The 72,089-nt window shown below is 37.9% G+C and overlaps 1 long non-coding RNA gene and 1 pseudogene across 1 annotated transcript; one reads left to right on the forward strand and one right to left on the reverse strand.

Moving 5' to 3' along the window:
• Positions 1–14,291: 14,291 nt before the first annotated feature.
• On the reverse strand, positions 14,292–14,526 carry LOC131828100 (large ribosomal subunit protein eL38-like; annotated as a pseudogene).
• Positions 14,527–35,095: 20,569 nt separating this feature from the next.
• Positions 35,096–45,450, forward strand: LOC131826984 (uncharacterized). Its single transcript, XR_009351833.1, has 2 exons — positions 35,096–35,398; positions 44,694–45,450. It is a non-coding gene; the product is annotated as an uncharacterized LOC131826984 (long non-coding RNA).
• The last annotated feature ends 26,639 nt before the right edge of the window (positions 45,451–72,089 follow it).

Genomic DNA, 72,089 nt, shown 5'->3' on the forward strand with positions numbered 1-72,089 from the left:
GTATAAGTATATAAAATTAGCGAGTATTAGTTTTATGGATGAATTTCAGAGAATTTGTGAACACCTGCCATTGTCTGCATTGCGTTGTTAGAATGTGTGGAAGTACTTTTATTTTTGCTGGGAAGAGAATAAATGGCTGTCATTGGAGTCTCAAGGGAGCCCTTTTAAAAACAACAATAACAAAGATTGAAAGCAGACAAATGAAAAACAAAGTAAAGATTAAGAAAGACTGTCCTAGAAGAGGTGTTAAACAGTGGCTTTAAAAAATAGAATTTATTTTTTAAGGGCAAGTTTAGATTTACAGCAAAATTGAGTGAAAAGTAGAGAGAGGTCCCATAAAGTTCTTTCCCCTGCACCATCATGGCCTTGTCCACTTCAACATCCTGTACTCGAGGGGACATTTGTTACAACCAGTTAACCTACAGTGACACATTATTATCATCTCAAATCCATAGTTTGCACTAGGGTTCACTCTTGGTGTGGTACATTCTGTGGTTTTGGACAGTTGTATAATGACATGTATCCACCAGGATAGTGTACAGAGTAGTTTCGCTGCACTTAAAGTCCTCTGTGCTCTGCCGATTCATCTTTCCCTCTCCTCTGACCTGTGACAACCACCGATCTTCTTACTGTTCCCATAGTTTTTCCTTTTCCCGAATGTCATATACTTGGAATATTACAGTATGTAGCCTTTCAGATTGGCCTCTTTCACCTAGTATTATGCATTTTAGTTTTCTCCACGTCTTTTATGGCTTAGTAGCTCATTTCTTTCTGGCATCAAATGACAGTCTATTATTTGGATATATCACAGTTTATCTCTCGATCTACCAAAGGCCCTCTTGGTTGCTTCCAAGTTTGGCATTTCAGATTAAAGATGCTGTAAAGATCCTTGTGCAGTTTTTTGTGTGGATATAAGTCTTCAGCTCTGTCAGGTAAGTAGCAAAGAGTGCAATTGCTGGAACATCTCTTTCCCCTTGTGTTTTGTGACTCTTTGCGATCATCCTTTCCCCTGCAAAGATTCCTAATACTACTCATCCTATCAGAGGAGCTCTTTCATTTTCTCCTTCCTCATCAGGTACCAGGGCCATACTCACTGTTCACAGCAGCCCAAGGTCTCCAGGAGTATCCAAAATTCCTTAGGAGGATTCTACACTGAACACTTTTCATCTTTTATTCTCCACTGAACTCACCTTCTGTTCTGGATCCCATTTTCTATAGTCCAGATCTTAGTTGGGAAACTGAGAAATAAATTCTTCCTAATGACTTGATGGTTGGTATTGTTATTCCTACAAAATATATTTACATTTTAATAGGTTAGAATTTTCAAGGCAACACTTTCCATCCGGTGGGAAGGTTGGAGTGGAGATTTAGGCCACCTGGTCTACCAGTAATGGAGATATTTTTGGGTTTGGAGGCCTTTATGGACTGCAGAAATCTTCCTCTATGATTGATTGTTTCCTCTGTCTTGAATAAGAACCACACCTGTGAATTTTCATCCTTCTGCAGCTACTTTGTTAAGCCTCAGGAAAGCAACAAATTTACTTTGCCTTAGTTAGTCTTTCAGCAAAATGGGAATGGCTTTCCACTTGCTAAGAACTGTATGTAGTTCGATTCCTTTATCTTCCCTTTGTTTAAGGCAACTGGAAGATGGACGTACTAAATGTTCTGAATTTAAGTATGAGATATAAAGTACAAAATATCACTGCATAATAATAGATCAGATTTTTCAAGAAATCCCTATAGGGAAGTTCAACTTCCATTTATACAACAAAAGTAATATTTATCTTGCCTCTTAATGTTGTTTTGTAAAATCTACCTTAAAATCACACAAATCAGCAAAACTTTCTTCCTTAAAGAGATCTTTTTAAAAGGAGTGAAAACATAGTTGTAACATTGCTTTTTGTGAGGCATGTGAAAAGAAAATCCTGGAAACACATGTTTACTTTTTTCAGTTCCTGACCACTGTGTTTGGAAAAACTGCCAAGTGTGACTTAAAACTTGCAAATACAGTAACTTGCTTTGAAATTTGGACCCATAATGTCTACGGCTGTTTTTTTGTAGAAAATGAATTGTTATGTTAACTTTGACTTCTTCTGATCACTCTGTTTCCCTGAAATCAGTTGCATGCGGATTAATAGGACAGATTCCAATGAATGAATACCATAAATGTAACTGACAGGTCTTAATATACGAATACTGAACATGGGACATTATCAATTCTTGAAAGAAGTACTCTTTATGCTTTTAGACAAGCGCTTAAGAACAGGTTTAAAAAAGGACATTGAAAACTTGCCAGACCTCCTTTGTATTTTGAAAGCCCACATCAAGAAGTCGTAGTAAATAGTTGTTTGAATATAAGAAAAAGGAAACTATTACCATTGTTTTTTTTTTAAGATAAAAAGACAGTCCCAAGGAAAAGCTTCATAATCTTTGAAATATGAATATGTTGTTTAATCAGTTTGAAACAAATGACAAATTAAGATGTATGCATCTGTATAAATAGACAAAATAGTTTCATTACCTGCTAATTAAATAAAGGTAACTGGTTGTTTTATTGAGGGCATATTTCAAGACAACAATTTCTACTTTACATCATTTGATAAGTTGCAGACAGAGTGAGATAGACATTGGTTTTGAATTTTCAAAGTTAAGAAAACATATATACATACATATTTTCTTAGCTTTGAAAAAAATATGTTCTAAATACATCTGAATACATTGTGCTTGCTTTTCAAAATACAGTAACCAATCTTTAAACTTTTCTTTCTTGACTTCTCATTTTTATCTCACAGAAACTGGACAGTTAGGTATTAACATATTATTTTTTTAAATTTGATTTGCAGGCAAACATCATTGCTGCACATTTTTGATCAGCACAGAAATAGAAAAATATTTGTAAAATTGTCTGGGATCCAACAATGATTTGTTAGTTTCTTTGTGTAATAAGAACAACTTAAAAAAATAACATTTTATATTTACTAAAGACTTTGATATGTATTATTCAAGTTTAACAATGGTCCATATAGCAGGTGTTATTATTCCTTTTGTACAGATGAGGAAAGAAGATAGAGAGGCAGAGATTCATTTTCTCTCTCTCCCCAAGTTCCCAATGACTTTAATTAGTAACAAACTAACTCATATTTTAAAACCATTGCTTCTATCCTCTCTCAGAAGAATTCAGAATGAGGAAGCTGTCCTGTTTCATCATATTATTGGCAACTAATTGGAAGGAAGAGGGATTTATATGTCAGATTGCTAAATGACAAGTCTGATAGCCATTGGCCTGGGTGTCTGTGGTGGGGTTAATATTCTAAGGTTTATTTCATAAGTTTTTAGTGAAATTTCTAATGGTATATGGCTCACCTGGATGTCTTATGAAAAATACTGATTTCATTTCAGTAGGTCAAGAGTGGGGACCTAACTTTGCATTTCTAAGAATCTTCCATGGGTTGATGGTGCTGGTCCAAGGATCACAATGGGAGCAGTGAGGTCCTAAAGTGTCTTACTTCCATTTCGTAGCACTATCCCTGTGGGTATACCATGTTCTCACCTTTTCCTCTATAGTTTTCTAGGTCTTCTGTTGTCATCAGTGGGTGAGTTTCATGCAGGGTTGAGAAGGGAAGGGGTAGAGTTTCCATTTTGCCTTGGATAGGAGTGTGCTCCGTTTTTCAGTTGGTTCAGAGTGAGGAGATGGCCAGATCAGCAGTCTATATTCCAAGAATCTGTTTTTATGCCATTGGGAGTTTACATTCTAGAGAGAAACAAATAGAAAGCATATATATGGTATATTATTCAGAGGTTTCATTTTTTTTTTTTTTTTTTTTTGATAGGTGGTCAAGCAAGCTCTCACTGAACAAGGAACTATGGAAAATTAAAATGATGGGGTTAAAAGGAACTCATTTAGTGCCTGATGAATGGCACGTGCTGAGAAATACTCATTTCCCTTTCTTCTGTACACTTGAAAGGGTGGTCTGTATTTGTCTCTTGTGTTCAGGGCTGGCAAGAGTGTTGCCCTGTTGGTGGGAACCCATGAATTTTGTGTCTTCTGTGTGATATTTGGAAAGTCCAATGGCATTTGGAACATCATCACAGGGACTTTAGGAGGTCTCCTGGCCATTTAGGTCCTGTATGGCATGGGCACTTCCGATAGGAGTCTGTCACCAGTGACAGACGACAATCCTTCTGGGGACATTCACTCTTTTCACCAAATAATTAAAGGGAAAATGCATGAAGGTTTACCCTGAAGTTAGAGGAAAAGCCTTCCAGTTCTTATATTGATCAACATTCTCCTGGGCTCCCTAGGTTCTCCAAGTTGAGAGAATGAGTTTTAGAGATTCATGTATGAGTAATTTGATGAAGTGAATAGCACAGAGCCTGGTACATGGGATAATTATTTTTTGAATAAGTAAGAGTGGATGATGGCCTGTTAAATAGGCGTTATCTAATGAGTGAGGCATGTAAGCGTCCTCTTTTATGCTGGGCCAGTCTAGCTAAGGATGCTGTTTTGGGAAACACAGTAGTGGTGATGCTGGGAAGTATGTTTCCAGTTTTAAGTGTGTGACATAAAGTTGTTGTTTGGATCATCACTTATCAGCTTTGGTTTATCAGTATGTATAACTTGGTCTTAAGTGAAGACTCTATTCTGGTTTTCTGTAATTGCACAGTAAATTAGACTTGCCACACTTACATATGAGTTTCACAGAAGTCATCAACTAGTCACCAAAGAACTTATTCGGAAAACCACTGTAATAGCTATTTGTTTTAGGATTGACTCTTAGCTGTTTGAATATGTCTTTCACTTTGTTTTCATTATAAATGTATTACACATATTTCTAGGTCAACATTAAAATAATCTACAGCTAACTGAGCTAATTTGACACTCTGACACACAGTGTTCTAAAATGGATGTGCTCTGAATTTCTTGTTTCAGATTTGAGATGGTCAACTGAAATACAGTTGACTCCCTCTTTAGCTTCTTCATCTGCAAACCGGGTGTAGTATTTTATTCCTACAGAGCAGGCTGTGACCATCAATTAGGTATTTGTTTGCAAAGAGCTTTGATAGCTTGCAAGAATGACCTTTCATAAAAACAGGATACATTGTACTTATCCTTACAGTATTTTCTTGATTTTAATTATAACTCATCTTTTTTCCAACCACAGAAAAAGAGCGGAAAAGGGAAAATTTGAGTACAGAGGGTAGCACTGATTTCCATCACAAAAAGAGATCCTACAAAACTCTGGAGGGAAGTTACACACAGTATAGGCTGATCCTGGGTGGGTCTGGTGTTAAATTTAAATGCCGCCTTGAAGGAAGACAGCAGAGACTCCTTCAGTGTACCTACTCAGGACTGGAAAACAAAACCCACAGTTAGTGTATATTATTATATATTTGTAAACTTAAAAATTCATAGGTTGTTATGATTAGAAGAGGTTTTTAGATCTTCTACTTTAACTTTGTCCTTTTACCGATATGAGGAAATGGAGATTCAAAAAATTTCTATGATGTGCCCCAAACTACACAGAGAATTGCTTTCCTGATCTCAGACCTGCGGTCTTCTATTGGTATATGACTGGGTCTTAGGATACTATACACATTATTTTCAAAAGATGTAAAACTATTGAGATGTATCCTAGTACACCAAGCTAAGACTTTGGGATCTGTTTTACTGTGGCATGTAAGCATGACTTGTTTGATCTAAGCTTCTTTAAGTTAATTTCTGTCTGAGTTATCAGTGCTTAGAATACTTATCTCCCTTGGTGTTCTTGGGTTTCAGAACTGGACTCTGGCTAACTTAAATACAAATACAAATAAATCCCTATACAACTAAAGTAAGGATGTATTGGAGAGACATGATGCAGAAGAAAAGAAGAGGTCAAACCATCAGACTCAGAATGTTTTATTTTTTATTTATTATTAATTTTTAAAAAGATTTTATTATTTGTTAGAGAAAGAGAGAGTGAATGGGCACACGAGCAGGAAGCAGGGGAGCTGCAGGCAGAGGGAGAAACAGGCTCCCCTGCTGAGCAAGGAGCCCGATGTAGGACTCTATCCCAGGACCCTGGGATCATGACCTGAGCCAAAAGCAGACAATTAAACGACAGAATCACTCAGGCATTCCCAGGGCTCAGAATGTTTTACACCAGCGTAGTTGCAGAGATTCAAGTAAGAGAACCTAATACAGCTCCATAGTGGACAGTGCAGCTCCATTCACTGCCCCTGTATCTTCTCATCCAGGAAAGATACGTATTTCAGGGTCGGAGGATCTGACGCGTTATATTGGTTTGTGTGCCCACAACTTGGCTGGGCGTGCGGTGAGTGGGTAGGGAGTACATGAAACATTCTGATGGACAAATTTCTACATCTGTATGTATAAGGAAGGAATAGTTCCCAAAGGGGGTAAAAATTACGCAGTTGTTATCAAAAGAGGGAGGCATTGATTCAGGGCAACAGAAACATACATATGTCCCAGAATCCAGCTCACTACCTTAGATGGGAAAGAACATCGTGTGTACAAATTTTTACTTTATAACATAAATTTTAAAAAATTTCAGATATTGGCATTCAGTCTTAGTTGATACTTTTCACTTTGTTCATTTATCTAATTCCAATTACATTTAGATTTTCTTATTCCATTCAAGTCAAGTAGAGCAAATATCATAACAACAACAAGGATTTTGTTCAGTTTGGTTATAAATATTCATACACTTGGTCAGTTCATTTATTCAACATATATTTATAATAGAATTTGAAAACTCAGAATTCAATTTCTGACACTAAATTGGCAGGGGAGAGAAGCAGAGATTTTTTTTGACTAAAATATTTTACACAACAGACTAAACTACTGGCTTTGAAGCAGTATTGGGAGGTGGCTCTAAATTCCCAGTGGTCTCTATAGATAGTGGGGAGACAGCCAACTGGTTGGCTTCAGTTCCTCTCTGCCTCTACCTCTCCTTACCTGCTATTCCATTTTTCCACCTAGCTCTCACCATTTACTTCAATCAAAAGAGTTTCAGTGTTGTTTGTTTGGTATCTGAGCAAGATTTCCTTTCATGGAAAACAAAAAGTTTTTTAAATTACTAAACAATATGTTATCGTTAAGTGTTACTGTATTAACTGTTCACATACTTACTAGATTCATCGAATAAGTATCGTTCTAGTCCTAACCCTGGGTAATAGGGAACATGTCTATGTAGGCGTGGAAAGCTCATCTTCTTAATTAAAAAACAAACAAACAAACAAACATGTAGAACCTATCTGGAATTAAATAAATAGAGAGTGTTCACTGTGGATGAAGGTCTAGACTATTCCTGTTGGGGGAATATTGAGACAGATAAAAGACAGCCCTGTATTTTAACTTAGTTGGAAAGACAAACCAAACATATAAAATAAGAAAAGCTCAAGTGAAGAACTGACTTTAGCAGGCAGTACCCAATACTCATAGACTGGGCCACCTCGTCTCCATCTGGAGGGAGTTATAGGACAGAGTTTGTGTATCATCCGCCCAGGCAGGGGGCCCTCCTTGATGATGACATATTCTGTTTGGGTTTAAAGTTCTAGGAGTCTAAAGATATTTAAAAGTATGTCAGAAAGTCCTTGTCTGTTATAGATTATTTCTGCATTTCCGCATTTCCAAATCATGCAAATTCTTAAGTGCCTTTTGGATTTGGGGGCAAATATGAAAACAATATTTAAACTAATCTCATCTTCTCTTTCTGCATTTAATCTGACCATTTCCAGATCTGAAATGAAAAGCAAAGTTACATAATTATATTCTTATATATGGAGGGTGAAACGTTTTTATTTGGGCTGTCAAGAAGAAACAATGTTAAATTCATAAAAATCAAAATTGCACAGAAAATTGGAATTTTTGTAGCTATAGATTTTACTCTGAGTTTGATCTCTGTCATTGTCTACAGAGTGATGTCTGACTCTATGGTTTTCCATTATGTCTGTGTTTGAAAGCTTGGTTCTGTCCTCCCTTCATTTAAAACATTCCTAAAGCCATTTTCCAATGAAATCCCACCCAGTGAATTGACTCACATCAGAAGAATTCCAGAAATAAGAACAATTGTGCTCTTTTTGTCATTGATGTAATGGTGTTTTTCAGCATACTTTACTAGTCATGAGCGATATTTTGGCAGGCTGCTGAAACAACCCTAGATATCTGATTGCGTTACTGACTGCTACCTTCCAAAGGGTACCTCTGGGGAAGAGACATTATTTTAGGAACATTCTTTATTTCTTAACTTGAGGATATTATCTGTTAACAAAATAGTAGATTAAAAAAATAAGTTTTTTTTTTTAAGTGTATCTGAAAAATATAACTGCATATATTCAGAACACCAAATTCCAAACATACAGTTTCCTTAAAAACAGAGTAGTATAAAACACTTGATAACTCCTGGACTTGCCCTTTTATGATTTTGGTGTTTTATTATAGCAGCCTTAATGGATGAAGACAGAAATACTCATTATTAATATATTTGCAGATTTCATTCTCATTTTTTCTCTGGATATGTTTTTGTCATTTGAAAAGTGGCCCTTATCATGAATATCTAGCTTTTTTTTTTTTTTTTAAAGATTTTATTTATTTGTCAGAAAAAGAGAGAGAGAGAGAGCACAAGCAGGGAGAGCGGCAGACAGAGCAGGCAGAGGGAGAAGCAAGATCCCTGCTGAGCAAGGATCCTGATCGGGACTTGATCCCAAGACCCTGGGATCATGACCTGAGCCGAAGACAGACACTTAATCGACTGAGCCACCCAGGCATCCCCATATGTAGCTTTTAGATTTTAGTGTTGCCTTGTGAGAACAGTTTCTTAGATGATCTTTAAAAATCACAATTTTAAGTGATTAAATAATATTCTATTATACAGAATAATAAGAATGTAACTTATTTAAATATTCCCTATTATTGAATGTTTAGGTTGCTTGAATTTTTTATTCATTATAAATAACATTTCCATGAACATCCTTCTACATATATATTTAAAAGTATAGTGAAAACATTCAAATATATAAATATTTTAAAAGAATTTGAAGTATTCCAAATGCTTTTCTGAAAAATTGTAGCAATCTACCTGCCCATCAGTATTGCTTCATAGATTTGTGAAACCCAAATCAAGACTTTCTTTTGCATTTTGATCTGTTACTTCTACATAATAAATGGGCAAATTCTCACTAATTTCCCCCATGGTTAACACACAGACAAAATCTGTCCTTGCTCATTATGACATTTAACTGCATATCTCGAATTACATTAAAGTTTCAATAGTTATAATTCATTTCTGAAGGAATTTTAAGTGGCAACAGAAAAAGGAAGGGATTAAAATAGTTATATTGTTGGCTATAAGAACTGTATGGACTTAAAAATGGCTAATCATTACAAAGAACAAAAGGGGCAGGCTTAAAGGTTTTTGTATTTTCTGTCCTCATTTCAAAGGGCAAAGACAACCAGAAGAAGAGACTGGATCATCATTATTTATTCAACTACTTGGTCCTTCCTGTGGGGCATATCTTCTTTGTATCACTATTCACAACCAACTTTTCCGCCAAAATCTAATTGGATGTTTGTTGAGTGGAAATATGGCCAATGGAATTTATGTGAGAAGAGTATATCACATGTGTGGCCTGCTTCTAGGATTCAGTCATTCATTCTTTAGATATTTATTGAGGACCAACTAGGTGCTGGGCCCCATTCTAAGCATATCAGTGAGCTAAAGAGATTAAAAACTCTTGCCCTCTTGGAACTTATATTCCTATAGGAGAAGACAATAATAACACAAGAAATCCATCTTATAATACATTTGGAAGTAATTAGTGAAATAAGGGAGGGAAGAGAATAGCTTGAGGGGGAGTAGATGTCAACATTTTTAAATGGGTAGTTAGGAAAGGTCTCCCTAACCAGATGACTCTTGAGCCAAACTTGAAGAAGGTGAAGAAATGATCCGCGCAGATGGACCCCCATGGGGGTCCAGACATGTATGGTCCATTGGAAAACTGGATCCGCAAAAGTATTTGTAAAGAGGGTCCAAGATACGTGAGACAGACAAAATTCTGTGAGAGAACAGAAGGCTGTATGAATGATGAGCTTGACCCAAAAGCCTCTGAAGATGAGAAGAAAGATCTTACGTTGTGGTTCCTATTTAAACCCAGTCTTGAATATGTCTAGAAAGACTTCTCCTGCCCAAGTGACACTGAGTTAGCACTGAGCATACCACAGAAGGGGAAGACCATTCTCCCTTACAGACCTCACAGCATAAAGGACTATGCCACTTAGGGTATAGGATAAGAAGCAGCCATGGTCGCTGTGGTATGAGATCATCCTAGGGAACTTGGCCCCTAGCAACTGGCTCTTGAATTGTGGATACTGGTGGGGATTGTTGTGTCTTGTGGAATAAAGGGCAACTCTAGCGAAAACTACGGTCTTGAATCAGGAGAGAGCTGGGGGAGCTAAACAGTCAGTGTGGCAAGAATTATAAGTCAGAGACAGAATAAGGCAGAGCCTGGTAGACATCAAAGTAATGGAGTACAAAAAAAGAGATCCCTTGGGAGCTTCTAGAAATTTGTGTGTGTGTGCGCGTGCATGTGCTTTATAGGAGGTCAAGGTTTGTCAGAATAACTTACGTATGAAATTTATTTTTTCCAAGTTTTTATTTAAATTAAAGCTAGTTAACATACAGTGTAATATGAGATTCAGGTGTAGAATTTAGTGATTCATCACTTACATACAACACCTGGTGCTCATCAGAACAAGTGTTCTCCATTATCTATTTAACCCATTCCCCCACCCACCTCCCATTCAGCAAACCTCAGTATTGTTCTATATAGTTAAGAGTCTGTTTCTTGGTTTGACTCTTTTTTTCCCTATGTTCATGTTTTGTTTCTTAAATTCCATATATGAGTGAGATCATATGGTATTTTCTTTCTCTGACTGACTTATTTCACTTAGTATTATACTCATAAGCTCCGTCCACATTGTTGCAAATGGCATAATTTCATTCTTTTTCATGGCTGAATAATATTCCATTGTCTTTATCTTCTTTATCCATTCATCAGTTGCTGGACATTTGGGCCCTTTCTGTAATTTGGCTATTGTAAATCGAAATTTATTTTAACCTGATTTGTCCTTGCAGGTAGACATGTAAATTATTTCTTAGTATTTTTTACTTTTTAGTATTGAATAAAAGTTTTGCCATAAATACTTTCTCTTTAATTTTTTTTCCTTTTTTAGGCCAAGAATACCAAAGACCAACAGTAAAAGACAGTACTAATTTCTGTAGCAGGGAAGTGTGACTAACACAAACCTGTAATTTAGCAAACTCACCTAAGACAAACTGAATATAAAGGACCATAACTCTTATATCCATTATTTTTACCTGGGCATTTTAAGGCCAAGTCAGCAAGAGAGATTTCGATCAGAGACAAAGAAGGACTTTATTACTTACAACTCAGCAAACAGCGTAAACATCAGCATATTTGCTCCCTTCTTACTGAGTGATACTAAGGGAGGTGACCCCCACAGGGACAGTTAAATTGTGTTATGGGGGGGGGGATCCAGCACTTGGAGAATCTGTAAGTTTTATACTGGGAAATAAGCTTGCTGGTCCATTACCTGGGCTGGGGATAACATCTCTATCTTCCATGAGTACCCACTACACAAATATCCTTGCACAGATAATATGGGATAAAAGAAGTCAGTGTTTCTGTTTGCAAGATATACAGAAAATGAGAGACCTACAGAAAACTGTCTCCCAACACTAGCAACTGGTTTCACGGAAAAAAGCCAAAAAGTGAAGATCAAACCTAACACCTTCTGCCTTTTAAGACTATGCCTTTTCTGAAACAAACCCTGCCACAACTAATAAATTCCTAAATTACCATGACCTTCACATTGCTAGCCATTTTTTCTGGGGCAGTGTGGCCCTTTCTTTTGTGCTACGGAGGGCGACCCTTGTAGGCATGTACTCCAGTGCTCTCCAGGCATGGTTACTTGAGGTGAATACCTTGTAGAGACTGGTGTCTATTTATCATTTCTTTGATATGCTGTGTTTCAGGTTCAGCAGAACCAATGGCATTTGGTCCTAAATGGGTAGACCTAGCTATCTGGTTGCCTGGTGTTGTGGGTTAGAGTCTGAGATGGAGAGGAGATTGTTGGAAGAGAAGTATGACACAATGGCCAAATCATAAACCATAACTCCATTAAGTCCAATTTTCATATTGAATAGGCAATGAAATTGTATTACCTGTCTCATAAAATGGCAAGAAAAATCAATATGTGCCATTTCTTCATGTGATGAATGTTTCTCTTTCCTCCCTGCTGTTGCTACCCACAACATTTTACATTAGCATGATAAGAAACATTGCTAAGTGTGGAATGGGCCTGGGTCTTCAGAAGGTGAGTTCTCATATCAGTCAGTGAATATACTGTTTAAAACAACATTTGTCATTATGACTTAAAAAAAAAAAAAAAAGCCCATAATCAGGATAGAGTAAAGCAACATTAAATTACTGAAGAAAGATTTCTTCTACCACCCTGTTGGATATCTGGGGATAGCAGTCAAGTTTGTGTTACATAAAAGAAAAAGTGCTAGATCTGGTATTCACTTCAGCTCCATGTGGCTTAGTTATGTGGTCTTGATTAAATTTAACATCTCTGACTCACATGTTGATATTTTGAGCAGGGAGAATAATCTTTGTTCTGTTCTCCTCATAAGTTCATAATAATTATTAAAATTAACAATGTACGATAAGCATATGAAGGCCTCAGTAATCATGTCTGATTGATGTAATTGTGAAATAGTATTACAATTATGACAATATTTAAATCAAAGTAGAATTTTTTCATAATATTGGTATTGATGAATAAGATCAATATTTCTGTGAGTTTCTTTCTTTTTTTTTTTGTAACATAAGGAGTCTTGTCTGATTGGTCAGAAGACAAAATTCACATAAGAATGAATGACATTTTAGAATATGTTAGGGTAATCTAAGTAACACCTTTCCAACATTGTTTTAATTTCTCTCTAAATTTTTCTTTTTTCTTTTTTTTAAGATTCATTTACTCACCTTAGCAAGCAGGGTGGGGAGTGGGGAGAGGGGTGGACAGAGAGAAAGCAGTCAGGGGAGGAGAGAAGGAAAGGGGGAGAGAGAGTCTCAAGCAGATTCCCTGTTGAATATGGAACCCCACACAGGGTGGATGCTATGACCCCGGGATCATGGCCTGAGCTGAAATCAAGAGTCTCATGCTTAATTGACTGAGCCACCCAGGTGCCCCTCACTAATGTTTTTCTTATGTGCACAATCCCCATATATAACCACGTGATGACTAAGTTTTTTTTTTTTTTAATATTTCTTGGAGTGTCTTCTATATTCTTCATCTCAGTCTTCTGTGATAATACACCCTTAATTTATGACTCTATTCATAATACTACTGTTTTTTCTTTTTGACAACTGGGAAATTTAATAGGAATCAATAAATATACAGGAGCTGGGTAGTAGAGAAAAGGTCTTTGTTTCCACATGTGACTAGAGCAATTCATGCAAACCATGACCTACAAAATGATCTATAATATCTGCTTTTGTTTTAATAAAATATGGATCCACAGTGATTCCATGGATTTTAGCCACCAACACTGGGAATCAGTGCACCCAAGTACTAGCCCTCCCCCACCCTTTTTCTAAGCAAATTCCCTCACCACTAACTTATGTAAGTTCTCATCTTGAAACTGGTGATGGCTGACACAGAAATATTTCTAGGATCAAAACTGAAAGCAGGTAGATGTTGTGGTTGTGAAGCTAAGAATATCACATCTGCCTGAATTGAATACATGTCGAGGTTGCTGAGATTTGGTTCATTGAGCAACTGGGTGACTGACATATAGTTCAGCTATGACTGCACACTTGGAATTTCTTTTAGCAACTGAATAAGTGCTCTGTGTGTGTGTGTGTTTGTGTGTATTTATAAGACAGTTGCCCAGCAGAGTTAAAGAATCAGGTGTCATTTCTTTCCTCAGATACCAAGAACCAGCTGTCTCACTGGAGTGCTGTTAGCTACATTGGAGGGAACAACAGAGAATGATAAAGAAGGTAAAAAGAAGTTGAGTGAAGGAGTTTGGTTGAGTCCGGTTTCTTGGATAAACTACAGTTAGTCAAACATTCCAGAATATCTGCTTGCTAAGACTCAATTTGTGCAGGTCTGAGTCACTCTTTGGGATATTGTTTAATGCCTAGACTAAGTATTTTTTATGAATTTTTAAAATTTTAATACAATTGAAATCAGAGTGCCGAGTTCATTTCAGCTCCTTCCCACCAAACTGAGGGGGCAGGGGCTGCTTCAGTTATTCTGCCTTCTCTTTGTCTGTGATGACAAGATATAAAGGGTATCTGCTGCACTGAACTTTAGACTTCACCTTATCCTTTTATAAATATATATATATATATATATATATATATATATGCATATTTGGCATCCTTTCACGTAGCTGTGAGCAGAGAGTGCTTGATTTTATCAATTCTATGAGGCATGGCTCAGAGGGGCACAAAATAGCACGAGTCTGGCACCATAAGCTTCAAGAAACAAAGAATAGACTAAGTATTCTTGAGTGTTTCCTGAGCAATGGAAAGTCATGGTGGTATGTGCGAATGGTTTGAGTCAGTAGCTCTCAAATTGTAGCAGGCATCAGAATCATCTGAACCTTGAAAGCAGAGATTACTTGGGCCAATCCCCAGCGTTTCTGTTCAGAAGGCCAGGGGCAGGGCCTGGGAATTTGCATTTTTAACAAGCTCCCAGGTGACGTAGATAGCACCAGTTGGGGAACTACACTTTGTAATCCATTAGAATCTCCTTGTTTCCATGTGTATATTTTATAATAATCCTATAAAACTGCATATTCAAATCTCTATGAGTAAGCTCCACCCCAACCCTCAATCCCCAGCCCTTCAAATAATAGATGGGTGGGAAGTTAAAGTTCTTGGGTGAAAGTGACCAGTGGAGAGTCATGGAAATGAAGTCCATGCTCAGAGGGACTGCTCTCTTTAAGAACCTGGCTGGCTTATTTTGAAATAAGCTGAATTCTAATACTTGTGGCAGAAACGATGAAACACAAGGTTCTCTGATGACAAAAATGATGACAACCGACCCCCCAGATGATCGTCTTCACTTGTAAATATACCATGTGGAATTGGATGGACTCAGATAAGAAATTAAGAAGGATCCTGTAGGACAAGGTGGAAGGTCTGTATGCCAGGCACTTGCATGTCCCCTCTCACTCTGCAGTAGCCTCTAGAACTTTTCCTTCAATCATTTACTCATGTCGTCATACATCAAGTTGTGGTTGAGTACCTACTACATTCTAGGAATTGACCTAGATGCAGGGCTCATGACGAGATCGGGCATAGTTTCTACTCTCGTGGTGCTTCCCTCTCAGTGTGGGTGGGAAGAGATGGAGAGAAGAAGACAGACGGGGAGAGCGAGTGATGATTGAGAGTGAGGTAGGGAGGGAGGGAGAGAGACAGAACATGAGCAAATAAATAATCCAGAAAAATATCCCGTGGCATAAGTAAAGTGCAGAGAAATAAAACAGTGATTTGATACCAAAAGACAGGTTACAGAGTGGCTATTTCCTATTGGGTGCTCAGGAAGGTCATTCTGGATGACATTTAAGCTGTGATTTGAATGACAAGAAGGAGCCAGCCATGTGAAAGATCAAGGGCAGATGGAGCAGCTGGTGTAAAATGCCTCAAGGTGGGACTGAGGGGCAAATTTAAGGAATGAAAGATTGGTGTGGCTTGATCATCCTGGGATGGAGCATGAATGATACCAGATGAAGCTGAAGGACAGGCAGGGGCCACTCTAAAGTCATTAATGGGATTTAAGTGTAGGTGTGAAAGACAAAACTTTTGGCTAGTAGTGATCTGTTGTGATTGGTATCTTGCTGCTGCAGTGGACAAAACACCCCACAGAGTGGGGGACAAAGTAGAAACAGATGACTAGATGGGCATCTATGTCAGTGGTACAGGGGAAAGGTGATGGTGCTACTGACTAGGTGTTGTGAGTTGGAAAATAGATTCTGGAAAAATGTGGTTGATTAGGCCTTACCAATTGAATATGTGTAGAGAATGTGCATTAGGGAAACAGAGGCACCAAGAATTATCTCCAAGGTCCTTGCTATTCAATAATGTGATTTGAGGACCAGCAGCATCACATCATTTGAAACTTGTTATAAATGCAGAATTATCTGCTATAACTCAGACCTACTGAATTAGAAGACCACCAGGTGATTCATATATTCATTAGAGTTTGGGAAGCCCTGTGCTTGAATATTGTTTCAGTCTCTAGGGAGATGAGTGCTACTTACAGAGATGGAGATTCCTGGGGCAGAAGTCAGTTGGGATTGGGAAGAGGGACTCATACTTCCTCTTTCATGTGTGTGAATTTTGAAAGTTTTATTTGGCATACAAATGAGGATCTCAAGTAATGATTGGTTATGCAAATTTGGATTTCTGGGGGATGATCATGGCTAGGGATCAAGATGTTGGATTCGTTAGCTCATGATCCAGCGAATGAATGGATGAGTTCACTAATGAGAGTGAGAGTGTGTAGATAGAAGAGAGGGTCAGGAAGGAGCTGAGTCCTACAAAGTTGAGAAGCCTACACTTAGCTCAATTCAGATATAAGTCGGTAAGTTGGTATTTTTATTAACTAAGCCCCCCCCTTTTTAAAAAGATTTTACTTATTTATTTGACAGACAGAGATCACAAGTTGTCAGAGAGGCAGGCAGAGAGAGAGGAGGAAGCAGGCTCCCTGCTGAGCAGAGAGCCCTATGCGGGGCTCGATCCCAGGACCCTGGGATCACGACCTGAGCTGAAGGCAGAGGCTTAACCCACTGAGCCACCAAGGTGCCCCAACTAAGTCCCCTTTTAAAGATTATGTACATCTTTTGTCCTTCCAGTCCTCTGCAATGGCTCTCTGGATTGTGCCCCATTTCTGTAGTTAGCCAATGGGCATTTGTACCAGTGTCTATTTGGATAATGTAAACTTGAATTTTAAGGTTTTACCTAAGAGCTTTTTACCTAGCCCTCTCTGACTTTGGTCTGGTTTTGGATGCCAATTCTCTATTTCTAGAAAATGCTCTGAGCATTGAGAGTGACAGTCTTCTCTCATCTTTCTTTCTTGATGGAAAAAAGCAGCCAGTGATGTGACTTGATTCACATCTTTCAAGATCAAAGTACAAAAGATGAGGGAATCAAAAGCGAAGAAGGAAACTGGAGTTTGCTGGACTGTCCAGAATGATTCTTGAACCTTTGTTTGTAAGCTAGAAGGAGGCAGAGATGACAGTTACATGTGGGAGTCCACCTAGGGAGATTTGGCTTGGAAATTAATTCTGACATATTGTTTTAGACCAGATAGGCTAGGTAATATTGTAGCAACAAGCAACACTACAATCTCAATGGTTAACCAAAATTTTAGTGTTATTTTCAGTGATGCAGATCTTCTGCTGGCCCAGGCATCTCTCTAGGGGTCCTCCAGTTGGAAACCAAACATTCTGGGCTGTTTCTACCTCATGACACTTTTCTCTCGACGTGGGGCTTTAGGGTTTGTCTAAGCAGTGAAAGAGAACATTAGGGATTATGCATTGGCTCTTAAGTACTTCCTCCCTGAAGTGGCCTCCTTGTCCCAGTCCACTGGCCAGCATTAGTCATAGTCCCACTCAACTGCAAAAGGGGCTAAGGAACTTAGTTTTCTGTGTACCTAGGAATGGTTGGAAAACCAAAGAGAGCACTAGCAATGTCTGTTACAGACACCTTTGGGAAACGTCCCTCTAAGCCTCATATTCTTTGACATTCAGATGCTGAGGCACATGGGGTATAGCCTAAGTGGGAGGTGTGTAGGCAGAGGGGTGAGAATTTGTCCTATTTTGAAGACATGCACTGATGTCTTTATCCCTAAGCCTGTGTGACAAACTTCCAGAAATTTTTCTTATATGCCATCTTGGCCCAGAGACCATTAAAGAAAAACAGACTAATCTCCTTATAGCCATGAGTAAATAAATATACTTTTACGAGATATTTTATAAGGTAGTCAGGGACTTTGAATTAAGGGCCTAGATCTGGATCCTCCTAGTTACAAAATAGGCAAGCATGGATTTATGTATTTTTTAATTCTATTTCTTCCAAGGTTGGTCACAGGATTCAACATTAAAATAGAGTCCACACAGCAATGATGAATCAGAAGGGGAATGTTGAAAGCTTAGGCGCATATACGAAGGATAAACTGTGAGCCTTCTCTGAAGGGCAGGAATGGAATCTTTCATTTAACACATCTTAGTTTGTTATCCTGGGAGCAAGTTTGATACCAGCTTCTCATTATGGGAATAGCCATCAGGCTCCACTGCCTTACGAATGTTATATATATGTGTATACAGTCTCACCTCTAAAATTTCAAGGTAATAGAAAGTAATCTAATTATGTGGATAATTAAAAACAACCAAGTGGAAGTTTAAAACTTGTACTTTTATGACTGCAGAGGAGACTATCAAAATGACAGGGTGTCTGGATGTGATCGTTGCACGCACTCAGATTAAATGAGTGCATTAGTTGATTGTTTCTGGTATGAAGATAAGCAGAGAAAAGTATAATAATGTTGGCATTTAAGTGGACCTAATTAGGCTTCAAGTTTAACACTCCATTAAGATGAATGGGAAAGGGTCACCCCTGTTCAAGCTGTGGCATTGTCTTAGTGTGTCTGGATTTTGCCTCTGAAGACAACAGTCTGTCAGCATACGTTTTCACAGTTATCCCTGGAAAGCAGACTGGAAATTTAATTCTTTTAAAATTAAATCTCAGATTCTGGAGGCCACAGTGAAATCCATGGGGAGACCTTAAATCTTTAAGTTCTGCAGCTGTATTGGTCAAACAGCAACAGTACTGATAATACTTTTCCTTGTCTATAGGAGCTTTCCTGTGCAGATTTTAGTTTGACCTGAATATGATCTGCTGAAACTAACAACCTCCGGTTTACCACTGAAGGACCCTGTCCGTAGAAGGAGTGAGTGACTTGGGTAAAGTTACAGAGCAGGTTACTGGTAAAGCCAGAAATAACATGAAGGGACTGCTCAGTTTTTGTTGCAATAGTTTGTCATCCATCAGGAAAAGGGGAAAAAGGAATAATGATCTCGTCTACTAAAGTGAGTGCACATGCATTCGAAAGAAAACCCAGGAATCAAAGGGCAGCACAGCACAGTAGACCTGTTTATAGGGAGATGACCAGGTGAGTCCTAGCATCCTGCCATATGGAAATTTGGCTCAGTGATAGGCGAGTAGGAAAAACCTTGAGTTATAACAATGGCCAAGGTGCACAGATATGGCCTGAAAGTTGGGAGACTCTGGAGCACATTCATAGTCATCACCTAAAGAGCCACAGGGTTACCCCATGCCTTTCAATGACTGGATTTGGAAACTAGATGTTTGGATATTGCTTAAGAAGAAGTCACATATGGTTTGAGTTGAATGGTTGGGTAACGGTTGTCATGATTTTCTGATTCTTTGGAAGGTGGTATGGCTGTATCTCCATTATAATCACAGAGCTGGCAATTTATAATTCTGGTTATGCTATATAGATTTCATTCATGTCATTGGACGATTTTTTTCTTGCTAAAATTTAGTTGCTTCTTTTTGAAATTGGTGAGATGATATACAGCCTGCTTATCCAAATTCTTTATTTTGTGGTTGTGTTCTGCAGTACAATTGTAGAAAGGAAGTTTTGGTACACAACTGGTGCCTAGATAGACCTATTACTATGTCTAGCTCTTTTCTAATTGTGAAATTATTATAAATTTTGGAATTGTTTAAATGGGCCCAATTGTAATAAAACAATGGCAGTATGTTTTTATTAATCATTGATCGTAGGCTTTTGGAGTTGGATGGAAGGAAATTTGGTTCCTAGAGCCAAATAATTACTAATACTGAGATCCATTATTTCAGATCCCTGACTGATGATGTGCTTTAGCTCAAACATTTCTAATAATGGAGAGTTGAGAATGGCACAATCATTTCTAATGTTGATCATCTTGAATTATTAGTTCTTTTCACTCTGTTTTGTAATATCTATATTTACTGATACTAATCTGACTCTGGAAATACAATGCTTCTTCTATCTGCTATTGATAGCTTTCCGATACCTGAAGCAAGTGATCATGTTAGTCCCTTTGTTTTCTTTTTCATTCATTATAGGGCATACAGAAGTTTTCAGAAACTTTTCTTCAAAGTTTTCCCCCTAGTGTTAGTATTACGTGAGGATTCAACCTAGCTTATAAATGTCCTATGATGTTATCATTAATACTTGGTTATTCTTACTCATTGAGAACAGATAAGTTAGTATTTGGAATGCATTCATTTTCACAGTGTATTTTGGCTTTTAAATTGTTTTTGTTTTAGGGAAAATGAAATTCATTTGGGTCTCTCCTATTAAATATTTTCTTTGTAGTAAGTTATTTATAATAAATTTGCTCCAAAATGAATCATTTAATATCATTTCCAAAATGCATGGACAAGTTAAAAACCTGTAAGTGGGGTGCCTGGGTGGCTCAGTGGGTTAAAGCCTCTGCCTTTGGCTTGGGTCATGATCTCAGAGTCCTGGGATTGAGCCCTGGATTGGGCTCCCTGCTTACTGGGGAGATTGCTTTCCTTCCTCTCTCTCTGCCTACTTGTGATCACTGTCAAATAAATAAATAAAATCTTTTTTAAAAAGATAAAAACCTGTAGGTGACAAAAAGAAGTAAGTAGAAAAATAAGATAGAGATAAGATAAAATAAAATAAGATAGAAAAATATAAAATACAATTATGAGGTTATTACATACTTATTTGTGGTGGGTCCAAATTGGATTCTTAACTTGTTAGCAGCCAACTTAAAGAAAGAAATAAGATCAGTTATGAGACTAATAGCATCTAAAATGATTCAGAGACAACTGGAAGAACCTTGATTCTTCATACTGAGTCTGAGAACACTTTTTCCTGAGTTTGCAAAGAGATGACTCTCTATGATAAAGTAAGAGTATCTTCAACAACATTTTGCTAATGAATTCCACAACAGATTTCACAGGATTCTTTCAGGATAAAGTGATAAAAATTCCCCAGTGCAATTGCCTGGTACTTAGTAAATGCTTGTAATGGGTTAAATTCCACCCCCTGCCCCAAGAAGTTGAAGTCCTAATGCTCTGTACCTGGGAGGGTTACTTTATTTGGAAATAGGGTCTTTGTAGATGTAATCCAGATATGAGATCATACTGACCTAGGGTAGGCCTCATCCAATATGACCAGTGTCTATAGAAAGAGAAGCGATACAGACAGAGACATCAAGGGAATATGGCCATGTGAAGATAGAAGCCGAGATTGAAGTCATGTTGCCACTTGCCAAGGAGCACCAGGGGCTCTGAGGAGCTGGAAGAGACAAAGAAGCATCCTCCCTTCCAGCTTTCAGAGGGAGTGTGGTCCTGCCAACACATTGATCTCGGATTTCTAGCCTCCAGACCCGTGAGAGAAGACATTTCTGTTATTTTAAGCCACTCGATTTCTGATACTTTGTTATCCAGGCAGCCCTAGGAAACTATACTGGGCTCAATACATATTTATTAATGTTTGGATGAATTTTATGGACCACTTGACTGATAGGAAAGGGCTGCTCAGAAATTTAGAGACTGCTATGATCGACTAAGAATTAAATGGATATACTCTCACTGGATATATTTATAGTCATTTCTATTTTCACTAAAGTCAGCACTTCTGCATAGAAGATTTATTTATTGTGGGGTTATAATTAATAAACTATGATCAGGAGGTTTAATGTGTAGATTTGGCCACTACAAGGCACCATTTTGTTTCCTGTGACTTACAGCTCTTCGTAGAGCTTTGTGCAGTATCCAGCACAATAATAATAAATAAATAATAATAAATAAATATTAATAAATACCAATAAATGTTTATTGGAATTATATGGTAAATTCTATTATTACATGATTAACAATGAGGGTAGAGGAAGGTCTCATCCCCAAATGCCATTATTATTATTATCTTTAAAGATTTTGTTTATTTACTTGAGAGAGAGAGAGCATGAAAGGAGAGAAGGTCAGAGGGAGAAGCACACTCCCTGCCCAGCAGGGAGCCCGATGCAGGGCTTGATCCCAGGACTCCAGGATCATGACCTGAGCCGAAGGCAGTGGTTTAACCCACTGAGCCACCCAGGTGCCCCCTCCCCCAAATGCCATTATTATAAAGGAGACATATTACACCTATATATTTTAATTTCAGTGTCACAGGAATCCTGTTACTTACCCTTGTGAATTTTCCTAAGTATGGGTGTTCACGCTTCTTTTTCATTAGTCCTTTTCTCAGAACACATACTCATGACTATAATCCTTATCATTTCCTACTATCTTCAAGAAATCAAATAAATCAATGACTCCCTAAACATCGAGAAGAAGAGGACATGAAAAATGAGCCAACAGGAAAAGGAAGGTCTTGATTCTGGTTGGAACACAGTCTACCAAAGTTTTTGTGAGGCCAGTTTCAGTGTCTCGAGTACTGGCTTCCCTCCTACTCCTCTATCCTCCGGGCAGTCAAATGTTATGATAAGATAAAGGCAGCCAGGAATGGGTCATCTGCCCACTACAATTTATGAAAGCTCACCAAGCACAGATGAATATCATGCATGATGAGCTCATTTGGAGAAAAAAGATTTCACGTTCTTTTCAATAACTTAATATTTTATTCGGAATGATAAAGCTTTTGAGAATTACTGAACTCCTATTCATGGTGGTACTGTGAACTTGAAAAGGAGAGATGAGGTCTCTCAGGTTTTCAGTGCTGGAGTTATCATTCTGGACCTGAAAGGAAGGCATGAAAAAGCCGAAAGAAAGAAAACAACAACAACAACAACAACAACAACAAACAAAACCAAAAATGTCATGGGCAATCTCTAGGGGAACCCATGGAAATACGGGAGTGCTTGAATGCTCCTGTGTTTGCAAAAAGTTCTGTTCTATTCATCCGTCCTAGGCTTATCCCACCGGCAGTCCCACCCCTGTCAGAAATATAATGGAGCACAATCTCGAAACTGCCCTGCCCTTGCAACATTCACAGGTTCTCTCTCCCCCTAAATTTGAGCGGAGGCACTTTTCCTTTCTAAAGAGCAGCATCTGGCCTCTTCGTGCGCTCATTTGCATGCCAATACTGGATTGCTCTCCCAGCGCACAGCTATTTAATAGTGGTGCTGGTGTCCGAGCTCTGGGAACAAACCAAATACAAACCAAATGGTTTGGGTGTGCTTTTGTGTGCAGTGCGGGTCGTTGCTACAGTGTGCTTATTAAGAATAGTACACATTCATTATAACAAGATTGCTCTTTTGCTCAGGGGCCATCACGGCGCATTCTGTAAATGAATTAACAGTAGCATGCATTTGTGTATTATGGGCCCAGAAGATGCATTTGTTTATTAAATAAATCTGCAACACAGAAAGTATAGTTGGAAAAAAAAAACTAGAAAATAGAGTGCGCATGTACAGTAGCTATTTGTTTTGTTTTGTTTTGTTTTTTTTTTTGAAACCTCAACGTCTTGGCCAGTTTTCCTCCTTTGTTTCTTTTAAATTACCAGACATCATAGGCCACACTATAGACTACCAGCCTGCAAAAACTGATGTTAAAAAAAAAAAAAATGTAAGTTGCAGAAGCACAAAACATTTCCAGAAGTGGTTCTGTAAATAATCACATACCTTTAAAATGATTTAGTATTATGATTCTTTTGTTTCCCTTTAAGTTCTCTTATTTTTCTTAAAGTCATTTGTTATTATTTTTTAACTTAATTTTTATTTTTGGCTAAAATGTAGCTTGCATCGCATATATAATTTCCCACATTAAACTCTGTTCTCTGTTGAAATACAAACTCTGCTTTTGGGACATTCAGCTAATATTGATCCATCTATTTCCAACCTTTTGGCCAGGTATAGCTAGTGTAAGTATATTAATAAACATGAGTCAGTCTGTTGGATTTTATTCCTGTTCACTAATGATTTTTTAAAGCCCAGTGGCTGTTCACAATTGCACTGAGAACTCAGAGTATGGTCTTAGCTGTGGCTATTCGGTATTTCTTTCCATTTATATTTTGAATCTTGCTGTTTTTAATATGTAATCTGGTATGTTGTTCACTGAAAGTATAACAGAAAGAAAATGGGAAGATTTTAAAATAGGAAATGTTGAGAGTCTAAAGCCACAGCTGGGATAGTAGGAAATCTATTAAAATGAACTGAGGAAGAAAAAGGAAAGAAGAAACACTCCTAGTCCCAAATTTTTGAAATTCTAATGTTGTTTAAAGGATGAATGCGTTTTACAAAGGCAAACTAATTTCATATTTGATTTCTTGAAATAAATAATAAAATCCAGGGATAGTAAGTAAAATTTGCCAAAATATTTTAAAAGTGAAAGCCTGGTAGAATGAGGGGACGAGGATTTCATAGATTTTTTAGCTTAGCAAAAGCTCTATGACACTATTAAAAAAACATCCAGCTAATTAGTACATCTGCAATCTAAAAAAGAAATGTGTTTTGTAAGAGAAATGGCAGGACTTATATAAAAGATATCCCACATGTAGCAAAAATACATAGCTGACTGAGGCAGGATTATACTTTTCTTTCCCATGGAATCTTCAATACTTCCCATTTTGTCCTTAAAAAATAATATTCAGCTCTGCTATTTATTGGGGGGGGGGATCCCCGGCAAATCAACAACCTACCGTTGTAGCAATTGATTTGAGAATTACGTAAGGGAGAAGAAAAATACTAGAAACTCGGTTCCTTTGCTTTCATCCTTTTTTCTTGGGGAGGGGAGGGCAAAAAGCTCGATTTTCCAGAGCATTTTATTTATTCCACAGCAGCTTTTAGAGAGGCCAGCCAATCAGAAAGTCTGTGAGGGCCCGGGCCCAGACTCAGTGCTGAGCTCCAAATGTGATTCCAGTCCTGACAGGGGGATTATAGGAAACAGATGACTTACGCTTCTAATTTGTGGCCTTAAATTGCAAACAGAATTTCAGGAGTCGAGCAGAGTAATAAATGGCAATAGAAAAAGCCACACACAGCCAAATCAGTATGTGGTGGTTGTAGGTTAAACTAAATGGGAAGAGACAGGTTATGATGGTTCAGTGTATTACAGAGAAGAAAGTCTTAAATTACCAGTGCTGAGAGGTATTGCTCCGCGGCAGACAGGGTGGACTGCGCAGTCTACAGATATCCCAAGCAGAACAATAAAAAAACAGGTTTAACATAGAACCTGTTGCTGGAGGAATCATTTTTTCCCCCTCTTTTAGAAATGGAAGCGGTGTTTTATGTTTGTTTTGACCTCTGCTGTATACTTAGCCCCTTCACATCTGTTTTCGACCGTTGCCGTTTTTCACACCAAATTAAATGTCGAGGAGTCAGATAAAATAAGTTCAAAATATGTCCGAATTATTTTTGTTGACTTCCAACAAATGTCTTAGTAACTCTTTTCACATGGAACGGTACCATTTAAATGCCAGCGTAGAAAATTATTTTCCTTTCAACATTTTAGGAGCTAAAGGGAGGAATTTTGAGGTGTACTTAAACTCGGGAAATATTGCATTGGCCTTTTTGGTAACTTGCATGACGGTTTCAGGCTTGCTTGAAGGCCATTCCACCGTATAAAGTTATGAGCGTTTGTTGGATAGAAATTCCAGAGAATTGTTTAACAACAGCATATAAAAAAGCCATTATTCAGACCAGCTTCAAACCATAATACCAGTTAGAATCAAAAGAGATCTCCTATTGACCGTGGAGAAACCAATGTGCAGATAATCTCTAAATGTGTCTGTTAATGTGTACACGTGTGTTGGAGAAACAGTTAAGACCATCATGACACAGATTTTCATTGTTATAAGAAGTCTGGCTGTCATAAGTCTGTGTTATGAAAATTTAAAAAGTGGCATCACATTTTTAACTTTTAATCTAATAAATACTGTGATAAAGGTAAACTTTCTTTGGAAAGAATATCATCTTTTAAAATCTAATACATCTGTATATTGGAGACTGTCAAATAATTCATGATAAAGATTGATTTGGAAATAATTACCCCATCCTATATTATTTATTGCCAATATATCAAAATAACATGTTCCTTATGAATGGTAGAAACAGGGCTCATGGTAGTTCACGATGCTGGTTTGAAGTGGAGCCAAGTAGAAACTCCAGTTTTTCTCCCACTTTCCTTACAAACAACCTATCTACCTATTACACTAAATTTCACATCTTTTAACTGCTGTATTAACTTTGAATTTGAGTCTTTTGTTTAATATGCTGAAAAAAAGATGTAGTTTGATGGGTAACCTGGGGAAAATGAACTATTTTCATTGTGCTCTTAACCAAGTCTGTTGATAATCATTGAAGATGACTGGCTAAATAGGTTTGGATTAATCACTTGCAAAAATTATGCTTGTTAGAACCACTTTCTATTCTGTGTCATGGTGATAGCAATGTAGGTTATAGCTATTTCTTTGTAGATGGTGTGGGTTTTTTTTGGTTTTGTTTTGTTTTTAAATCACCTGGCAAAAAGAGAAAACAAACCTTAGTTGAAAGCTTTTGTCTCTAACAGAAAACTCTTTTCATGCCTGCCTTTTTTTTCTTTAAGAAGTGCTCAATTATTATTTGTGTCATAGTGGGAAGACTGGGTCTCTATAGGGCCTGAACCTTTTCAAACAGGAGATAGCTTTTGTTTTTATACTCCATCAACACCGATCACCTAATTAAATCTGATATCTCTGGCTGAAGCGAAATGATTTGTAATAGTTCTTTGGAGTTTACTTAATTAGTTTCGATGTCTTTTGTGTGGTAAATGTGGTGATATTTTATAAAATGGAATTGAGAAAAGAGGAGGCAGAATGCACTCTTGTGAGGGATGGGGGAGAGGGAGGTGAGAGAGAGAGCAGACCCGTGTGGCCAAACCATGAAAGCAAGGTGGAGCCCCAATGCAAGGCCTTGCAGACTGGAGTCATTCATTAGTTGAGATCATCAAAGAAGATCTGACCTGGAAAAAGGCTTCCTGTCAAACGTAGGCCTGGGCATCTGTCAGGGCCTCAGATTCTACACCTTGATCAGCCCAAGACACTGAGACCATTTTCTTTAACAAACACCAACAGTCTTTTTTTCTCCTTCATTTTAACATTTCTCAGGGGCTGGATTCCCTTTCTTCTTCCGCTCTGTAGAGAGTAAAGGGAGCTTGTTAACTTGCTTAGATATTTTGACTGTGGATGCTCTTTGGCCACTTGCCTGTGGTAACAGTGTCAAAGCATAACTTGGTATAATTGCTGTACTTGCAGTCAGAAGAGTGTTCTGTCTTTATGGTCAAGCTGCTGCATAAAAAGGAAGTGTCATTTTGGAAAATCCTGTAAATTATCCTCAAAGGTCTGGCAAAATACAATGAGTGACATACCTGGTATGTCTTTGTTCATTGCCAAGCTACAGAAGAGTAAAATAATGGGGTTTTAACTAGGTGAATTGAAAAGCTATACATTCCCTTGTTCATCCGGCTGAGACTGGTGCACAAGAACATAAAATCAAACTTAAAATGAAGGCAGTAGAACTGGGATTTTTATTATTTAAAAAGTAACTGAAAAGTATTACAATTTTTTTTTATGCCTCGTGTCACAGTTTATATGTGGTATGGGTTAGAAATGACCATTTTTGATGGATCTTCATTTAATAGGGACATCCCTAATTTACAGATATTAGCAATACCCATTCTGCAAGTGGAAATTAGGATTGTGGCGGAATCATCTTATTGATGAGTAATCATAGATGGCAACCTAGAACTGAATGCATTCTTTTTTTTTTTTTTTTTTTAAGATTTTATTTTATTTTATTTGACAGAGAGAGATCACAGGTAGGTAGAGAGGTAGGTAGAGAGGCTGGCAGAGAGAGAGAGAGGGAAGCAGGCTCCCTGCTGAGCAGAGAGCCCCATGTGGGACTCGATCCCACGACTCTGAGATCATGACCCGAGCCGAAGGCAGCGGCTTAACCCACTGAGCCACCCGGGCGCCCGAACTGAATGCATTCTAAGATGCACTTCTAAAGTGAGAGAGTTGTATTCACTCTGTATTTTGTATGTTTTCAGAGTCATTTTGGTTAGGAACACTGCAAGATGGGATTTGTGTTTTTTTTCCCCCCCCTTAGTACAGAACGATGTGAAATTTGAAGCAAATGATGACTACGGCTATTCCTCTGGTCTTTTCTGAGTGAGATGCCTGTGTGCACCTCTTCAAGGATAATCCTCACAGAGTGAGTGCCAGCTGATCATTACGTAACACTGATAGGCATGAGGCTGCCAATGCTGGCATTCTTCAGTCTGAGAAAAATGATCCTTCCAGTTAAAAGTAAACCCTTCCTGTGTCTCACAACCGTACCAAACTGTGTGCTGCTGGAAGGTAATGGCTAGTAATTAGCGTGGCAGGCAGGTAATAAACTGAAATCACCTGCCAATTGTTTCTGAGTGCTTGCTCTCTTTTAAAGTCCGGATGAGTGGGACAGTCATGGGGTGGGGTGGAGCGCTATATGGATGCAGGTGGAGAAAAGGGAAGGCACACAGCCAGGGAATCTCTTTCCGAATAGAGCATCTCCCCATTTGTTGCTTCTTTTAGCCCCACATCCTCCCTGAGGGGTCCACAGAGGGATTGAGAAGTGGCAGGTTACTTTACCTGCCTGCTGCTCCTACTGGGAGAGATGGTGCCTGTTGAGAAATTCTTTGCTGTTCTGGAATCAAACCAACCTCTCAGTTTCAGCTTCTGCACTAGAAAACTGGGATTCAGAGAGTAATGGCAGCTCCGCTTGTTTGTAAAGAAGCATGAATTCCTCAAAGCCAGATTTTGCTTCCTGGTTATAGCCTACTTCTTTCTCTTTTATGAGATTTCCCCCACATCATGGAAAGCCCATGGTGTTGACACGAGAGAGGCTGGGTAAAGAGACTATGAGAAACTGAGACGGGGTCACTTCTCTAAGGATCTTTGTTGCCCTCGGCCCTCAAGAACGACAATCAGCCTGGTATGGTGTTAATGCTTCATTCCATTTATTTCGTCAACTTCCTTAGCTTATATGCAGCAGGGTGACCAATAAGGGGCCAAGCAATGGGGAGAGCCAATGAGAGTCTTGTTACTATGCTGATTAAATTTGAAACAGCCAATGACTATGTCCTCCTTTAGGCGGGCTTCACCAGAAAGTTCATTGTTTACTTGCAGCGTATTTTGCTGGCAGTGAGCCAAGCGCCATCTTGTAATGGCGGGGACTTTCCCGGCCGGAGGCGGTCCCCGACAGATCTTATAGAGACCTCAGACCAGCACTCACACACAAAAGTCCGTATGGGGTACCAATGAGTAACATAATGGAACATACTGAGAGAGTGGGATGGGAGGGAGGAAGTAATAGTGAGCCGGAGAGCTTGTGGTTTCTCTAAACTTGAATGAATTCCATTCTGCTCCAGCCAATTGCTAGAATATGGACATAGAGAAGACAGAATTTCTAATACTTCTCTAAAGAAAATTTATTTGAGTATAGTTGATGTATAATATTATATTAATTTCAGGTGAGCACATAGTAACTCAGCTTTTCTATAAGTTATGCTGTGCTCACTGATGTGGGAAACAAAGGCAAAAGAAAGAAAAAAAAATATATATATACTTACTACTTACAGCTCATTGACAATTCCTTGAAATAGGCAGAGTGACATCCCTCTAGGAACTCAGCTGCCTCAATGTTAATACTTTGGTAAGGGCAGGAGGCAATCATGGCCTGACCCCCCAGGATCCTGTAAGTCTACTTTAACATCTAAAAATTCCTTTGGAAACTTCCTTTATCTTTACTTCCCAAGATACATGTTGGCAATCATCCTTCAGGCATATGGCCCACCAATACATATCTGAAGGGTCTCATGACTAGGGTTTTACTAGACAGTAATAAATGACCTTTTCCTAACAATAGCTAGCCCCCTCAAGGTCCTGGAAACTTTCCAAAATTCTTTAGAGACTTATACTATCCCTAACGCCCTCTCAACTTGAAAGAATATAATTGGCTGTTCTTGCTGCCCATGGGTCCTGTCTCTGAGCTTTAACAAAACCAGAATTTTGCACCAAAAGATATTTCGAGAACTCTTTCTTGGCTGTGGGCTCTGAACCGCAACATTTCCTACATCACTCACTGCAAGTGTAGCTACCATCGGTCACCACACATCACTCTTGCAATGTTATTGACTGTATTCCCTATTCTGTGCCTTTTATTCTCATGAATTATCCATTCCACAACTGGAAGCCTGTGTCTCCCACTGCCCTTCCCCGATTTTGCACACCCACCTTAGCCCCTTCCCTCTGACAATCATCAGTTTGTTCACTGTATTTGCAATTTTGATTCTGTTTGTTTGCGTGGCTCTTCATTTGTTTTGTTTTTTGAATTCCACATATGACTGAAATCATATGATATTTATATTTCTCAATCTGACTTATTTCACTTACTGTAATACTTCTAGTTTCATTCCTGTTGTTGCAACTGGCAGAACTTAATCTTTTTTAAATGACTGCATAATATTCCACCATAGCTACATGTGCGTGTGTGTGTGTGTGCGTGTGTGTGTATACCGCATCTTTGCCCATTCACCTATTGATGGAGACTTCGATTGCTCCCATATCTTGGCTATTATAAATAATGCTTCAGTGACCTTAGGGCTGTATATATCTTTTTGAATTAGTGTTTGTATTTTCTTTAGGTAAATACCCAGTGGTGGAATTATTGGACCATATAGCATTTCTATTTTTAATTTTTTGAGGAAACTTCACACTATCTTCCATAGTAGTTATACCACTATATTCTGATCGACAGTGTACAAGGGTTCCTTTTTTCCTATATCCTCACCAGCACTTGGTATTTCTTGTCTTCTTGATTTCAGCCATTCTGACAAGTGTAAAGTGACATCTCATGGTGGTTTTGATTAGCATTTCCCTGATGATGCGTGATGTTGAGCATCTTTTCGTGTGTCTGTTGGCCATCTGCATGTCTTCTTTGGGAAAATGTCTATTCATGTCCTCTGCCCATTTTTTAATTGGGTTGTTTGTTTTGGGGTACTGAGTTATATAAGTTCTTTATATATTTTGGATATTAACTCCTGTTGGAGAGATCCTTTGCAAATATCTTCTCCCAATCAGTAGATTGCTTTTTCATTTCATTGATTGCTTCCTTCGCTGTGCAAAAGCTTTTTGTTTTGGTGTAGTCCTAATAGTTTGTTTTTGCTTTTGTTTCCCTTGCCTCAGGAGACATATCTAGAAACACGAAGCTATGGCCAATGTCAGAAAAATTACTGCCTCTGTTCTTTTCTAGGATTTGTATGGTTTCAGGTTTCACATTTAAGTCTTTAATTCATTTTGAGTTTATTTTTGTGTATGGTTTTAGAAAGTGGGCCAGCTTCATTCTTTTGCATGTAGTTGTTCAGTTTTCCCAGCACCATTTATTAAAATGACTGTCTTTTCTCCATTGTATATTCTTGCATCCAGATTTCCTAAATTCTTAAGAGGAGCCAGAAATCTGGAATCTTATGGGAAGATATCCTGTTTTGGAGCTTTGAAACTAATTGGAAAAAATAAAATCTTTGTGTAGGGGAAAACAAAAACAAAAACAAAACAAAAACCAGTGGCCTGGTTTTAGGTCACAGGGTGATGCTAGTTGATGAACTCTGTTTTAAATTATTATTATTATTTTTTACTTGGTACTTTTTCTTTTTGTAATCTTCTTAGATTAGTAAAGAGGGGGGGGGAAGCAAAGGTGCGCTTAACCATGCAACAAATGTTATTTGGCTTTGAAAATTTTCTTGGGATTCTTGTGTCCAAAGAGTTAAAGGATGACGTCTTCAGAAATTGCCCCACACAATGCCTGCCTGGTTTTGAGCTTTTCCTAAATGGTGAAGGCCTCCTTGGGCCAACCTTCTGGGGCTCTTTCAAACTTAGTTTTAGTGGAGAACTTCTCTGAACACTGACTCACTGGTTCTAATAAGTCATTGTTAAGGAGAATTGACTGACTCTCTCTCATGCCAGCAGTCCAGTAGGTTCCAAAGAACATACTTTAGGAGCTGGAAAGGCCTGGATTTTATTCAGTTTGGGTTCTGCCTACCTACTACTACTGCAACCTCAGACATCCAACTCAACCTCCATACCCTTGCTGGCAAATTAAGAGTAATGTACTTAGCTTGCAGAACTGTAGTCAGGATTAGAGAAAAATGCTTAAATTATCACTCTTATTAATCTCTCATATAGCACAGATGAATCGATTGTGGTCATAAGATTTAATAGCCAAAAACATACTTTATACTGGTAAAAATCCAAATCATAAATACATTTTATATTTGTTTGAATTCAAAACCTTCTGTGTTTTTCCAGAGTACTTAAAGAAAATTAACATGATTTCCTGGTAAAGTTTATTTTCAGTTTAAACAGTATCAAATAAAATTGCGTTCTGACATCTAGAATACTAATACAATTAAATGATGAGTTTTAAAAAAGTTTGAAAGCTAATCAGAGTAAAATAGATTTAGCTGTTCAATGGAAAATCTGAAGGGAGAACTTGCTTTAGTTTGGGGACTTGACCTACTGGACTGAATGATGAGAATGACTTCATTTTTTTAAACCAGGCTGTCATGTTTTTTTACATACAAGTAAGAAATCTAGTAGGTCAAGGTCAATAGAGATTAGTCATACATAGAATTTACTAGGTTGGTAATACAGTGGTAGGAAAAAGTGGGGCTGGTCACTGAATGTGCCGAGGACTGGAAGAGAAAGAACTTGTATAGGTGTCTTATAATAAGAGAACCAGATTTTGGAGGTGACCCCAACATGGTCTAAAAAGTCATCATGTCTGTACCTCAGATTTTCTTTCTATACAGTTACTATAATTTTAGAACAGTGGGTTCTAGCTATATTACATCAAATGGAAAAATTACTTGCTTATTTGTTGGGTGCTTTTTTTTTTTTCCAGGGCAGGGGATAGTATAATATTAAAACTGTGTTTTCAAACTGAAAGAGAAAATTGAATTTATATGGAAACAAAGGTGTAATTGGCTTAATTTGCCCTTTTTCCAAATGCTTTTAATGTATAGGTGACTAAGCAGCTTGTAGACACTTTTGTCCTCTTTCTACCTGCCATCAGTTTTGTCTTATGTTTCCCTAAAAATAAAGATATTAAAGTCAGTCACCCACCCAGTCACTAGCTTCCAGTTTTTAGGTTTTTGATTGTTCAGCTACATAGTAATTAAGGAAAATGTCTAGCCCTAAAGGTCTTTAAAGATTTTTTTCCTTCAGGGTAAAAAAAATAAAATTGGTACCTTTATTGTTAATTTAGAAAGGGCAAAACCAAAATGTAAGAATAGAGAACTATAAATTTTGTCTGAATGTATAAGATGAGTTACATGAGCTATTTAAAGAAAAAAAAAAGTTGTGTTTTTTAACATGTTGTCACTTTCCCTGAAATATCTAACTATAACAAAAAGGACTTTGTAATATACTATGATTTTTGTATAGCCTGATGGCTACAGATCCTGTGAGATTTCTCATTTTCCTCACCTATGTGCTATCATATGCGTTCATCTCAATATTAATTAGAATATTAAGAGATAGATTTCATTTTCTATAAAGTAGGACTCTAATAGAATACAATAGAATTTAAGCAGAGAAATCCAAACACACATTATGAGCAGTTACGTATAAAAATTGCAATACTCAGGTAGTTTATCAATATGAAAATGAAAAGATACCTCATTACAACTATGTACAACCATCATTTCTATGTTACATTAGGAAAAAGTCCTCTTAAGGTCAGATTAATTATGTTGCTAAATAATCATAATTTTCTATTATAATTTGTGAAACTTCAAAAATGAGAAAAATTGATATCCTGCTTTCAGAAAAAAACTTAAATCATCGAAAGCCAGGTTTTTATGAGTCATTACCAGAGTTTGTGCATTTTCTCTAAATAAATTATTTTCTTTGAAAAAAAACCAACTTTGGGGGCGGGGTGGAAGTAAGTGGGTGGGGAGAGAGAAGGGAGCTCAAGAGGCACACACTTAAATTGTCTTAATTTCTGAGAAATGTGGGTCTGGCTATCACTTAAGACAATATAGTTGATATGGCTGTCAGGATGGACTCTTTTCAAAAGAATGTTTTTATAGAATATTATTGTGACACTTTGCTCAGATGGATGTCTTTAGTGGTATTTGATTAATGTAATGTAATAAAAGAGATGCACACCAAAGTGTCTGTACATGTCTTGTTAAGTATGTTTGATTCATTGTATGTGGTTCTCAGTTCTTTCCTCTTTCCGCAGTTCATTTTTTATCATTTCAATAATATATCTATAAATATGAAAAAGTTGGCACTTTCAAAGTCTTTGACATATATGGCTATTAATTCATAACTCTAAAAAATTGTATCTTTCAACTTGTCATTTTAAAGCTCGTAGAGTTTATTACAGTAAGTAACCTGTGTTAGAAATTAGATTTTGAACTTTAGCAAGAAGATAAATAAGCTCATGAACCTAAAAGTTAAAGATACCTAGACATAGATCTAAGCTAGAATTATATGAAAGGATCAATTATTAAAGATTATAATTTTAAACTCCCTGAAGATATCACTGAGGTTTATATTGGTTAGGCAGTTTCCAACTTATTTTGTTTTCCAACTCCAGATATCAAATATTGAGCAAGCTTACAATTAACAAATCTATCCAAATTCAGTTTCATGGTTTATGTACTAATGACATAGACAGTTTTAAGACAAAGTATTCTGAAGCCAAAACAATAGTATATATATTTATATTTTCTACATGTTACTGTTTTAGCAAGAGTAAGCCCTATAAGGTAGATGCTATTTTATTTCTATTTTCCAGATAAAGGAGCTGCGGCAAGGGTAATAACATGCCCACAATCACACATATCACATATCACCTATATCACCACATATCACACATATCACCCTGCTAAGGGGCAGGGTGGAACTGGGCTTAGAAATCGGAAGTGTGGCTCCAGAGTCTTTGATCACCTCTAGGTGAAGCTAAATGTGGAATGTCTTCTTCATGGTGCCTTTGGTCCTGCTTCATAGCCTTTGTTGCATAAATAACAGCTTGTTCCTCTCACTTTCCATGTTCTTTGCCTCGATTCAATTAAGAAGATAATAACTAGAGCCTACTGTCCAGGAATCAAGATGGCAGAAGAGGAAGATCCTAAGCTAACCTCCCATGGACACACCAAAACCGCAACTACCTATGGCACACCTGTCTCTGAAAACGACCTGAAGACAAGCAGAACAGGTCTTTCACAACTAAAGGTAAAAAGAAAAAGCCACATCAAGACAGATAGGAGGACCAGAGATGTGGTCTAGTTAGGGTGCGTAGCCCCGGCATGGTGACCCACAAGTGGGAGGGATATCACAAATATGAAGGTTCTCCCTGAACAGCGAGGAGTTTAAAGACCACATCAGGCACCCTAGCCATGGAGCTCCCACTAGAAAGATGAGTCCCTGTAATACACAGCCTTGAAAACCAGTGGGGTCAAGTCTAGGAGAGCTGAAGGGCTATAGGAAAGACTCCACTTTTAAAGGTTTGTACACAAACTCCCTCCCTCTGAGACCCACTCCGGAGATGCCGATTTGAAAAGCACTTGGGTCATATGTGAAGGAGATTCATTGACTCATTTTAGGGCATGTGCCGGAAGGGCAAACATCTGTAGGAACTTTCCTTAGGAACAGAAAACTGTCAGGTACCGCCCTTCTTACTCTCCTTCTACCTAGTTGGCCTGGTGCTGGTGGGTGCCATTTTTGACTCTCTCCATGTACCATGCCATCACTGCTCACCCCAACCCCACGTTCCCTGGTGAACTCACTGAGGCAGGCACCCTACCCTCCATAACAAGAGCAGCTTCTACCCCTGCCATTTATATGTGGAATCTAAAAAACAAAGGAACAAAATAAAACAGAGCAGAAACAGACTCATAGATACAAAGAACAAACTGGTGGTTGTCAGAAGGTAGAGGGTAGTTGCCAGAGGGGTAATGGATGAAGGAGATCCAGAGGTACAAACATCCATTTCTAAAATAAAGAAGTCATGGGGATATAAAGTACAGCTTAGGGAACATTGTCAATAATACAGTAATAATTCTGTATGATGACAGATGATAACTGGACTTATCATGGGTGTCATGTCATGATATATATAAATGTTGAATCAGTATGCTGTATACCTGTACGCTGTATGTCAACTTTATTAAAAAAAAAGAAGGACCAGAAAAGACCTCGAATAGCCAAAGGGATATTGAAAAAGAAAGCCAACGTTGGTGGCATCACAATTCCGGACTTCAAGCTCTATTACAAAGCTGTCATCATCAAGACAGCATGGTACTGGCACAAAAACAGACACATAGATCAATGGAACAGAATAGAGAGCCCAGAAATAGACCCTCAAATCTATGGTCAACTAATCTTCGACAAAGCAGGAAAGAATGTCCAATGGAAAAAAGACAGCCTCTTCAATAAATGGTGCTGGGAAAATTGGACAGCCACATGCAGAAAAATGAAATTGGACCATTTCCTTACACCACACACAAAAATAGACTCAAAATGGATGAAGGACCTCAATGTGAGAAAGGAATCCATCCACATCCTTGAGGAGAACATGGGCAGCAACCTCTTCGACCTCTGCCGCAGCAACATCTTCCTAGGAACAACGCAAAAGGCAAGGGAAGCAATGGAAAAAATGAACTATTGGGATTTCATCAAGATCAAAAGCTTTTGCACAGCAAAGGAAACAGTTAACAAAATCAAAAGACAACTGACAGAATGGGAGAAGATATTTGCAAACAACATATCAGATAAAGGACTAGTGTCCAGAATCTATAAAGAACTTAGCAAACTCAACACCCAAAGAACAAATAATCCAATCAAGAAATGGGCAGAGGACATGAACAGACATTTCTGCAAAGAAGACATCCAGATGGCCAACAGACACATGAAAAAGTGCTCCATATCACTCGGCATCAGGGAAATACAAATCAAAACCACAATGATATATCACCTCACACCAATCAGAATGGCTAAAATCAACAAGTCAGGAAATGACAGATGCTGGCGAGGATGCGGAGAAAGGGGAACCCTCCTACACTGTTGGTGGGAATGCAAGCTGGTGCAGCCACTCTGGAAAACAGCATGGAGGTTCCTCAAAATGTTGAAAATAGAACTGCCCTATGACCCAGCAATTGCACTATTGGGTATTTACCCTAAAGATACAAATGTAGTGATCCAAAGGGACACATGCACCCGAATGTTTATAGCAGCAATGTCCACAATAGCCAAACTATGGAGAGAACCTAGATGTCCATCAACAGATGAATGGATCAAGAAAATGTGGTATATATACACAATGGAATACTATGCAGCCATCAAAAGAAATGAAATCTTGCCATTTGCGACAACATGGATGGAACTAGAGCGTATCATGCTTAGCGAAATAAGTCAAGCAGAGAAAGACAACTATCATATGATCTCCCTGATATGAGGAAGTGGTGATGCAACATGGGGGCTTAAGTGGGTAGGAGAAGAATCAATGAAACAAGATGGGATTGGGAGGGAGACAAACCATAAGTGACTCTTAATCTCACAAAACAAACTGAGGGTTGCTGGGGGGAGGGGGGTTGGGAGAAGGGGGTGGGATTATGGACATTGGGGAGGGTATGTGCTTTGGTGAGTGCTGTGAAGTGTGTAAACCTGGTGATTCACAGACCTGTACCCTTGGGGATAAAAATATATGTTTATAAAAAAAAAAAAATTAAAAAAAAAAAAAAGAAGGAAAAAGAGCAGCTTGAAGCTTGAAAGAGGGAGTCTATTTAAATGGCACAGCTAAAACAAAAGAAAAATCTTTAGCACATACCCAGTGGTTTATTCTGCTCAATTTTTATCTAGAAATACTACATGATTATTGATTAAAGTGAATCCTTAATTCAATAGAATGCCCAAGAGATCAGTTTTCTCTGGGTAATGAGATGTTCTGAAGAACTGAAAATGACCAAGAAACCCATGTTGTTGTTTATTTCCTCATTTTTCTGTTAAAAATACATGTTGCCGGGGGGAGGGGGTTGGGGAGAAGGGGGTGGGATTATGGACATTGGGGAGGGTATGTGATTTGGTGAGTGCTGTGAAGTGTGTAAACCTGGTGATTCACAGACCTGGGGATAAAAATATATGTATATAAAAAATATATGTTTATAAAAAATAAAAAATAAAAAAAATAAAAAAAAAAAATACATGTGAAAATATGCGTGCATCCATTTCCCTCAAAAGTGAAGGTCTAGTGAAATGAATGAAATACTTGATCAGTGAATTCCTTCATAGCCAAAAAGAAAAGAAAGAAAGAAATGGACAAAGGAAGAAAGAGAGAGAGAGAGAGAGAGAGAGAGAGAAAAGAAAAGAGAAGAGAAGAGAAGAAAGAAAGGAAGGAAGGAAGGAAGAAACTAATGGGCCAACATTGGGACAGCGAGTCCGAAGTGTTCCACGTAATGAGCTCTGACTCAGAGAGGATTTGGGACTCTGGACTGCCAGGCTAGCACATCATGTGTGAATAAGCTCGTGGCAGCAGCTGAGGGTGAGGCCCAAGGACATGGTTTATGTTGGAGCCTCACCGTGTTCTGGGTGACTCATGTACACTAAACAGCAGAGTCATGAACCATTTACACACACCCAATATCAGGTTCACTCCAAGGCTGTTCTCCCGCAGCCATTTTACGGCTCTCTCTAAAAAGCACAGAACTTGGTTTGGCCTTTCCCAGGGGCAGCATGAAAAGGAATTCAAGAACAGAAGGCCTTGAGGTCCCGCCGGGCCCGCCTGGGGAGACTGTTCACCCTCTGGGCTCCGAAAGGTGCGCACACGGTACTTTTCTCTATCTGGTGCTGTGTGGAAGAAGTGGGTTTGGGGTCCCTTAGAGGCCTAGCTCTCGGCAATGTCCTCACCACCTCTGAGACCTTGGGCGATTCAGTTGTTATTCTTGGGTATGGCTTTCTTGGAAAACTATAAATCTTACAGAATGGGATGGCAGAATTTTATGCCTTTATAGAAAATTAACAGAGAAGAAATTGTAACATTATTTTCAGGAGTCCCTCATCCAGTTGCTTCAGCTCAGGAATGACTGACACCAGAGAACCAATCAACAATGTTAATTTTGTTCAGTTTTATGTCTGTTTAGTGTCAAGTGAGAGGAAGAGAGGGTTTAAAATGTGGACTAGTAATTTTTGATATGTATACAAGGCTTTTTGAAACTATAAATAAAGGAACCTATGCAAGGACTAAGAGAAGGGCAAAAGAAAGATGTGTTCAACATTGCAGGCTAAAAGCACATATGGGCATCTTCTGGGTAAGAAAGCCTGGTCTATGGTGCACTGTTCACGGAGCGCCCCATCCGTGGCCCAGCAACTCCTCGGAGCCTCTGAGTCCCCCTGCCTGAGCCAGGACTGCCTCTGCTTGTGATCAGTGCTCTGGAGCTAGCCTTTGGAAAGGAGGGGCCTCGAGGGAGTTAACCATGTTGTTGAAGGTTATACATTTGGGAGACACATTGACTAAAAGGAATCCAGCTCATAGTCGTAGATGATCCTCTGTTCTTGGAGATAGAGAATTGGAGAGGAACACTGTGTTTGTCACCTTAAAGTGTCTAGGTCTGGCACTACTCTTTAGTATGTACTCTGGGCAAGTCCTCTCACCTGTTGAAGACTAACTTACTGCATCTGGGAATGGAGGGAGCTGGGCCCAAAGGTCTCTGAGGGCTTGAGTTTGCATGCCAGTGACTGGACTTTTCTATGTAAACAGTAAGATTATTTACAGTAACTATGGAGAAGGACTGTGTCCTTGCTGATAATTGTAAATGTCCATTATGTCAAAATGCACGATGGTAAAAAGTGAAGTTGAAAAATGAGGAAGAGGTGTGACAGGGTGTAATCTACATTGTTCTGAGGGGTGTGTACTTTGTAGGCTGCTTAGGGTCAGGGCTGAAAACTATGTCTTGTAGCATATTTCAGAGTCAGCCAAACTACATTTTGGTGAAGAACCGCCTTGTCCAGCAAGGGAGAGGACAGTAATTAAAACAAGGATAGCCCCCTGGCTCACATGACCCCTTGTTCTGATGGAGAGAGGAGGCAGAGAGGAGCATGGAAAAGAGAAAAAGACTTGGGTTAAGAAATTATGTCAAATCCATGATTGAAATTTATATGTTTCAAAAATACACAAAAATGTAGTAAAGAGTATAATGAATCTCCATGTTCCCATTAAGATTTAACAATCAATCCATGGACAATCTTGTTTCATATATATCTCCACTTAACCTTGTTTTACTATGATGACTTGGGGGCAAAGCTGTCACATTTATTTTTATCTGTACATATTTTCAAATATACCTTTAAAATTTTAAGAGTTCTTTTTTATTTAAAAGGCAATTGTAATATTACTAACAAAAATTCCTTATTATTATTATTCAGTAACAAGTTAGAGATCAGATTTCTCCAATTTTCTCATACACACACACACACACACACACACACACACAATGATTTGTTTGAATCTGGATCCTAATAAGTTCATAGATAGCTTTGGGAATAAACCTCTGTTCAGACTTTTAATCTATAGGCATCCTTCTATTTATTTATTTATTTTTTTCTTAACATCGATTTTGGTGAAGAAACTGAGTCATTTGTCCCTGAATTTTCTGATTTTAATGATTAAATTTCAGTGTTATCTTTTGACATGTCCCTGTGTTTCCTGTAAATTGATACTTTAAAGGCATGATTAGTTTTTTTTCTTTTTTTGACAAGTTTTCATAGATGTGTAGTGTATTTCTATTAGGAAGCAAATAATGTTTTATTGCCTCCTTTTTTGTGATATTAGTAGCCATTATTGATTATTATCTAGATTTCTTAATTCATTTTTATCTTACTAACTGAAATATTTTTTATTAAAAGAAACTTCCCTTACTTGATTACATGAAGAATTGCATATTCATTATAATTTGTATATGAAACTCAGGAAAAAAAAATACTAGATTTAACCCTTATTCACCAGTTTCAACTTATTTTCTAGCATTCTTCAAAAGTGACCAATGAGAGCTCTGTGTATGTTGAAACTATTTATTTTGATCTTATGAATTTAAAAAATATTGGACTTTGAACTTGTCATTCACACAGATGTAGGTTTTCATCCCAACTCTTCCATGTTACACCAGAAAGAGTCTTTTCTTCTTACTTCCCATGAAGTAAGACCTTTACCTCCCACGATAAGACTTTCTCTTGACTCTTGTGATCAAGTTAAAACCTCCCCAATGCACTGTTTCACATTCATTTGTATGGATGTCTGATGTCTTTACTAGACTGTAATTGCGTATGGGAATGGGCCGTGTTTTCTCTTAACTAAGCATCACATCCCCCTTATATCAGTAAATCTTTGTTCATCGAATGTTGAAAAACAGGGATAAATTAATCTCTCTGAGTTTCAGTCTTCTCATCTGGAAAATCGGGGTGACAATACTGATGTCACAATACTGACGGTATGTGAAGATTAAAGGGGGTGACAAGTGCAAGACACCTGGTCCGTTGCAGGTTTTCTCAACTGGTAGCCAGTTTCACTGCCATTTCATATTTAATGACCTTGGATACTACCTGCCTGGGAAATAATTATGAAAAAATAATTATCTGCTTCTGTTTTTGAAATGCTATGTCAGATGCCAAATGAACAGCATGTACAGAGTTTAAAAGGTCCTGAACTGGAGGAGAGAAAGACAGAGCCGCCAGGTCTCCTGCCTCCAAAGCTTATGGGGAAGATGAGGTCATAATTGAGAATGATTTCAAAATAATTATAAAGAATTATAGGAACCAATTAAATCTGAGGGGATGGGTGAAGTAGTTTAAGTTAGGGAAAGTGGGGGAAGCATGAACTCTGGAGGAGGCTTTGTGAGTGGAAGAGAAAATCTGGTTAGGACTGGTCTTGGTGTCAAAAAAGGAAGTTGCTCTTTTGGGAACGCTGACTACATGTCCTCCCCAATACTCACTTAACTAAGAATATCTCTTCCATTGGCTGGCGATCATTCAAATCAGAGTCTATCCTTATGCAAATGCTACAAATTTAGATATTTTCTCACTCACACCACACTTTGTCCCACTTCCATAATTTTGCTGGGGCTGGTCCTTCCTCTGGAGTGCCCTTCTCGCTTTTCTTTACTTACTGGTTTGGTATCATGTCAGCAGTCACTTCTTCCGGGTGTCGTTCTCAGGCTCTTACCCCAATCCACTAGATGTGTTAGGAATTTTCATTCGGGCAAACTCCCTATGCTAGCAGTGAGGAGGCTGTTAACAGTGTGGAGGACCAGTTAGAAGAACGCAGAGACTAGGGATGTCATAGTCCAGGTAGATGAGGAGGCCTGGGACTGAGGCAGTGGTTTTGGTTGAAAGGGGACAAATGAGGAAACGAATTCAGGAGGTAGAACTCATAGTGCTTGAGTATAGTGTTTGGTTGAGGTGGCTCTGAAGAGTTCAGCATACAAGTAAATTAAAATGTTGGCCCTTTAGCACAGTCCAGACCTTATGATTCTTGTATTACTTGATGTTTGGACGACTCCTGCTCCTCCTGTTCCTTTCCAGAATGTCGTGTGACCTTGGCTTTCCCCTGTTTTCCCAGGACGTCCTATATATATCCCTATGGCTGCATTTACCGTGCTGTTTCTTTCTCCCCCCCCACTCTTTTATTTTTTATTATTATTTTTAATTAACATATAATGTATTATTTTATTAACATATAATGTATTATATTAACATATAAGGTACCGTGCTGTTTCTATCTGCTGACTTCACCAAACTGTGGGCCGGGGTGGCGGAGAACGCTTTTATTCATCTCTGTAACCTCAGCAGAGCGCTCAACACACACTCAGTGTTTAAGATGTAACATGGAGGCTTAAGTGGGTAGAAGAAGAATAAATGAAACAAGATGGGATCGGGAGGGAGACAAACCATAAGTGACTCTTAATCCCACAAAACAAACTGAGGGTTGCTGGGGGGAGGGGGTTTGGGAGAAGGGGGTGGGATTATGGACATTGGGGAGGGTATGTGCTTTGGTGAGTGCTGTGAAGTGTGTAAACCTGGTGATTCACAGACCTGTACCCCTGGGGATAAAAATATATGTTTATAAAAAATAAAAAAATTATAAAAAAAAAAAATGTAACAGATGGGTGCGTGAGGTCTTATCTAATCATTGTATATTTACATTTAGATAAGATATTTAGTTACCTGGAAGGATAGTTCAATAATGTGTCCACACATGAACCTAAGTTAGTTTATCTGATTGACCCCTTTTCGGCAGCAGGAACCTAGCGGTGGCGATTTGCAGGTGTGCCCAGCAAGCTGATCTGGGGGAAGGTCAGCTGCACCTGCTAGCTCTCAGCCCTGGCTGAGATGCAGGGAAAGAGCACAAGTGGTTTGTATGTTTGTTGTTGTTGTTTGTTTGTTTGTTTTCTTAGCTTGACCCCTGTGTGAGAAAAAGCAGGAAAAAGCAAGAAGTACTTAGGGAAGAGTAATCAAATTTTTAGTCTTGGCCAGACTATAGACACTGAGCTGAGACAAACTGTACAGAAGTTGGGGGGTGGGCAGCTGTTGGAGAGCCTTACAACATGGACACCACAGGGCATGTGGAGAAATACCCACCATAGAAATGTGTAATCATCTTTCCAGAAAAAAGACGCCTTATATTTTCAGTGTTTCGTGCATTTGCACTGAGAACTTGCTCATTTATCTAGGTTCTTAAAACAGTTATCTGCCTAAGAGATGCTTTTTGACATAAACAATCTACCTGGTGTCAGACTTTCTCAATAGATAAGACACATTTGTACTCAGGAAGGAACTTCTGCACTAAGATAGCACACCAAACTTTTATTGTTCATGTGGGAAGAAAGGCGTGTGTCAGAATAACAGGAAAACCCACTCCGGTGTATCTGAACCTGATGTGGGAGGAGGGGTCGTCATTCATATGAGGCACACAAAGACTCTGGCCAATCTTGTTAACATGGACTGTCCTAGAAGTCATTGCTTTCTGAATGTTTGAGTGCCAGCAGAGATGAAATGAAATCCAGGATTTTTTCAGACAGTGTTAGCAATGAACAAGAGGATGTTTATCATTAGTCAGACTGATCATATTGCATTTCATAGGATTTAGCCCTTGTCTGTGTTTGTCCAGTTACATGTTTCCATCCATAACCTGTGTTTCTTTCCTCAGCAGAGGGATGGGCAGGAGTAGATCTTTTTCTTTGAAAATGTTTGTCTTCTATCATGTTTAAATATATAAAATTTTATAGCTATTTTCCAATAGCTATATATTTGCTTAAAAAACTTGTTAAGTATAAAGATTTATAGGTGGTATTTTGATTTCTGAGTTATATGGAATCTTAAGAAATTATACTAAATACACCTTTAAATTATACTGATTAGGAAGTCTGTGAGAAGAACACTTTACAGAAATGCCAACAGGGTTGAGACCAGAACAGAGATGTTCAAGTATAATGGTTCTGGCCTTCTTTGCATTATTATGAATTTTTATTTGTTTTCTTAACAGGTAGGCTTCTCCTGAGAAATTTGGATGGACGATTTAAAGGAGGTATGTTTCCAGGAAGACTTAGTGGCAAGACTGGAAAGAAGTCTTAGTGAAATATGGCAGAAGTCATTATAACGTGACCTTGAGTCTATAACTCTGGAGGAAGTAGGTACGGGGTAGTGTTTTAGGGAAAGATACTGAGGTGTTTCTAACACAAGCACAGGGGTATGTGGCAATGATAGAACATTACTAAAGTTTTCCTCTAGAATGAGTCATTGCCAAATATAATTTGAAGCTTTATGCAGCCTCAAGAAAATATCAATTTCTATGATTTTTATGAACTTGCACTTTAGAAAGGTTGGCAAATTGATAGACAATGAATAAATGCATTCAGTATTCACAGTTGAAGTTTATATTGTGGCTTGAATGTAGCTAGGTCTGATACCAAAGTTAGGGACATATGGATGTCTTTCTGACAGTCTGGTTTGTTAAAAACAATACTGATATAATTTGACTGATAATGAAGTATTTGAGGCTTAATTGGGAAGTAACTTTTGTATTATAGTTCAAGACTAGATAGTAGTTTCTCAAATCAAATGTCTAAACACCCTAAAGAAATGAATTTCATTGCAAATCTGAAATGATGGCATATTAGAGTCCCTAACTTAATTAGAGACAGATGTACCTCTGGTCTAATGAGCTCTATACTGTTAAATGGCAATGGTAGCATCTCCCTTCATCAGTGTTCTCCAAAATATAATCTTATTATTTGACCGAATCTATGGTGATATCATGTTATTTTTTGCTTTTTGTTTTTGTTTGGGTGATAGACAGGGTGTGTGGTGGAATGAATGTTCAGAGGTTAGGGAGCCAATTTGTATGTATTTCCAAAAGATAACATTAAAAAATAGTCAGTGGAAGTATAACTGGAGTTCTGTGTTCTTAACTGTTCATATCCAGGAAAATTTCCTACATTAAAGAAAAATCAGAGCAAAGAGACTGGTCTCTGTTCCCACATGAACTATTTTCCTATCAGCAATAAATTATAATAAAATGTGATAAGAATCAAAATTTGGCATAGTTTTGTAAGAGCTTAATATTGTAGGTGTACATATGTCAGATATTAAACTTATTTAGTATTAATTTACTCTAGCACTATAAAATGAGAGACAGATAGGATATCTTCTCTAGAGTACACACAGTTAAAATAATGCCTGGAAATGACAAATGGTCAAATATGTGGATAAATTTTTTTAAAAAATATTTTATTTGTGTATTTGTGTGTGTGTGTGTGAGAGAGAGAGAATAAACGGAGGGGAGGAACAAAGGGAGAAGCAGCCTCCGCACTAAGCAAGGAGCCCCATGTGGGACTTAATCCCAGGACCTTGGGATCATGACATGAGCTGAAGGCAGACACTTAACTAGAAGGCGTCCCTGGGCATAACTTTACATTTTAGAGATACATTATTTTGTAGACAAATTTAGTAATAATGTGCATTTTACTTCTAGGAATTTGGTGACCAAGGTATGTCGACTTCCCCCTAGTGTCCTGATAATAAGATTTCGTATTCTGTGAGCATTTCATATTTCTCCATCCTCTGAGCCCATGAAGAGTCATCAACCCTTAATGTCTCCACTCCCCCAAGATAATGCTAACCAGGAGAAGTCAGTTCCTTCCATAGACACTGTGAGTAGCACATGGCAGACTTTGCATCTTCCAGGAATTCTGATCGGCTCAGTTTGCAAGAGCCCATAGAGGATTTTACTATTTTCAGTGGCAGTTTTGTCAAACTGAAACACCACTTGTCTACCACCCAGTTCAACTTTCCCATGATTCTTAAGGTGGCCCTGGCTTCCATTTTGAAAACAGAAAACAAAACCACAGATCTATGAAGGTCAAAGGGGGAAGTTAAGAAAGCTGTAGCAATTGTTAAGACGTGGAAACTTCTTGTTTAAATTTCATTAGCTTCACTTATATTGACTCTCAGGTAGACATTCTAATGACCTATAATTCTGTTGGATACTTTATGAAGCAGAGGGAAATAGTAGACACATGGATAGAGTCAAAGCTGCAATATTGGTAATTAGTTCAATAGAATAAACAATGGGAGTTCAGCTATTTGCTAGAAGTTTGAGAGCAAATTTGACAAGGCAAGGAAAATAGATTGTACTCCAGTGAGAACTAGTAAACACTTAAATTCAGAAAGCTCTGGATTCCTTCCTAGTTGAGTCCTGTAAATAGAGAAGAGGGTAAGAAAGAGAAGTAATTCAAAAGGCGGGGAGGCGAGGAGAGTAAACTGAATTTTTCCATGGAAATAAGATGGTGTTTTTTTTTTTATAATTTTTTTTCACCTCTTTTAAGTTATTGCTTTCAGTTTACTTCAATGCAGTCACTGAAGTAGCTTAGAAAGAAATCTTTGATATGCCAGATCAACCAAAAGTTTTAAAATATCCTTTTGTGCCTCCATTTATAATGCAAATAGTAAGTTGGCATTTTGGGTTCATTTCACCATCATCTCTGAAGTGGGTTAACATACACAGAATGAGGAAGTGAAGGGAGTCCCACAAGAGAGCACATCTTTGATAGTTCAATAATAATAAAAAATGTATTTAGGTCTTTTCTAAATACCTTTCACCTCCTAAGAATATAAAAAATGAGAGGAAGAGATCTAAGAAGAATAAATTGTGGTTGTCTTTTACGTTAGCTGAATGACTAAAGACATTGTTCTATGAATCACCCAATACTTAAATATTCCTAAGTCTAGCCTTTATGAGCTCATAAAAGACTTTGCTTATGTGTCTGGGAAAGCCGGTATCTTTATATACTGTCAGAACAGAACTAACATACTGTTTCAATATAGGTTTAAAAACCAGCAGATATTTTGTTATATAAAGCAACGGGGCAATCACCTTAAACCCACGTTTACATTTTAGTTTTATCCTACATAAACATTCCCTAGCTGAAATAGTTTTAAAAACCGGTAACCTATGTTTAAGAATGATGGAAAGAGACTGAATCCTGGTTGAAAGATTATTGCCACTGTAGTGTTTTATTCATGGGAATCTCCAATTTTTTTTTTTCCAGATATACTAAAAAAGCCAAAATTCATTAATGTCAGAAACACAAATGAGGGTTGGCACGGATCACGCATCCATGCTAGGAGGAGGGAAGGCTGGGAGCCCCGTCCAGTGGATAAACCCCAGATTCCGCTTTCTCATTTGAGTTCATTTGGAAAGCTTCTCATGCATTCTGAAGCGCAAGAATTTCTTCTAGGCAACTATTGTCAAAATATATTTTCCGACAAATACCCACCAAAATGCAACCAAGAGCAATAATATTTCAGAAAGCTTTAGCTCAAGTGTGAGTAATAAGCACTGGATAAACAGAAGTTTTACCATCTTCTGTTTCATGATTGAGCTTTTCAAATGTAAACGATTTATAAGGAAAAAAAGTGGGCCATGTCAGATTGGAGAAATGGAAAAAAGTTTGACAGGAGAGGTAGTTAGGACAAGCCTGTGATTCCAAATGGGTTGAGATATCTTCTCTTTGAAGTCATTATTCCTTACCCCGACTCCTCCCCCTTCGTCATGGGCATTGGCATGGAATTTTTTTTTTTTTTTTTTGCCTTCACTTCTCTCAGGACCCCAGTTCAAACTCCTTCATATTCTCCCCCTTCTTCTCTCATTCATCTCCCTGACTCTTCTCCCACTAGGGCTTGTTGAGAAACTGTTACTCCCCAGGTGCTCTCTTCACCTCAGTCTTGCTTAAGTACCCCTTCTGCATATATTTCTTCTCTTCTTTTTGAGATTTTATTTACTTATTTGAGAGAGAGAGAGAGCACAAGCAGGAGGAGGGACAGAGGAGAGGGAGAAGCAGTGTCCCTGCTGAGCAGGGACCCTGACATGGGGCTTGACCCCAGGACCCTGAGATCACAACCTGAGCTGAAGGCAGACACCTAACTGACTGAGCCACCCAGGCATCCCTCTTATATATATTTCTTAATGGTCTATAGTTTAGGAGAAAAAATATCGCCCAGTGACCCCCTTTTTCTTTTATCTGAGCTGAACTAAGTTTTATAACTCTGATTAGAGACAAAACTTTATCATTCCACAGTGCTACTCTTTCTTCTGTCTCATTGACCACAGCTGGCATAAAAGCTATCAGTGCTGAAATGTTTAGCATATCAAGACTTACTTGCAGAAATGATGATAAAATACCATTAGAAAGCATGTTATATTCCTCTGGAGGAGATGCTGTTGGAACCCTTCCTAGGTTCTCTTCAGTGGTTGGTACGTGCTTCCCAGGCTGCTTTGAGTTTGGCTGTTAAACTCAGCCCTGCCACCTTCCTTGGAAGATTGCCCTCTGGCCAATGACTACCTGGGAAGGAGGAGACTTGCAAAGGTCAGCCTCAAGGCCTCAAAGGGGCAAATGTTGAGGTGCTCTTTGTTCTCCAGAGCTTCTCCATGGCATCAACTGAACTAGTTCTCCAGCCCAGCCCACATTCCTTTCTAGGGTTCTTTCCCTCTCTCTTCCCTCTCCTTCTTCAAACACTCCTCCAAAAGAAGTCATTTGAACAAGTATTCCTATCTCATTCTGTTTCTGGAGAAAGTCACCTAAGACATTCACCTTTGAAATAAAGAAAAATTTTAGAATTATTTGACTAAATATTCAATATGTAAGAAATGATCAATTTTAAGATGGACATGGGTAGAATAGCCTTAGATTTGGAAAAACTGAAACTTTAAGATATTTTTAGTTGTGCCAAAACTTAAGAACTATAGAGATATTATCTTTTTTCTCATAAAAAAGAGGAAATACTTTTTAAGGAGTTGTGAATATTTAAGATGTTATTAGCCCCAAAATTCCCATGAGTGGGACTGTAGTTGTTTCCTAAGTACTTACATTATGACTAATTTTATAATTTCCAAAATAGTTTTCAATTACATGACCTCAAGTCAATCTCATGACAGGCACGACAAGCAGGGATAATTATTAGCCCCCTTTTCCACATGTGAAGATTGTGCCTCAGAAAGGTTAAATGACTTGGCTGTTATCTCAGAGTTCGTAAGTACTTGACCGATAGTCAGTGCTCAAACTCAGGTATCTGTGTGAAACATAAGTGAGATTTGCTAATTAATTTAAACCATGTTAAGTTTGTCAGAGGCTGGATCTTCAAGTTTTGTTATTAAATCTATTTGGGCTGCCTTAGCTGCCAACCTACTAATCTGGAGTTAATCTTGGGCAAAATGGTCAAATTCATATTAAATGTGTATATTGATTATCCACTGATGTATAATAAATTATCCTAAAAACAACCACATCAGAACAACAAATATTTATTATATCACGGCTTCCATGGGTTGGGAATCTGAGGGTTGCTTAAGTGCCTCTGCCTCAAAGATTTCCCAAAGCTATCATTAAGGTGCTGACCAGGCTTGCAGTCTCATCTAAAGCCTCAGTTGAGAGAGGATTAGCTTCTAAATTCACTTAGGTAGTTGTTGGCAGGATTCAGTTTCTGGCGAGTTATGAGACTCGGGGCCCCATTTTGTTACTAGCTGTTGGCCAGAAGCCATCTTCAGTCCCATATCACTTGGCCCTTTCCATAGGACAGCTCACAAGATGGCAGCTGACATCCCTCAGAGCGGACAAATGACAAAGTAAGAAAGGACAAATGAAGTGGAAGCCAGAACTTTTTTTTTTACTAACTTAATCTTGGAAGTGACACCCTGTCACTATTACTGCATTCTTTTGGTTAGAAGTGAGTCACTAGGTAGAGCCCACTACGAGTGGGAGGGGATTACACAGGATGTGAAGATCAGGAGGCAGGAGCCACTTCAGAGGCTGCCCACCATGAGGTTGGTTGTCTTTCTCATGTATGAGGCCCTGCCACTTGATCCAGAGAGAACTCCTTGTTCTCTCTATACAGAGGCACAGGATTATTTTTATTCTGTTAATTTTATGGGTTTAGGTGTATGTGTCCTGGTTGAATGCTCTTCTCATTTGTTCTTCCTCCCACCCACTCTTCAATTTCTCTTCTCCTTTTGCTCTTCTTTTCTTGCTTCCTCTGCCTTTCTGCTTCTATCTATACTTCTATCTATACTTATACTATCTATACTTCTCATTCAGACTCCCTGTGTTTCTCTCTCATCTCATTCTTTGAGCAGTCACCTTCCTTTCAGAATTCAAATCCTCTGTATCTTTCCTGCTACCGTGTTGCTTACTGTTCCTCTATCTGCTCACAGGGACCAAGGGCAATTTTAGATGCTGGCTTTCAAGTTTCTAAATAACATGATTTAGTTAAACTATTGGGTCCAGTCTTTCTCCTAAGTTCCTCTAGGAAGATAACACCATGATGAAGTAAGACAACAAGGTAAAATTTTTATAGAATATTGAAAATCCCATTTTGGGGGAAGGTGGATTTTTCCCCCCATTTCTCCATGTATAATGTCAGGTCTCAATTGTATCCAGTGTCCAGTCTCCTTTTATGTTAAATTCTTAAAGAATTTAAATATAAGATGATCATAATGATGATCATAGTAACGATGAGATGATGATATAATGATGACAAGGCAGGCTAAAGGAGACTGTTACATCACTTATCCAAAATGACCTGTTTAACTAACTCTTGATCACCAGGACTGACTATAAACTCTATCTCTATTTCCAGCATCTAGCTCCATTGGAATGAATGAATGTAGCACTTTAGCAGAACTATAGTAGATTGGACAGGTTGGCTATTTTAGCTATTAAAGATAGGGTGGGAAAATGGTTTTCCCAATCCTTATGTGGAATTCTGAAAAACTGTTAATGGTATCTCTACTTCAATTTTCCAGAAGAGAAGATGTTCTCAAGAAGGGACATTTGATCCAGCAGAGAACATTTCTCCCACACTGAGGCAGGGTTGATGTGCAGTAATTAGCCTGTTTTGGTCTAGGATAACTGATAGCGATTCCATGGACTGTTTTGTGATATTAGACAAAGGTTCTTGGGGGCAAAACATGGTTAGAATATGTTTAACTTGATGACATGTATGTTAAGCCTATTGGCACATAGCAACCAATTTCATTGCATGACTTACTGGTTAGAAACATCAAAAGTAGGAGGTAAATCATTTGGAGAAGGGTTGTTTAGTGAGTTAGAATGAATGGAGTCTTTAGTGAGCACTGGCATCGAATTCTGTCCTAGTTTGTTGCTTGTCATGCCCTATTCTCCATCTGGGATGCCCAAGGCACTCTTTTTCAGGACACTTGACCTACAAGTCATATTTCAGAAACTACTGATTTGGTGCTTGCTGATGGAGTTTAGACTCTGAGGAATCCAGCTGCTGGATTACATACAGACTAATGACCCATCAGATGCTAAAGGCAAAAGCTTAAAGTGCACTTGTGAATTAAACCAACAGTATTGTCGGAAAGGAAGAACTTATTATGTCATTAAATTTAATTCACTAAGTTTTGCTTCTTTAGACGCACTGCACTGAGGGAAAAGTAAGAAATTAATTTTAAACAAGCATTATTTTTCTGCTGCTTACCCAGGTAAAGGATAGTCATGTGAAAGAGAGTATTTTATTGAGATTAAAAGAAGCTATTAAGAAGAATGATAAATTGTGAAAACTGGGCGTGACTGTCTAGCCAGGCATGAACTTTTAGACCAGAGACTGCTTCAGTTAGAAAACACAGAGGAAAACCAGCCTTGCCTAATTTAATGACACCCTGGGTGAAATTTTCAGGACTCTGCATAAAATCTCGGAAACTCACTGATACGAAGATGTCAGCAATAATCATAGTTGATGCTTAGAGTGTAATCTGAAAGTCAGAATGGACACAAAATGAAAATCAAGATAGAGTGTTTTTTTTTTTTTTTTTTTTGCTTCAAATCTAGTAATTATTAGGATATGAGGAAAATTCTCTTAATTTCAATATTACAATAAAACATAAAGGCATAAAATATGCGGTGTTGAATCTTTCTACATATACCTCTTGTTTTCCTTATAGCGACAGTTAAATGTTGATAAATAGCAACTGAAAGATAAGCGAGGAAATTGCTGGGTGTTTGCACCTTTTGTCTTATCAATCAAAACAATCTGACCATCCTCACAGGGGGTTCTAAATGAATTTCAGTTGTATAGAGGTACATACAGAAATTAGGCTTTATTGTATTGATAATGCCAGTTCTAACAATTGAGAGACTTTTAGTATTTGTATTCCAGGAAATGAATTTCCTATTAGTGATTGTTATATAGTAGAATCAAAGAAAGAGTGCAAATCCTCAAAGAATAGATTCTGGTCATTTTTTTAACTGAATAAATTCCACAGCAAACAGCTTATGTCAAATAAGAGAAAAAAATTACAGTGAACCATTGGACAGCACCGGGGTGTGGGGGTGGGGCTTAGAGGCACCCATGCCCTAGGCAGTGGAAAATCTGCATAAAACTTTTGACTTCCATGAAACTGAATTACTAATAGCTTACTGTTGATTGGAAACCTTACCAATAACATTTATAGTCTATTAACACATATCTTGAATGTTGTATGTATTATATACTGTATTCTTATAATCAAGCAAGCTAGAGAAAGAAAATGTTATTAGGAAAATCACCAGAAAAGGTAAACTACTGAAAGGGAGAAAATATTTGCAAATGACATAGCCAATAAACAGCTAGTATCCAAAATATATAAAGAAGTGATAGAATTCAATACTCCCCAAAACAAATGATCCAATTAAAATATGGGCAGAAGACATGAACACGCATTTCTCCAAAGGAGACATCCAGATAACCAACAGACACATGAAAAGATGCTCATCACTCATCATCAGGAAAATACAAATCAAAACTACAATGAGATATCACCTCACACCTGCCAGAATGGCTAAAATTATAAACACAAGAAACAGCAAGTGTTGGCAAGGATGTTAGAGGAAAAGGAACCCTCGTGCTGTTGGTGGGAATGCAAACTGGTATGGCCACTGTAGAAAACAATATGGATTCTCCTCAAAAAGTTAAGGGCGCCTGGGTGGCTCGGCGGGTTGGGCCGCTGCCTTTGGCTCAGATCATGATCTCAGGGTCCTGGGATGGGGTACCAAAGGCTGCTGCCTTTGGCTCAGATCATGATCTCAGGGTCCTGCTCAGCAGAGAGCCTGCTTCCTCCTCTCTCTCTCTCTCTCTGCCTGCCTCTCTGCTTGTGATCTCTGTCTGTCAAATAAATAAATAAAATCTTAAAAAAAAAAAAAGTTAAAAACAGAGCTACCCTACAATCTAGGAATGAGACAACTGGGTATTTACCCCCCAAATACAAAAACACTAATTTCGAAGGGACATATGAACCCTGATATTTATAGTTACATTATTTACAATAGCCAAATTGTGTAAGCAGCCCAAGTATCGATGGATAGATGAATGAATAAAGAGGATGTGGTACATATGTACAATGGAATATTAATCAGCCATGAAAAGAATGAAATCTTGCCATTTGCAACAACAGGAATGGACTTTGAGGGTATAATGCTAAACAAAATAAGTCAGTCAGAGAAAGACAATTACCACATGATTTCACTCATATGTGGAATTTAAGAAACAAAACAAATGAGCAAAAGAAAAAAACAACAACAACAAGGAAAGAGAGACAAACCAAGAAACAGACGCTGAACTATAGAGAACAAATTGATGGTTACCAGAGGGGAAGTTGGTGGGGGAAAAAGGAGATGGGGATGAAAGAATACACTTATCATGAGAAGATAAAATTAAATAAAGCAAAATAAAAGTAAAATAAAATGATAAAATCACTAGGAAGAGAAAATACATTTTTAGTATTGCACTCTAAAAATATCCACATGTAAGTGGACCCACATAGTTCAAACCCATGCATGCTATTCAAGCGTCAACTATACTGTGAAATAGGCCTGTGCTCAAGAAATTAAATATATTGTAATTTCATTAGTATTCTTTCCTATCATGGAATATGTAAATTCTGTGCTTATGGTGAGCATGGAAATAATAACCAATGGAGCACTTTTTTTTTTCCCCTTTATCCCTTCATTGCTAAAGGTGATGGCCTTAATTTTTTTAAAGACAATCTGGTTTAAAAAAAATAAGACAATCTGGTTTAGAATTTTCCTTTTCCTTCCTTTCTCTCTCTCTGTGTCATGTTGGAGTCACAGGTTTGTTTTGGTTTTATTCCTGAAATGTTAATCTTTATTTTTTAAACATTTATTCATTTATTTTAGAGAGAGAGTGTGTGTGTGAGTGTGGTGGGAGGAGCAGAGGGAGAGGGAAAGAATCCTAAAGACTTGTCTCAGAGTACAGAGGCCAACTTGGGGCTCAATTCCAGGTCTCTGAGATCACGACCTGAGCTGAAACCAAGAGTTGGCTGCTTGGGGCACCTGGGTGGCTCAGTGTGTTAAAGCCTCTACCTTCGGCTCAGGTCATGGTCTCGGGGTCCTGAAATCAAGCCCTGCATCAAGCTCTCTCCTCAGCGGGGAGACCGCTTCCCTTCCTCTCTCTCTGCCTGCCTCTCTGCCTACTTGTGATCTCTGTCAAATAAATAAATAAAAATCTTAAAAAAAAAAAAAAAAGAGTTGGCTGCTTAACTGACTACACCACCAAGACACCCTGAAATTGTTTTAATCTTGGATCATTACCAGGAACAACAGATAAGAAATCCTACCTTTTGATGATTTAATATGATTAGTAATGCAAAGAATTAAAAAAAAAAAAGAATAGTTTGGTGGTTTCAAATTTCAAGGTAAGGCACACCTTATCGGGAAAGCTGAGGTGGGAAGTTCCTCTGCCCTTTGTGGAGCTCACAGTTTTTCCAAAAGTGTCCTACTCCACAAATCTGGGATGAGTATCTGGCCTGGTTCCTCTGTCAATTGTTTTTTTTTTTTTTTCCTCTAAGAATGGGAGATTTTTTTTTTTTTTTTTAAAGATTTTATTTATTTATTTGAGAGAGAGAGCACTGCAGGAAGAGCAGCAGGGGAGGGAGAAGATTCTCCTAGCTGGGCAGGGAGCTTGATGGGCTCGATTCCAAGACTCCCAAGATCACGACCTGAGCCGAAGGCAGCCGCTTAACCGACTGAGCTACCCAGATGCCCCAAGAATGGATGGTTTTAAGTGACACAGACCAAGGTTACCTTGGCTGTCTACAGAGATTTCTTAAAGAAACTCTTGTGTGCCCATTAGTGGAGTGTCAGAAAGGAAATGAAATTCTACTCACAAATACCGTTTGGAGTATCTCATACATTGGTGAAGCTTGGTTTTCATTTGTCTCTATAAAACTGTGGTCTTCATGCCTACCTCATGAATTTATTGTGTGGGCTAATTAAGTAAATGTACTTAAGCTCCTGTAACAGTGCATAGAGTATAGAAAGTCATTCTGTACTTTATACGTATTTATTTGTTAGCTTAGTGTTTCTCAAATCTTACTGTTCATAAGAGTTACCTAGGATCTTGTTAAAATGCAGATAAGAACTCAGTAGGTCTGGGTCGGGGGTCTGAGATTCTGCATTTCTAACAAGCTCCCAGGTGATAAGAGTGCAGCTGAGCCACAGATGGCACTTTGAGTAGCAAAGATTAGGGAGTGGTTTATCTTATCCCTTAGTTACACTGTGAGTCTGGAGCACTGAGGTCTTAGCCCCATGGGAGGGTTGTCTAGGAGCCTCTGAGAGAGCAGTTGCACAATATTATTTTATATTATTTGTTGCCCATCAACTCTAAAAAATCTGAAGGATTATACAATGCATCATAGAAATAATTGTAACATGTAATTCATTATCTTAAAGTCTTACCCATAATTCCACCCACCCTTCAGGTGATTTCCATTAGACTTTGGAAACCGTTAAGGCATTTGGGAGAAATGCGTGTTCTAGGGGAGTAGAGTTGTATTTTGTAAATTCAAAAACCATTTTTGGCTTACACCACAAATAGCTTTCAGGCTGAAGCCTACCCGCTGCATCCCTGGGAAACCTCTTTAGGATTTCATTTCGGGGATGGTATATAGCAATATCCAGGTGCTTGCTGCCCCGGAGCAGATTGCTGTGGAAATAAGACTTGCACCGTCTTTCATCCTGTTTACAAGGTTTACCTACCGAGACCCTCACTGCCCGCTCTGTTACTTCAGGTATGTGGTTGTGAACCTTATCGATCGTATTCCCTATGCTGTACTTTTCATCCCGGTGACTTATTTGTTTTACACCAGGAAGTTTGTACCTCTTAATCTCCTTCACTTATTTCGCCCATCCCCCCCACCTGAGTTTTGTTGTCAATCTCAAAAAGAATGGATTCTGAGTGAGAAATAGGGGTTTAGAAATTTGAGTTTCATGGGCATTTTATCCTTTTATTTATATTGAAACATTGTATGGAAAGTAAAACTCATCCTTGTCCTGGACTGAAGTAAAATAGTATGAGGGAATAATTGTGATTTAAAGTCTGAATTTACAAGGGCTGCCCAAACTGACAGAGAGTGTGAGTTAATATTTATCCTGCACCTTGATACCTTCAGATGGAAAGTACTACACAAATATCAAGCGCTTTGAACCCTGTGGAATTTCCAGTCCTTACCATTTGCTAACAGTGAGCTACTCAGTGATTTGTTATGGAAGGTATTCCTTTCGCAAGAGCACAGCAGCGCTGGCTTAGGCCGGTGTCTAAAATCACACTTCTCACCTGTTCTCTTTTGCGGACTCTGCAAACTTTAACATGACCAATGACCTACGCTATCATTTTAGTCTACAGTATTTTGGCAGAAATTTTATGTCTGAATAGCCGAAGTGAGAAAGTGTGTTTGAAGTCGTGTCCAATGCCTTCTGTATAGAGTATATACCACCTGAAGTTGGTTACACAAAATGTGAAGTTTTTCCTCGAATTTGGTGCCCAAGGCTAGGGGTAGTTGCCTCTCAGAGGTGGGTCTCAGGTGTGAGATATATATATATATATTTTTTTCTTTTTTTTTTTTTTTAACTGTCAAGCCCAGGCAAGGAAAGGCACCTCAAAGGGAGCTTTTATTAGCTGGTGTTATAGGGAATGAAATATTGATTTACCTACATTTATATGTATATATGTATATATATATATTTTTTGTTTGTTTAACTGGAAGATAATCCATGATGAATGACACTGTTCTGAAGGCAAAAATACTACAAAAGAAAACTCTAGGGCGCCTGGGTGGCTCAGTGGTTAAGCCGCTGCCTTCGGCTCAGGTCATGATCTCAGGGTCCTGGGATCGAGTCCCGCATCGGGCTCTCTGCTCAGCAGGGAGCCTGCTTCCTCCTCTCTCTCTCTCTGCCTGCCTCTCTACCTACTTGTGATTTCTCTCTGTCAAATAAATAAATAAAGTCTTTAAAAAAAAAAATAAAAAAAAATAAAAAAAAAAAAAAAAGAAAACTCTAACTTCAGGATCTTACCTGGAACCATTGTGTTCAATGATATATTTAATGTTATGTTCAATGATATGTTATGTTCAATGATATATCTTTAGAAATCCAGCATTTTAATGACCACAGATCTACAGTGTAGGAAGTAGTCCATCACACTGTGTCAATGGATTTTGATAGCACTCTCATAAAAATATGCAGAATTATCTGGTGACTTCAGTAAGTAGAAAAAACAAACATACTTTCTCATGCATACCCATACTCACTCTCTCTCTCTTACACACACACACACACACTGGTTTTGCTTCAAACTTCACATAGAAAACAAAGTTTAAAAGTCTCATGAGAAATGACAAGGTTTTAAGAAGAATTAAACTAGAATATAAAGAGCTGATAAATAATTGGCAAGTAGAAAGTGGTTGCATAAGCACTTATACAACCATTTTGGTACAGACCAAAATGTAAATCCCAGATTTCCACTGTTTCAACTGTTTCAGTCACTGCATCCTTTCTTCAACCCACCTCAGACGCTGAATTATTCCTTCAGACCAAAATAATTTCTTTACACGTGGTCAGAATACAAGAAATGGATATTGAAAAGTATCAGGGAATTAGGAGAACTGGATAACGGAATCTGACCGTTAAACTAATGCCTATGGCAAATATTGCCTCCTCACCTTCTCACCACCCTCATACTGTTCCTTACCCCACTTGGTATCATAAATAGAAATTCAGAGGCTTTTTGATGTCTTTGCTTAACAGTAATCCTGAGATCATGATCCTGACGATACCTTTAGACATTTTTAATTTTTTCTTTCCTTTGGATCATTTTTTACCATCAGTATTTGAATGTGGAACTCTTGGTCTTACGGGCTGTACCATATATTTTTGTCTTCAAATCTTTTGAACATTGTGATGCTGGTTGTCAAAGCTTGGAGTTCCCCAGGTGGTAGTTATTAACTGACATGTCTTGGTTCATGGTGAACAAGCTAGGTCAACAAACTTGTTTTTCATCATGGCTGGTTTTAATTTGAAAGGGAGCTTGTTACCTATTTGATAATGCTTCACTGAAGTTCACCTATTTCAGGTAGATTAATAGCTTGTTCAGGGATGAGGAGCCTAGGGGCCCTGTTGTAACTCTGGGCTGTAGGTTCAAAGTTCAAACTTCAGAAAGTAAAAAAAGTCCTTGTTTTTCTTCCACCTATTTTTTAGGGCATGCCTTAGTGAACCTTGATACTTGGTAAGACTTGAGTAGTCACAGGTTTGAGACTTTAGAGTAATATGAGGAGCTGTGTTATATAATTAAGAAAGAGATAGATTTTGCTGGTCCCTTCCAAATCACAAGGCTTTTTAGTCTTGAAAATCATGGGGTTGGTGGAGATTGAAGAACAGATGTATCTAGTTTCCTGACCATTTTCTAGGAAAAAGATTCAAAATCGCTCTAAAATGGGATATTAAATCGTATACAAATCCAGATACCATAGGGAGGTATGAGATTGAAGTAAAAATTGAGGGAAAAACTGTTCATGTTTGAATCCAATACGTGATGGTAACATATCAGTAGTTCCTTAAATGAATGGCTATTTAGGTACACATATAATATGTTGAAAAGAGGCACCTGGGTGGTTTGGTTGAGTGTTTGACTCTTGATTTCAGCTCAGGTCAGGATTTCAGTGTCATGGAATTGAGCTCTGAGTCAGGTTCCACACTCAGCACGGAGTCTGCTTGAGTTTTTCTCCCTCTGCCCCTCCCCCTCATCACTCTCTCTCTCTCTCAAGTAAATAAATAGTTCTTTAAAAAAATACATTAAAAATTTTGTAGTAAATTATTCACTGAAGAATACTCTTGTTTTTCAAAAGGAGAGTTTCACCATATTTGTTGTAGCCATTCATGCGTAGATCCTTGGGCACAAAAGATGTATCAGCTAGCTCTGTCCATCTGGAGAAGAAAAAAAATTCAACCTGCACTCTCTTCATAACATGATTCTTATGAATCTCGAGGTAGCTGAAGTTCCCACTCAGATTTTGCTCTTGAAGCATTTAAATTCAACACTACTATTTGAAGATTAAACCACAGTGGAAATATTAATGATGTCTCTGTGCTGAAAACAGCTTGGCAATCTCTTAAATTGATAGGTTTTTAAAGAAACTCTCCATTTCAAATAAAGATCTGATATCTGGATCTCCTAACCAGTCTGAAATGTAGCTTACCTACATGGATTGGCTATCTAAGAGCTTGTAAACAAATTCATAAATTTGTCATGCTGATTATAGTGTTGGCAAACACAATGGCTGATCATGTTATAAATGTTTATCAACACCCGCACTCACCCACCTGCTAAGAGGTGCTACGCTTTAATGAAATTGTTTGAATATCAAGGCTGGTTGCTAAGATACAATGTTCTTGTTACTAGGGATGTGATGCTTGCAGATTTCTGTTATCAAATAATGATTAGAGATGTGCTAACCTCAAGGTGCTCAGTGCAGTGAAAGGTTTACCGAGCTACAAATTAGTAAACTGTCTGCTTGAGCAGGCACTGGCAGAAGAAACATGTGCCTCAGCCATACAGGACTGGCATTTTAAAAGAAGAGAGGACAGGGATCGTGGCCATGAATGACGGGTCCTTGAGAGTTTGCCATGAGGGGTTTACCTACTCTACTGCCCAGGATGATATATCTTTAGCCAGCCGGGGCATTTATTGAAATCCATTGCCAATGATTCCTTCCTTTCTTATGAAAAATCCATTCTTTACATTTCTTTTTCATCGGTTGTTACGGAATTATTAACATTAAACATTAAATTTAACATTAACATTAAACATATAAGCACTAAAATTCTCTCTTATGAGAAAGAAAAGTAAATCAAAGTGTAATCCCACACAATGAAGATACATTTTAACATGCACACATTTTCAGGATGATGCCAGGTTTGAGAGACTTATTGGTATAAATGTCCTATTTAGCACGATGAATTCTGCAAATAATGACACAGACCGTTTTCTACTGAGAATGCAATCCTCTGGAATATTTAATCTAATATAAAGTATTATGTAAGTGTTGGAATGTTTCTCTTTATTGTCACATTATTGCAAACAATATAGTGGAGATGACCGAAGCTGTGTTGTGTACAGCAGCCTGTCTAATTGTTCATTTTGTTAAAGTAGCAACTGTGTTGCGGTATTTTACCTATACTGGGAATGTTGTGAGCACCAAATTTTCACACTGAAAATATTTCTATAATTTTATGACAGTCCCTGGAATTCCCAAGGGCTTTACTCGTGACTAGTAATATTTCAGAAATGTGTGGGCAACTGTACTTCCGGTGTCATGTATAATTTTTACTCTTATTACTTTATAAGAAATTTCAATTATTAGGATTACAGATCTGATGGGTACTAAATTGACTCTGGAAAGGTCCCTTAATAAAAATTGAAATTGTATACATATTTCAATAATGAAAGTGTTAAAATAAAATGATATTCAGATATAACAGCTGGCCTTCCATTAGATCAGGATCACGGTGAGAGCAGAGGCTGAATCTGTTTTGGCTCACCTCTGTATAACCATCTTCCAGAAGATGGCCTGCGTAAAACAGGCACCTTATCAATCGATGACTGATAATTATATCCAGAAAATTTTGCTAACGTCCATAGCAGATACACATGACTTTGCAAGTTGAATTTTCCTTCCCTCTGTGTAGAATATAAAAAGATGGAAAGAAAAATGCGACGTTTTATTTTACCTTTGTCAAACAGGTTTTGCATATCCTACTTTTATAAATAGGAAAGCAAAGTTCAGAGGAATGAGATAATGAATTACTCAATGTCACACAACCAGTGTGAGGCAAAGCTGGATCTTTTGTAAGTTTAGTCCTGTTTCCCAAACCCCAACTGCCTCTCTGATAATGTCAGACCTGAGTGGGGAAAACAGGGCGAACCCTTAAGTAGACATAGGTGAGAGCACATTTAAAGGCAGCAACCATTATGTGCTTATTTTGTGCCAAACGTACAGGCAGGTATGTGAAGGATAAAAAACAATAATTTATAAAATCCTTGGCTGTAAGATGTTTCAGTTTTGAAAATGTGGAAGTATGATGTTCCACTTTAAAGAACTTGAAGACTAGCTATGAATTTCAAGAAAAATATATTTAGCCTGAGTGCAGAGAGGCAGTTTTCATTCCACACTGAATGAGCTTAGGAGGAGGCATTGAAAGGATGGGAGTTTGATTGGGTGATGTAGTTTTGTTACCAACAAGACCTGGGTTTGAATTCTTGTTCTGTCACATCCTGACTAAATCTGGGCAAATTTCTTAACCTGTATGTGCTTTTCTTGTTGCTATTGTAATTTTCCCATGTGGATTAAATTGGTTTTAGTAAGGTAATGTGCTTAGAAGCAGTCAATAAACATTCATTATTTTTAAGACCTACTCACTGACTGTGTCCTACAAAATTGAACTATATTACACTTGTTTTGGCCCAAAAATTGCTTCCGAAGCTTAAATTTCACCTCTTTAATGAGATACTTACCTTGTTTTTATACTGTCCAAAGATTGGTTCAATGAAACTGATTCACATTTATTGATGAATAATACAAAAGACCCTTTGCAAAAATGTCTCCGTGTTCTCGTGTGACTTTTGTGCTTCAAATAGACTTCTAAGAGGCGCATGGTTAATTATAGCTGGACAGAGAGACACGTGGAAGTGTTGCTTGGGTGGGAGTATGCTGTTATGCTGGGAGTGACTAGTACTGGGTGGGCTTATCTGGAAGAGATTTGTTCTCTTCCTGCTCAAAGGGTTCTTATGAAGCTTAAGTGAGACGCTAAATCTGCATGTCAAAAGTGGCATCCAAAGCCAAGGTATATCAAATTATAATACACTCTATTCCAAGGAGGAGAAAGTAGACAAAACCCAATCTTTTGGTGTTCCCAGGACTGTAGTGCTTACCAGTGATACCACACATACTGACTTTTGTTGGAAATTCACTGTTGTGACATTCAGCAACACCCGCTCTCCATTTTCTGTTTTATCATAATTCGATGCTCTTTTCTTTTTTCTGAGCCTTCTTAATGCACTCGCCAAATATTTTATCTTTAGTCTAAATTAGAATGCCGAATATTTGGCCTGCTGGCTCAGAATGTGGCTTGTCTAAGTCCAAATGGTCTCTACCCTCTAATTTTTCAGACTAGATTTTAAAATGCTTCTTATTCACCAATGAGAAACTTACAAAATGGGTTATTAAAAAAAATGACACCGGTGCCACTTAGAGAATGTATTCTATGCACCCGAACCCTCCTTGGTCATATTTAGAGATCCCCCTAAATATAGTTGTGCTGAACTACCTCCATATAATTCAGACCATGTCGAAACACAGAGCCCTCGCAGTGTGGGGTAGTGTGGGCATTTTGTTATCTACAGCAGCTGTTGGCTCTTTTTGAGGAGAAAAGCCTACTTCTGTTTAAATTTATGTTGCATCGAGCGAGTTGTATTGCTTGCGATTATATGTGGCTCAGAGCTGTATCACATGGCCTGACCCGCTAGAACCTGAGTTAATGCAGTCCACATGGGGTGCTGAGTGACACACATTAAAACATTCCACTTCTCCACGGAACTGTGGGAGCAGGTGATTTCTCTAAATGGCAGACACTCCCATGCTTGTATTTTAAACCTCCACCACTTTAGCTAAAAATATCTTCAAAAGCCCACCCAAAACACTTCCCTTGGTTATTTTTGCAAATTGTTGGGTGATTTACAAAGAGCAGGGAGGGAGGCATAAGGGGAAGTTTTGAATTATTTACATAATTTGATGGGATGGTGCCTTCCTTAAAGAATCCACTTGGTGTAAGTCACAGATTTATTTACTTCACATACTCAAGAGTCCTAGAGAAGTGACCTAATCATGTAATTATTAACTTGCTGCTTCTTAGATTCCAGCAAGTTATAGTTGTATTTCTCATCAAACTAAACTTAAAAATACCGCTTATTTGAAAATTACTGTGTCCCAGCAAACAGCCCTTATAGGAATGCACACTATTTTTACCAATATAGTTATTTCTCTCTGTGAGAACAGTGAGCACTCTTGGTCCTGAATTCAACCTGAAGTGTTTGGCCATCAGTGATAAAATCTGATATTGGGCCATTCAGACATTTTTACCTGATTCCCTCAATGGTCAGTGAAACACATTGCTAGGACATCTAGATCAGCATTCTTCTTTTTTGGTAAGCAAACTGACCAAATCAGAATCTGACATGTAGTCCTGGTTTCTCCAGGCTTATGCTCTAACCAAGTGAGGCAATTAGCCAGAGATATGGTGAAAAAAAGGTATCTTTGGAACACAGGTCTGGAAATACCAGTTTATACTCTTCAAATCCCAAATCTACATACTACCCAGTGTAAGTCACTTAACCTCTCTTGAGGTTTTCTGTCTTCTATAAAATTGGATGATGATATTATGCACACTGTAGGGTGCTTTTATGAAGGAAATTAGCTTAATTGTGTGAAGAGTCCTGTAAAATGTTTGATCTATAGGAGGCGTTCAAAACAAGTCTGCTGCCATTAGCTTTGTTAAGTTTAATTAGAGGGAGATAAAACCAATAACTCTCCACTTACAAACTGAGTAAAATAAATTAACATGTTTATATGATACTCCAAGTTCTTTCCTTCTTCTTTTCTAGAAATGTTTGGAGCCCTATTGTACTGTGCAAGTCAGTTCTTCTGGGCATTAATTTTCTGAGAGATCCTGTTATGGGCTTTAGAGCTTTTGCTTTTTTTTTTTTTTCTTTAATTAATAAAGACTGTTGATCTAAAGTATTTCAAAATCTGAAAGGCCAGAAGACTAAATGCCACAGTAAGGCAAGAAATAAAACTTTTGCTTACCTAAGGCATTGGTTTTCATGATGTAATATATACATTTTTAACCTAGTGTCATCAAGATCTCCAACACTGACTCACTGAAGACAAAACGTCAGGTTAATTGAGTTTATCAAGAAAGGTAGTCATTTCTCAGTAGAGTATCTATTAATGATTGAATAATTTATCAGTTGTAAAGTGCATTTGTCCCAAGATATGTCCAGAGTAGTAGAGCATAGGAAATAATGCAACAAAAATATAATTCTAATGAGTTACATTTGGTTGCTATTTGACATAAAGTAAATATTGAATGGGGAAACAGCTCTAGTGTTTTGGAAAATTTACTTTTGCCCGTGAAGAAAAAGATATAACTAAATTAACAATTATGCTTATTTCTTTTAAATAGAATATATGTTGATATGGGATGTTTTTCAGTCATGTCTGAGGACATGACTTTACCCAATTTATCAATCACAATTTTCTCTTTCTGTGGAGATGAAATTAATATCATTCCTACTCCGGGTAGTTTTCTCTCTTTGCTTCTGATTTTTGGGGGACTTTTCCCTTAAGTTAGATAACAGGATTTTTATGTTTTTCTTCTATAGTTAGGCTTTCTTTAAGATGTTTATTAGTTTTTACTTAAATAGCATGTTCTAGCAATGAAATAATTCCCTGCACTTCATGTAACATCACACTGTTGAACCTGAGCCGCTTGGAGCAGCACATGCTCAGTAACTTGGTATTGCATGGATGAATAGATGGGTAAAAGAAACAATGAATTAAGGGAAACAAGTCTGAAGGAAAAAATTGGTTCATCAGAATGTTGTATACCGTTCTAATTGTTGTTATACTTTTCACGGCTATGATTTGTGCTGTTTTGATTTTAAGGTTCTCCTGGGACATGTGACCTCACGTTAAATATAGGTATTTCCTAGATTCATAGTAAACTTGGTGAAGTCTTCATTTAAAAATTTGAATCCATCTCCCACCCGTAATACATGTGGATCACTTGAGTAAAAGCTATGGTATAAGGAAAGGCAGGATGGTTGGCGAGATGGGGCTGACTTCATCCCAAGACTTAGGTGAATGAATGATTTTACTCCTGGAGCACTGTGCACAGGTGGAAGTCTGGATATAAAAATAGAGACCATTGTGATTTTTGGTAACAAATCATATTTACTGAAACACCTGTGTTAAATATATCTGGATGTGTGGATGGAAACTTGCTTTGGAAAACCGGCTATAATTTGGAAAGAGCTTCTGGTAATGTCTCTATTTTCCTTGTCACATCTGCTGGCCCTTACCGGTGAAGGGGAAGTTGCTGAAGGGAGAACTGCCTCTTGGTGGAGAAAAATCTGGGGAAGCCTGGCTGTAAAAGCACATGGCCTCAGTTACAATTTTTCTTCCTAAAAACACAATTTAAAATATACAAGAATAAGCGCTCTGTTTAGGTAACATCCAGTCTAAATCCTTTCTTTTATAGGTGAAGAAACTCAGATGTACTGAAGTTATATTGCTTGACCCAAATGGCACAACTAGTTTATTGGATAGAATATCAACTGAGGTCTCTTAATTCCCAGTTCAGTACATTTTTTGTACATGACATTGCCTCTTCATTTATTATAAAAAGAGTCAAATGATATATTTCATGGAAATGGAGTCATAATTAACATGGCGTAGATTTAGCATTTTCAGTAGCAGTGAAGCATTTGTACTAATGATGTTTTATTGCCAAGGAGAATGATTGGAGAATGGCAAAAAAAAAAACCCAAAAACTAAAATAAAGAAAAAAAAAAACCTCAACCCTAAAATACAAGAACTTATAATGTGACTGGGATTGAAATAATCATCTACTTAGAAAACAGTGCAAGAAAGGACATACCCAAAACTAATTTTTGCTCACAGAATCCAAATTGTGCAATTCACATTTGAGAGAGGAGTGGGCCTGTGGGGAAGTGAGACTTCAAGTAGAAAATGGCTTTCGAAGGGAGAACAATGTTTGCATAGTTGGGGAGGAAGAAGTACATCCAGTTAGGGGGAACAAACCTGATGTGAAAGTGTGTGTAGTACAAATGTGCCTGTCACAATGCTCCACTGCTGGTGGCCAGTAGCCAAGGGTCTGGAAAAGGGAGAGTAGATTCTGTTGCGTAGGGAGACATGAGATTAAACTACCTAGTACGTTGGAAGTGCATAGACTTCTGAGTCAGATAGGCCTGGGTTTAAGATAGCATCTATTATAACTTGCAACTCTGCCCAGATTACTAAGCTCTCTAAGCCTCAGTTTCCTCATCTGCATGATAGACATCATGTCCACAGGGTTGGACACCTACATATCAAGTATTCCAAAAGGCTCCCACATCACAAGTGTGTAGTAAACATGTCCCTTTATCTTCTTTATCCTATTGGTTCTTCTCTAAGAAGTAACATAAAATTCTAAAAACATGGATTCATTTAAAGATCTATATTAATTCTTTATGGTGAGTCCACTACTAAAGTGGATCTGGGAATGTATAGATATGACGTAGATAACTATCCAGGGCCAGGAGCATGTTCTGTGGCAGCACTGTAAAGGCAGGCATAACCAGGACATATAGCTGGAGGATACAAATACTTCATCAAATTAATATTCTTTCCAATTGTATTAAGCTAACTGTTGACATTAATTTGTAGAGAGAAATATTTGGTGGATCTTTTATTTTAGCCAGGAATTATCTGCAGAACATAACTCAAGTATTTAGCCAAGAACTATCTGCAACACATGACGTAAGTATTACATTATGCATCTAGAAGGTGATATTGAACAATTCCAAGAACATGAATTGCTTTTATGGACTAGTCAGCTTTATGGGCTCTTAAAGTCTATGAGGTATATCTTTGAGTATCTTTTGGTTGATACAGTTCCCCTAAGTCTTGCTTCTTTCTAACTGAATAAGTGTGCATAAAGAATTATGACTTGTGTGAAGGGTCCTATCTTCTTTGGAACTTTTACCTGAGGAACTTGATGGAACTTGATCTGAGGAAAGTGTCGATTCAAATGGATTATGGTCGTGGGAACAAATTTGGTTGAATTTTAAGGATTTTATAATTCTATAAACTAGCCCAGTTTCTCCCTTTTGGCTAGTTAATATAGGTCTGTATTTGATTGTTGATGGTGCCTGTCCTATGGGGACACTCACTACAAGCATTCTTTGGCTACATCATTACTGATGACCATTTAAGGATTTGGATGACACCTGTAGCTTATTGAGATACATGGAACAGTTTTCCCATAGGTTTGGAAATACCAGCTTATAGGTACTTTCAGTTATTCTGATCTATGGCTGTGGACCTAGGTTTTCACAAAATGGGGTCTATTATATAATCTTCCTCTTTTCTATTTAGAGTAATGGAAGTGGTTGAACCAATATCATAAAATAAGTATTAATATAATCCTGCCAGAAAGCTACTTCTTATAGCCAAAGGCTAAACTTTAACACAGGTTTAAATGCAACTCATATTAAAAAGATGAGAATTAAGAAGTGCAAAAAAGAGTAAATTAAAACAAATTATAATTTTAGTTCAGGAAACTTTAATACAGAAAGTTTTTTTTTGTTGTTGTTCCTATTATCCAGTTTCCCTTATTTTCATGACCTAGATTTTTTCCTGTAACAACTAAGGCATTCAAGGTGAGGTATCCCTATGTGGAGGTGTTTTGGCTCTATTCTATGTAAATATTCTATATTTTCCAGAAGTTACAATGAAATTCTGTGTTTGATAATCTGGTGCAATAGGCATTGTTGTGGTAAGACTCTTGCCCTTGATGGAAAGTAATGAGACCACATTTGTTCCTTTTTCACTTTTGATTTGGAAGATGTAAATGCAGATGGTGTCTTGGTTCTTGGGGGCTTTCCTCTCTGACTCTGTGTGTTGAAGATTTTTTCAATTTTATTCAAAGATTTTAACACTCAGGAACAGAGCAGGCACTTATACCTAGTCTTCTCAGAGTTTATGTTTAACTGGGGAATGGCTCAACTGATGAGAATAATATAAAAAAATAAATGCATTAATGAATTAAATATTCAACTTATTTTTTCTTTTAATCTTGAGATTGTGCATGGTGATAACTTCTGGGCTAGAGAGAAGGATCTTTCCATTTTTTAATTTTATTCATTTTCCTTGCTTATTAGCATTTTAAAGATCTTTTTCTTACAAGGTTTTTTCCTTTCCTTCAAAATTCTCTGTATTTTTCTTCACTTTTTTTTTTTTTTGAGAGAGAGAGAGAGAGAGTGAGCATGCACACATGTGTGAGACAGGGAGGGCGGGGCCGAGGGAGAAGAAGAGAAAATTGTAAGCAGGCTCCATGTCCGTACGTGGGGTCTCACAACTCTGAGATCATGACCTGAGCTGAAATTGAGACTCAGATGCTTCATCAACTGAGCCACCTAGGCATCCCAACTTTTTAGTACCTTCTCTACCAGACATCATATGGTTAATTTCTAGACTGTTTTGTTCTCACTTTTATTCAATTTACCGTTACTGTGACATAATTTTCATCAAGAGGAAAAGATTTAAGAATTGCCCATGTCCAGCTGAAAGAGGGATGAGCTGTGTAACAAAAATCTTCACAGTTCCAGTGGTTCAGTAACAAAGCTTCAGTCTCACGCCTGCTCCTCAGCCACCACGGGTCAGCAGAGGGGTTCTGCTTGCTGTAATTACTCAGGTCTCCATGCTGACGGAGCCACCACCACCTTGCACATTTCTGGACTTAACACAGGAAGAAAGTGATGGTTCTGAGAGGTAGTGAATTAGAAATTAAATATTCTATCCTGTGACACATTTACTTATATTCTCAACACATTGAGCAGAACTCGTTACATGTTCCTATATGACCCAAAGGGAGGAAGAAGTATAATCCTCTTATGCCTGGAAGGGATTGGACTGGAATTGCATTAAGTACCATAGCACCAAGCTTGCCAGGCTGCCTTTGATCTTAGTTGAAGGTTATGGATCACAGATGGAGAGACAGTGAGGTTTGGCTTTATTCAGCAGCTATGAAGATAACTGGCATCTGACAATGTCTACCATGTGATGTAGCCAGTTAAATTCCACCATACCTTGGACAGTCCAATTTGAACTCCATGTACCTGGCATCATGCTAGCTCAGTTCCAAGAGTGGAGAGAGTATGACCTAAACCTATGGTCTATGATAAACACAGGTTTTAGGGCCAGAGTCCCAGGTATAAGTCCTCAAACTTGACATTTACACTCAATGTCTTCTTTGGAGAATTATTATTATTATTTTTAAAAAAGATTTTATTTATTTATTTGACAGACAGAGATCACAAGTAGGTAGAGAGGCAGGCAGAGAGAGAGAGAGAGGAGGAAGCAGGCTCCCCGCTGAGCAGAGAGCCTGATGTGGGACTCGACCCCAGGACCCTGAGATCATGACCCGAGCTGAAGGCAGCGGCTTAACCCACTGAGCCACCCAGGCGCCCTGGAGAATTATTCAAATCTCTGAACATTAGTGACTTCATCTTCAAAGTAAGATGATTATAACAAAACAAAACAGGCTCGTTGTTTACCCCTTCTCCCACCTAACTGAACTGTAAGCTGAGAACCGAGATTTTTGTCTGTTTTGTCACCGAATAATTTCCAAGTTCTTAGAATATTGCCTGATACATAGAAGGTACTTAGTAAATAAATCCATGTTGAATTAATACATGTATGTATGGGATTTTTATTAGCATCAAATGAGTTCATGGATCTGAGTATTTGGTACATACTTAGGGATCAATAAATGGTAGATGTTTTTACAATTCTGGATGGAAATTAGGAGGTAAGTTGAGGTTGCAAATAATGGGGGAAATCTTTCCTAGGTGTGTTCATAGCAGAATGTATTTCAGGGAAGACCCAAGGGCAAAGTAAACTGTGTGGTCGGGTTAGAGGTCTAATCTGATTTTAAACCAAAGAAATTTATTTCTATCCTTGAAAACATAAACCAAATATGGGACATTCTTATAACTGGCATTATTTTATAACTGTCATAATTTTGTAACTTTTCTTGGGGTCAAGACAACCTGTCACAGAGTTGTATCCGTTGGGACTTCTCCAAAGGCTGTGGGGTTGACATCTGTAGTGGTCAGGCTTCATATTTTTTCCTGCAATCATCCATCCATCCATCCAATTCCATCAATATTTATTGAGTACCTGCTTTATGCCATGGAATGAAACTTGGCTCTTGAGTTTTCTTTTATTATTTTGTTTTCTGTTAGGTTAACAGAGATTTTTAACTTTAGTATTGCACGAAATGATAATTAAAGATCTAAAGTTTAGATTATGACTGGACCTTTCTGGTAACCAAAGTGTCATATCATATAATTGTATGGTGTTGTCCAGAGAATAATGATGTATTTGGAACATTTATCTAGGTGAGCTTACATGAACCAGGGAGCCAGTAAAGATTCTAGCAAAGATTGTGTGATTGTGGTGCCAGTCCTCTAGTTCTATTGCTTTTAGAGGAAGGGCTTGATCTGATTAGCTCTACCACTCAACTTTCAGTGCTAAGTATAGCTAAATGTCATTTCAAGAGTTTAAACTTGAGGAATTTTAGGAATGTATTTTTCCTTTTATTTTGATTATTTGTAGATGGTTTGGCACAAATACAAAAAAAAATTCTCTGCTGTATTTATTTATGATACGTCTCTGTTGGGGAACAATAATCTTTCTGCTTCTTAATCTAAATTGAACTACAGTATACCAATAAAACAAGTCACAACATACAAAGTAAATTTTCTCTGTATAAATAATTAACTCTTCAAGATTTATTGGCCTTTCTCTATTTCCCCCTTTCTCTGAGTGGTGTAATCCAAATAAAATGTTGCATTTATTCTGATCTGATAAAATATTCATAAAAGAAACCACTACCTTTGAATTTGGATTAAGAAACTACGAAGAAAATATGATTATAAATGTTGACCTTTGTCTAAGTACTACCTAAAGCTTATTAGCTGAAAACAACCATCTGCAGGGAATCTCCTTCTACTTTACCTTTATTTTGCTCCTTGGTTCTTAAAACTCTCATTGACTTTAAACTACTACATAATGATTTTGAGACAAACGAAAGTGAGTGATTAGTTTGTATTTCCATCATGTATATACTAGGCTAAGTGAGCCAGGAATTGGCTAGAAAATATTCTTGGATGATCTGGGTGGCTTTGAAAATGA

This window comes from Mustela lutreola, chromosome 3 (genome assembly GCF_030435805.1).
Source record: "Mustela lutreola isolate mMusLut2 chromosome 3, mMusLut2.pri, whole genome shotgun sequence".
In the NCBI taxonomy this organism is placed as follows: Eukaryota; Metazoa; Chordata; class Mammalia; order Carnivora; family Mustelidae; genus Mustela; species Mustela lutreola.